This window comes from Stegodyphus dumicola, chromosome 8, assembly GCF_044657685.1.
Source record: "Stegodyphus dumicola isolate Sdum_Otavi_A_Nest chromosome 8, ASM4465768v1".
NCBI lineage: Eukaryota > Metazoa > Arthropoda > Arachnida > Araneae > Eresidae > Stegodyphus > Stegodyphus dumicola.
In genome coordinates, this window is record NC_140775.1 from 130,217,555 (window position 1) to 130,289,643 (window position 72,089).

The following is a 72,089-nucleotide window of genomic DNA, read 5'->3' on the forward strand; positions in this document are numbered from 1 at the left end:
TTATTGTTATATTCAGAAAAAGAATGAAATAAATTATGAAGCTGTCTCTCAGTAAGCCCCTCTGTATAGATTTTCAAGCTTTTCAGAACAGGAAACGTGAAAACCAGTTATGTCTTTCCCGGAATTAGAAGCAGAGATCTCCACTTGGCTTAGCTGAACACTACAACCACGTAGATCATGAAAGCACGCATGAAAAATGCGATAATTTCTTACAGCTCGGATGTAAGAAATCCTCTCTCTTGTAATACAGATAATATAATATACGAGAATTTAAGTCTTTTGAGATATTATATATATATAAAGTTGAGGAGTAATCCCAGTGTTGGACTAGGCAAATGGAAAAAAATTACACTAGGCAAATGGAAAAAAAATTACACTAGGCAAATGGAAAAACATATTTATTCCATATTCTTTTATGAAACCAAAAATTATGCAAATGATTCATTTGACAGACGGCGTAGATAAAATTTGTACTACCCATACAAGTATGCGAAAAAAAGCTGCTGAACTCCAGTATTCTGAAATCTATGTTATGCACTTTCGAGTTGCTAAATATGTAGGAGATTCCGTAGCTTTCCATAACAATATTACAATTAAATTAAACTAAATTGAATTACGCAACTACCAGCGCAACCCCAACAGACAGGTATCAAAAAGCCTTTTCCTTAAATTTAATTAGAAAACAAATTTAAAAAAGAAAATATGAAATGCAAAAAAAAAAAAAGCATGTATTATGAGGGGCAACTTAAATTTCCTATTTTAACGAGAATTGCAATGTAGTCACACATATAAAAAATAACAGTTGGGTCTAAAAAAATAGTTATGTAGAGTTTTTAACAATATTGGAATTTTGTTAGTTTGTTAAATTTGGATAGTTAACAATTTTGAAAACTGTTAAATCTCTAAATTTAACAATTTGAAACATGCGTGCAACAAAAAGAATTTAATTGGAACAACGCAAGTGAAATTTTTGACAGTAGAACACAGTAAATAATTATTAAGAAAACAAAATCTTGCACTGAGAACATTAAATAGATGCGCAATTAAAAAAATTTAATATTTACATGTTCATAAATTAACAAATATTAAAACTGAAAAAAGGTATGGTTGTTAAATGAAGTGTGTTTTTCCGAAAATGTTTCGCAATTTTTGCTTTTTTTTTTTTTTTTTTTTTTTTTTTTTGCACGCTGCGTGGGTCAGTCAAGACATTTAGGGATTGCTCTCGTTTGGTTCTTTGTTTTTTGACTATGGTTTAGAATTTGCGCGAGATTTTGATTTTTGAAGATTTTTCTCTGGTGTCATTGATATAGGTTGCTTGCAGATTCTCTGACCCCAAAGTTTTTAGCAGAATGGAATATATTTGAATTTACGTGGAATTTAATTATTGCGACTGAACTATTGTAGATCACAGTACGTGATTTGATAACTTAATTGTTCTGTTTTATTTATTATTTCTCTCTCTCTCTCTCTTTATTTATATATATATACAAACCTATGCATATAAATTATTGTAATTTTAATTAGTTTAATATGCGTGATTATGTTGTTGTATATAAATTTTGACTCCAATTTCAATATATGTTACGCATTAACGGCCCATTATAGGTATCAATAAGTTTTTTTTTTAATTAATCCCGAAACAAACTGCTCTTTGGAAAAAAAGAAAAAAAAAAAGAAAAGATAAATAAAAAAGGTGAAAGATAAACTTTTTCCCAAAGAAGGTATAAAACTGATCTTAGGTATAAAATAAGTAAGGTAATAAAAGTGCCTGTCTGTAAGTATTATTTTGTTTCATAGTTTATTGTTTTCTCTTGTGAATATGCCCGTTTTTCATAATGCAGCCGCCATTTTATTGAACATTTTGATAACATCTAATATGACGTCACCTGAGATAATCGGTATCTATGTCTTACAGCGACAAGAAATGTTAACTGTTCAACACTGAAAATATGTATACTTTATTACTATAGCGTTGATGAAGACATGTGAAAGAGATTACATGAAGAAATCCTTAAAGTAAGGTCACTGATAAGAAGAAACCACTGACAGTAACCATTGTGAATTGCAATGTAGATGGCATTACGCAAACTTTATTCCTTTTATTTTGCCAGCAGAAAATACAAGCTGTTATATAAAGCAAGCTACAGTCTCTACAGTTACAGTCTCGCGAAATCCCAATTTTACATTCTTTAAGTCCAGCAGTGAACCTTATTGATGGTTGAAGCAGATATCGGGAATGTTATTGCACCGGTTTCTTCTCTGGAGAAAATATATTTCATTAGTTTTCCAAGCAAAATATATTATAAAGCTTTAGTTTCAAGCTTCAGTATAATAATGCTGAAGGCAACAGAAGCGGCTGGAAGCCAAACAATTTATGATCTTAGCAAATAACTGGAAAAATGATCGTAAGAAAAGATATTACTAGCTCTGAAGTATTAATACTTTTATATACAGCATTCTAATTAGGTACAGGTTGAAGCATGTGGAATCCTCGTGCATCCGGCTAGGCATATTAGGTATCGCAGGGCCTTGCTGACTGCTAAGGTTCCATCCCAGACGGAATTACGAAGAGCATTACATTACATCATACCACTTCAGGCAGGCTTCCGACCTAAGGTACTCGAGAAAAAACACTTCTGGGTGCGATCCGTTCTCCCACCCCTCTGCCCCTACAGCCAACCATTGGAGAGGATTTAGTTCGCTGGGTACTTTTGGAAGTCCCCTTGCCGCACAACCATTATATGCTTACAAGCCTCCAAGCTTTTTCCGGGATTACGATTTGGTAAGAATTTGCTGCTCTTCTAATGGAATTGAGCTCTATAATGAAAGTCCCCTCTTTACTTTCATCTGTAATGTGTACTTTTTCATCAGCCAAATACAATTTTTTTTTTATTTATTTTTTTACAATAATAGCCAGTTTACTACCGCTATATCTGTTTTACTCCGTTTATATGATGTGCACCCGCAAATACTTTCCTTTCTTAGAACAAGATAATACATTTTGTATGTCTCTACATTGCAGCTACAAAAATATATGGCCCAAATAAAACAAAAATATGATTATCGCAACAACAAAGAATTGCACTTTTTATTAATATATATCTATTATGTTAAATGTCAGGATGAATTTGTTTTGAAATTGATAGTCATGGCTTGAAGAAATGTGTATCATTCTAATGAAAATTTTTTAGAAAAAATAGGATGTAGTAATAAAGAATAATTAATATATAAAGTTATATTAATTGTAGGATCAATCATTAATTAGATCGTGCTTGATTACATTTCTGGTACGATAAAACTTTGGATCGGATTGTCTTGTATAAACAGAAATTGAACTCTTCATGAGTTTCAGAATGAAATAATATGACATGACATTAATAAACCAGGTTTCAAAATACTTCGAAGTTTCAAAAACAAGTAACAAAATACTTTGTAGAGACATTAGGTGAATTGGAAAAGCCGGAGAGATGAAAAATGAGCAATCGCCTTCGCCGGGAATCGAACCACGGACCTCTGGAATACTGGGCCCAGCGTGCAGAACCACTATACCACGAAGGCACGCTAGGAAGGCGGGAGAAATACCTTATAACTTCAGTTCACTAAGGATATGCCATTAAAGTATAATAGCAACTCATTTTTACAAAAGATTCATTATTTAATCAAGTAAAATTAAATTATGCACATTATTTGCTATTTTTTCCACATTTAAACGATATACAAAATCTAGAAATCTTAATGAAAACTATCAGACAATTCTCATTTTAGCTTAAAAAGGAATAACACATTAATATAGTAATATCACAAGATATTTATTTATTCGCACAATGATTCTGACAAATACGTAACTCTTTAGTGGCAGTTACATAATTCAGAGCAGAAAACAAAGTGCTTGTTTTCTCATCTATTAAACAATATACATCTATAACAGAACACTTTGTCTCTTTTCCATGACAAAAAGGAAAATGTTTAGGGATGTCACAAACTAACTTAAATACTCATTCCTTTTACAACCACGCGAAAAGCAATACAGTATCATACTTTTGAAAGCTAAATCTAACGGCGGTTATTTATCGCGTCTCTATATCCAGCAACTGTGATCTTGTAAACAATTCAATACGATGGTTGAAAAATTATCTACAATGTGGATGATGAGGGTTCTTTTAATAAATATTTTGGTTAAAGATGGATGTTAAGAGTAATAATCTGGTACAGAATTTATTTCTTTTTCACCGGTCAAAATTAATATTGAAATACTCTTAAAACGAAATGATAAGTACTACCTTACACTGCCCTTTAGTAGCATATTTAGCTTCTTTCTTATCAAAAGTTCCCTCGATCTGATTCCAACAAAAACAGTCTTGTGTTCCCAAAGATTTAATACTACAAATTAATGATTCATTTAATGTGTTTATTTAATGTGCCTAAAGCTTCATTGAAAATTTAAATTTAATTTAATTTAAACGAGGAAATTCCTAATTTCATCATAGAGGACCAAGACTAAAGCGCCTCCAGAGCCACGAATGATGTTTGACAGTGCGCCCTTGAAGAAGGCGGTAGGTCCCTCCTGCTTGCCAATTTTGATCCAGCAATCCAAGGTGTTTTTGTATTGCATATCGGCTTTGGCTCGACCACTCTGCATCATCATACGCCGCCTGACGGTGTCGAATGGATAGGAAATGATGCCGGACACCATGGTGACGCACTGGGCAATGACCCAAGAAACTATTATAGGGGTGTTCTTGGGGTCGGTCTTGAGCATGCCTTTCGTGGTGTCATAAAAGCCAAAATAGGCTGCTCTGTAGATAATAATACCTTGCACAGATACACTGAAACCACGATACAGCCCGAGAAGGCCATCGGTTTTGAAGATCTTTGCGAGACAGTTGACCAGACCACTGAATTCACGATTGGCTGCTCCTTTTCCTACATCAGCTGCCAATCGGGTCCTAGCAAAGTCCAAGGGATAGACAAAGCAGAGAGATGTGGCACCAGCTGCTCCACCAGATGCTAAATTCCCCAAGAAGTATCTCCAGAATTGCGTCCTTTTATCAACGCCGCCTAAGAAGATCTGTTTATATTTGTCCTTGAAGGCAAAATTAAGGGCTTGGGTAGGAAAATATCGGATAACATTGGCTAGGTTACCACGCCAGAAGCTTAGAAATCCCTGTTCTTTGGGGATACGCACGAAGCAATCGACAATACCTGGAAGGAAAAAAAAAATAAAATTGAATGTCACAGCATAGACGTACATACAGGCATACAGCATAGACATATCATTCTAGATTAAGTAAATTTTATGCTAAAAACAGTTTAAAGAAAACTATATGTATTGGAAATTTACATTTTTGACAAGAAAATAAATTTATTAAAGTAATTTTTAATAAAAATTTAATTTCCCTTCTTCTGTTGATTAAATTACTAGTACAACAGCAATACAACTTCCAAATATACTTCAACAATTTAGGATTCAATACGTCTTATGAATACTCAGCCTTCACTGATAATAAAGAAGTGGGAAAAATAATTTTATTTTCACTCAGTAAAATAAAAAGAAAAAATAATAACTGGAAAAAAAATCTGAAAGGCATCAGTTTTTAAACTGCTTCCAAATGGGCGTTTTTTTAACATTTTGTGTGTTACCTTTAGTTATTAAATATCATGTTCTTCGCCCTTAAACCATAAAACTCAGTTCAAGAGCAATATTGCAAAATAATTTTAAATTGAGCGTATCTTTTAGAATTTCCGATTCACAGTCTCACGCGCTGGAAATAATTTTTTTTTTTTTCCCTCTGTACATCGTTGCCACTGCTCGCTTTTAAATCCTTGAGTTTGTTAATCAAAAATTCGTTAAAAGTTTTACAAAATATGAAATCGATAATAAAACAAGTTCAAGATTTCAAATTTGGACTTCCAGATGCACATATTCGCAGGATTACGTTATTAAAAATTTGATGGCTCTAGGTACCGTTATTTTATCACAATGAGAGAAACATACATGCACTTATGCAGATTCTTCATTATTTAATTTCTTTAAATATAATACATGGCAATAATATTTGGTGGCAACAATTTGAATAGTGAACTGATATTTATAGTGAATCAACGCAAAATGCCAAAACAAAATTAATAGCCCTTCTTGGCAAATTGCCCCTTTGGACTAAAAGCACATTCTATTATATGAAAAAATAAAAAATACTCAAGATTTTAAAAATGTATTTTTTTATAGGTGAGAGCCTTCAACCTTTATCTTTAAAACAAAAAAGAAATTCATGCAGTTTAAAATTTTCAAACAATAATTTCATTCTTATAAAGCAAAAATTCAAAAATATAAATTCATAGAAATTTAAACAATAGTACAAAAATATTAATAGTATTAGGAACTTTCCCCAAGTAAAATCCTCGAATTCTTTATCCTATTTTTTATCAAATTCAGTAATTTTTTTTAATTTCAAATATACGAAACTATATTTTAAATAAATCACAAAATTTTTAAATTATTAATTTTTATCTTAAAATGATTTAAGCAAACTATTATCATCAATAAATTATAAAAACAGTACAATTACTCATAAACGCAAAATTACTTATAATATAAAGTTATTTAAATCTTAATTTACTTAAAGAAAAAAAAATGACATTTAATAGCACTTCAACATCTTTTCATAATATTCCATTGTTTGACGGGAAGAACGCTATTTCGTATTTAACATTTCACCGATAAGGATTGTTGATCTTCAAAGCACTGGAATGATTTGAAACGTTTGCAAAAAAAACACTCTCATTTTACTTTAAACTAGTGTTTCTTAACCTGTGGTTCATGGACCCCTTGGGGGTCCATGGGTCATATTTTGGGGGTCCGCCGACTGCTCCTAATTTTTAAAATGTTGGCATCAATATTAAAAAAAAAAAACAATTTTTTTGTCACGGGCAACCTCTGTAAGTCGTCTGTCTGCCATTTCCCAATAACAGAGACCTCCACAATACGAGGAAAAGAACATTCGCAAACCATATAAAATTTGAAATTTTTAGAAACACAAAGTAGCCTTTGAATTTTTATTTCACTTGAAAATAAAGTGACGTTAAAATCAGTTCCGCAAAGTTCTTGCAAATTTTTAAAACAAAATATTTGTTTTACTAATAAGTCGTAATTAAAGTATTCCCCCCCCCTTTTTTTTTTTGTGTGTGTGTGTGTGTGTGTGAGTGTGTATGTGTCTTAATATTTGTTCTTAATGTTTCATTTGATTATTTAATTTTTTTTGTAGCTCAAAATGTCCCAAAAAAAGGAAGTATGATGAAAATTATGTAAAATATGGATTCTGCTGCATGAAGGAATCGGACGGTGTTGAAAAGCCACAATGCTTTCTGTGTGGAAAAGTTTTGGCAAAAGCCAGTATGAAACAAGCAAAATTGATAGAGCATCTCAAATCTCTTCATCCTGAAAATGCATCTAAAGATCTAGAATATTTACAAAGAAGAAAGCCCAGTTTTCGAAATCTGGAACATTAACCAAACTTGGATTTGGTATTTCACAAAAACCTTTGGTTGAGGCATCTTTCAGAGTTGCATATCGTATTGCCAAAAGTAAGAAACCGCATACTATTGGAGAGACATTAATTAAGCCATGTGCGCTGGAAATTGTTGAATTAGTTTGTGGACTGGAACAGAGAAAAAAAACTTGAGGCTATTCCATTGTCCAAGGATGTGATACATTCAAGAATAGTTGAAATTTCTTGCAATATCTTGAAACAGATCATCGATGAATTGAAAGCATCGCCATTTCCCTTTAGTATGACGAAACTACAGACATCTCGAATTATAGTCAACTTCTTGTTTTTGTTCGTTACGTGGCTGCTGATACTATCAAAGAAGAATTCTTATTTTGTGAGCCTCTTTTCAGGGATAAATAGAAAGGGCTAGCTCATTTCTTTGTTCGACTCCTCGCCGACACGAGCCTAATGGGGAAAATTAACAGGCAGTAATCTGACGTCACTGTGATGCCACCTGTTCTGATTTCCCGCGTTTAAAACTGTAGTTTCATTCAGCTGTGAGACGATTTTCTAGAGGTTACATATCCGAAATTTATTTTAATCATATATATATCTGTTTTCTAATAGTGTATATATTTAAAATAATTTATATGTATGTAATTTTAGTCTGTTTTTATTTTAAATTCTATATTGTAAAGTACCATTTACGTAATATGGCTTTTTGCGCTGTAGTAACTTGCCGTAGCACTTACAGAAGTACGAAAGGATGAGATATTTTATTTCATGGTACCAAAGGATCCAAATGAGGTTTTGCTTTTGACGAAAGAATGGATACACAAATGTCAAAGACAAGATTCTATTAATGCGAAGAGCGGAAAAATCTGCAGCGAACATTTTCTATGCAGTGTTTATGAAGATGATATGAAAAATCGCTTATTTGGATAGCCACAAAAAGAAACTGTTGAAATGGAATGCTGTGCCGAAAGTAAATTATGATGACAATAATAAATCGAAATTGATGATGACAATAGTAAATCAAATTTTAATGATTTTGAAATAAAACTCACAAATGAAAATATAGATATTCCTGAATGCCCTAAGTTTAAGGATAAACAAGAATGCATTGATAATTTGAAGAACAAAATAATATCCTTAGAAAATTGTATTAAAGCATTAAAAAATAGAGAAAAGAAAAATTTTAGAATGTTTGTTCAGCGGCAAAGAAGGTGGACGACATCTAGACAGAAATTGGTATCAGAAATTAAAATCTCAAATAGCGAAATTTGGGGGGGGGGAAGCACAAATCGGAGAATTTGAAAAAATGTCTAAAGGCTATTTTTATAAAGACGCAGATTAATGTATTACTGAAAAAGAAGGAAAAAATCAGGTGGACTAGTGAAGATATTTCACGTTACATTGTCATAAGAGCTCTGTCATCTTAAAGCTATGATTTTTGGAAAGAAAAAAAAATAAGAAAAAAACTGGAATATCTTTACCTAGTATTAGCAAATTAAAGAAATGGTGCGCTAAATTTTAGTGTAGTCCAAGAATTCAAAGTGATGTTCTTACTCTAAAGAAGGAAAGAGGCTAATATTTGTATTCTGTAGAAAAAATATGCGTTCTCAGTTTCGACGAAATGCATATAGATTGAAAACTCTGCTATGACTCTAAACTGGACCAAGTTCTCGGTTCTTTTTAAAATGTGCAGTTTGTTTTAATCAGAGGTCTCATTTCGCGCTCTGCCTCAAATTACTGAGAAACCACGTTTTAGATAAAGGATTTGTTTTAGAAGATGGAACTGTTTTAAATTTTGTTATTATTAAAGAGGTTTTAAATAGAGATTGAGAAGAAATCAAATTATGTCACAAACTAAAACCGAATTATTTAATGGTCAAGGGAAACGAGGGACAAAAAGTCGCTCCAGAGAAAACATTATTTTCAAAAAGCACCGCAAAAGGTATACTCCACCCCACAGGAAATCAAAAAGCATCTGACTTCTATGAGTTAATCGATAATATCTTCGGTATTATGAATAGTACCAACAAGAATAACAAGTATTTAACAAACTAATTTTGTTAAGTACTTGTTAAAGTTATTCTTATTGTATCCTTTGTAACTAATTATTGATTAGATTTTGTGCTAAATTAGCATTCTAGATAAAATATAATAGTATAAAACATTAAAGTAATTGGCATAAAAAGACTTGCTTCCTTTACTCACACTTTTGAAAAATTAAATAACTGTTTTAGGTACTCTGAGTAAAGCTATTTTGTCAAAATTAAGGTAACAATCTTACATACATTTATTTAATTGTAATATAGATATAAGTATAAATTACAAAATTATTTAAAAAAATTATTATATTGAATCGGAAGAGAATTATAACCATGTAAAATTTACAATTAGGCAAAAAATCAAACGTAGGTTAGCAGAAATGTTGCCATATATGTCATATATGTTTAAAACTATATCAATGTAAAATTGTTTTTTGAGTAAATTTAAATAGCTGCTATTATAGTTATCTTAGAAGCTCTATAAAAATTCTCTCAGTTCACATGCAGATAAAGAAATGATTAGAAATAAACGTTCATTAAATAAAAAACCTGCAAATAAAAATTGAAAAAAACCCACGGAACTTTATGTTAAAAGAGTAGCACATTTTATCTATTATTTTAAAATTGAGTAAGTATTATTAAATTTTTTAATGGTTCAGTCTAAAATGCATAAAGCAGTAACATTGGCTCTTCCAAATTATAGCTATCTTTCACACACAGCTCATTTCAAATGCTGGTTCAAAATCGCTAATTTTCAAGCTGTGAACTGTGAATTGCATCTGCGCGCTCAGTGTCATCGTGACTACGTCATCACTTCTCACTTTCTGCTTCAGGGGGAAAAGCTCTATGAGCTAGCCCTTCTCTTCTAAGTCCTGGCCTCTTTTGCAAACTACAAAGGCAGTTGATGTTTTAGCGATTTTAAATGTTTTCTTTTCCAAACACGACTTCGACTGGAAACAAACTTCATTCACTTTGTACGGATGGAGCACCTGCGATGCTTGGCAATAAATCTGGTTTTGCCCATTTGGTAAAAAAAGAGGCTCCTAATGTTATTGTTACACATTGTTTTTTACATAGACATGCACTGGTTATAAAAACTCTTCCAACCAGCTTAAAAGAAGTATTGTCAATAGTTATTAAAACTGTGAATTTTATTAGAAGTAGAACTCTTAATCATCGTCTTTTTAAAACACTGTGTCAAGAAATGAACGCAGAACATGAGGTACTCCTGTACCATACGGAAGTGCGCTGGCTGTCACGAGGGCTGGTTTTGAAACGAATTTTTATGTTGAAGACAGAAGTATCACTTTTTGTAGCAGAAAACGATAACTCACTCTTAGAATATTTCAAGAAAAAAGATTTTATACGTAAATTGGCTTACCTGGCAGACATTTTTAACCACATGAACGATATATGTCTTTCAATTCAAGGGCCTGATACAACAATTATGGATGCCACTGAGAAACTACAGGCATTTTTATAGAAATGTCACTTTGGAAAATTAGAATTCAAAAGGGGATATATGCAAACTTTCAAATGTTGGACGAAGTGCTTTTTGAAAACGGATCTCGGAAAGATAGTTTGTTATTGAATAACTCGAAAAATGAAATCTGTGAACACCTGGAAGTACTTCAAGTTTCATTTGAAAAATATTTCAATTTGAATGGAATAAATATAAAAGATGAGTTGTGGATTCGTAATCCTTTTCTTTGTGTTATAGACTGTATCGATGACACGAACCTTGCCAAAGATGAGCTAATTGATTTGAGAACCTTTGGTTGCTTCAGAAAGTGCGAAGTTTTGATTTTAAATAAAATTTAAATTCCCATTGATTTTAAATAAAATTTAAATTGTCAGAGAAATTTAAAAAATAAACTTCTTAACTTCCAAAAAAATATCAAAAGAATGTATAAATGACTCGTAATGCTTCAGAAAGTGCAAAGTTTTTGGACTTCCAGTTACATGCCACGTCAAATTTGAATACTAAAAGATAAAATTTTGAATTCCCGCCTCTCATTTTCAGAAGAGAATTCTCCTGCATTCATTCTTGAGTAAAAAGCAATATTCATGCACATGCCTTTCTTTGATGACATTCAAAACTTCTTAGTGTATTAACAAATGATAGCAGAAATATAATGACGTGTATGGGCTAATTGTTGGTTATCCGAAACTGAAATTTCAAGATCGAAAATTAATTCTGTTCACTTTTCTTGGTGTGGGAGAGTCACAGTTCTCTCAGCACTGAATTGTGTAAACTAAAGATTTTCTTCTTGTAGAGGATTAGTCACTGTGATTTAAAATTTATGATCTCCTCCTGATTTTTTTCGTAACAAAGAATTTGTTGGCATTTGAAGGTTACAGACATTACTTGAATATGGCAAAAGCTACGAGGGCTATCTGCCTAAGAGGAAGGATGCCGTAGTGGAGCATCTTCCAAGTCACATTACACATGAGGAAAAGCACGGAAACTAACAATGTAGCCAGCTCGTTCAACTGTGATCGAACCAAAAATCAGGTCGAATTATACAACTATTCACGGTCTTATCCATTCAGCCACTAGTGGGTTGATAACAGTTGAGACTTTTCAATAATGGAAAAAATTGTACTTATGTCGGTGAAACAATGGGATCGTTTAAAATTACTTTTTTCCTTAATATGCCAGAAAATAGTTGTAAGGAAATTTAGTCTGCAATGTGAAAAAATATTCTTTCACAACTTTTGTAATTTTGGAAGTACTATCCACTTGAGTAGATCCACTATTTCCAAAGCTTCTGCCATTCCTAGAAGGATTCGTAGAATGCCTCTTTTGGTATCTGTCACAGAAATAACAACTGCGTTGTCTTGGAAATTGTTACCACGAGAACATGTTAGCAGTAACATATCCTTTGGCTGCAAGAATTAATCCTTGAATAGAGTTTTTGGCTAGTCGATGATACTGAAATTCTTCAGTCATTTATACATCCTTTGTTCGTGAAATTTTGAACTTCCGGCAGTCTTGGCCAACGTAACACAGAAACCACCGGCATGCCCATGAAAAACACTTTTACAGAAAATGAAGAGAAAAAAGTATGTGTGGTGTAGACTCATTCAGTTATCTTGCAAGGTCAAAAAAGAGGAAGAAAACCTCTTCCCTCCTCTTCTCCGGCAACGTAAAAGATCGGCCAAATGTTTCCCTATCTGCATGCGGTGCGCTTATCGCATTAGGTGTCCATGAGTTTATTTTATTAACTTTACTGCTCATTGTTGCATAAAGTTTTGAGTTTGGTTGAAAAATAAAATAATTTATCCTTCTTCGATTAATTTTTATTTATTTATTATTTAATTTCATTTAATTTTATCGCCGTGTCTCCAAATGTATGTACTATTTTAAAGTTGGATTTATTTTCTACTTTTTAATTCTCCCATTCTTAGTCTCGTGCAATTCATACCGTAGCGAGCTTTACGTGTTCGTTTATTCCTTGCAATAAAATCTAATTTCTAATGCTAATTGCACAGCTTAAACTTTTAGCGGATAATTTAAACATATTTATTTAATTTTTTACTCGTACATTATTTGAATATTTCATAATAATTTTAGTTGACTGCATGCTCAAATATTTAAATGAAACTTACAATTAAAACAAAAAGAAAAATATGTTTATGATGTTGCTAATGCTAATTGCACAGCTTAAACTTTTAGCGGATAATTTAAACATATTTATTTAATTTTTTACTCGTACATTATCTGAATATTTCATAATAATTTTAGTTGACTGCATGCTCAAATATTTAAATGAAACTTACAGTTAAAACAAAAAGAAAAATATGTTTATGATGTTGCTATTTACATAACTGAAAATAAATTTTAAATGTTTTTTATATTTTAAAATCAAAACACAAATATTAAAAAAAGAGTTTTACTATTTTTTTTAATATTGGTAAAATGTATGTAAATTATTACAAATTTTGATAAAAGAAGCTTCTAAAGTATATTTATTCACTGGAATATGTATGTATGTTAACGAAATTAATCATAAAAAGACTGATAATTATTTTCTTTGTAAACGTTCTTGCATATCTCTTTACTAAAATCAATTATGTTCATTTTCACAAAACCGATGAGTTATTAAAGATTTATTTCTCTCTTAAAATGCTCTTGAAAATTTTAATTTGAAGAGCGGAAGAAGTCCGTTGTATAGTCTAAAGTCAATGTTATGAATATTACCTGTAAAATTTAATAACTTGACAAAGTATGGTAAATTATAGTTTAATTTCAAGTAATTGTTCCTTTCAAATATACTAATCTTTTTTTCTCACATTCTGAACTCTTAGGTTATTAATATTACATTTAAAATTTTAAGTTTGGAGCTGTTAATGTAGAACATTTCGTAGCAGTGTTAATTTGCTAATTTTGAGCTGAAGCCTCATATTTCATGCAAGAAAACAAACAAACTACCAGAAATGCAAGTAGAAAATTTGATTTTTAATGCAAATACAAACGAAAATACATCAATAAAACAAGAACAAGCTATTTTATTTATAGCTAAGTTCTTGCATTAGGACAGTTTCTCAGAGTTTCTCTTTTAAACATATGTTACGAACCATTGTTCTATGCAATTTAATTCCACACTGACATTTTGAAAGGCGTAGCCATTGTTACTCAGAAACGATAGAGATACATGCAGGAATACAATCGATGAACGTTTCTACATGTACACCGATTCCAAACCCATACCGTGACTGCGTCTATCTTGGTATTTGTCCAAATTACGTTGAAGAAGATTACGAAAATACGGTCTGAAATTCACAAGTAAACCCCAAGCATATTTAATAGCATCCTTATAGCGGAGTTACATTGCATTTAAAATATCAGGGAAGAACAAGACGTTGTTTATTTTACAAAGATAAGATTGTTTTACTGTTTCATGTGTCCTGCATATTCGAGACATAGAATTTTATTTACGTATCCTATACGAAAACAGAATGAAACAAAACTTGAATTTTTATATTTAAGCAACGAATCAAGAAATGTTAGAATCTATTTGCACAAATTTAAATTTCGATTGGAACAAGGACAGAAGTGAGACAGGTAAGCAAACTTTGGGTTACAATGTTATACTTCTGCCCTTTTTCAAAGATACTTTTTTACTTATTCCGCAATTAAAAAAAAAAAAACTGAAATAAATATTTCCAAATGCAAATGTACATAATATTATTCATACTAAAAGAAGAGTAAACATCAAGAATTACCCTTGAAAGTCAAAAACAGCAGCAAAGAAATTTCCAAAGAAAATACAACTTTTTTCAAGTGTGAAACTTCTGTTCACACATAATCCACAACTCACAAGTAAACTCGCAGTGTATCTAAAAGATCTTTGCATTAATAAGAGACAAAAAATAAAGATTTAAATTTTAAAGAAGCTATAAGGTAGTTTCTCTTTCCTTTCCGCATGCTTTCGTGGTATAATTGGAAGCATACTCTATGGGTATTCTAGACGCCCTGAGTTAGAGTCTCGACCAGAGCATTGCACATTCTTCACGTCTTCTGCATCAAAATACTCTAATGACTCTACAGTGGCGCCCGAACTATAAGGTGGTGGACGATAAATTCATCACTACCAGGATTTGGCGAGTGGGTCACCTAATCCCTAGTAGCCCTTTAAAAGGGAGCGTATATAAGGTGTAATCTTCCTCCTTTCCGCATATATCTTCCTCCTTTCCGCATGTCTACGTAGTGTAATTGGAAGTATACTCGATGCGTATTCGATGGGTCCTGGATTTGAATCCCAGCGAAGGTGCTGAACATTTCTTACGTCTCCTGCTCCTAAAAAAAAACTAAGGACCTACAAAGGTGAGAAATATTTTGCTCTTCCTTTTTTATCTGGATATTTGTCTGAGTACACAGCATACTTCGGAATTCTTTATCAAAATATTTAACCAGAGGTAAATGGAAATACATAGTAATTTATCCAAATGAAAGAAATTAAAATATCAATTTAGCATTACACAATTTAAAAAACGATTCTCAAATTTGATCTTAAGATATTAATGAATGTCCAATATTAACCAGAATTAATGATATTAATCAGAGTTTATCGTTGCTAATTTCATAAGCAATACATTTTTGTGAATATTAAGGTAAGCGAGAGAAAAATATTTCTTGTATTATCAAAATGTTTTAACTTTTATATTTAAAGATGAAATTTAGACTCTTTAGATATCTCAATGAAAACAATTTGATGAGATAACGTTAGCAACTATGCATCTAAAACTACCGACCAATTACTTTTAATAATTTTAAAAAGAGGCAGGAATTAATTCTACATCTTTCGTTTAAGAGCCTTTTTTGAAAACCAGTCATAAAACTTCTGTGAATCACAGGAAGCAATGAAACAAGTGTGGAGCAAATCACCACTGCTAAATGTAAAAGCAGTTTACTTGGAAATCCAAGATGTAAAGTGACAATACAGCTCTCATACAGAAAAATACATTTAAAATATTTCGCTTAAAATACGACGTATAATACAGGAAATTATTTCTAAAATACGTAAACGGAACATGATAAAATGAATCTGTGGACTCTGACTTACATATTCACAGCAATTCTATAGACTAAAATTTCTATAGACTATAAAACAATTATATAAAGGATATTTATTCAATAGGAGTTCCTATACAGCTTTACAGGAATTTTTATAGAGCTGCATCAGCCTCTATAAAATTTTTCTTAAGGGATATGCAATAGTCAGAAACAATCTCATTCAATTATGAAAACTTAGTGATAAAAAATTCGACTATATCTGTTAAAAGGTGCTAATATTAGTATTATAAGTTAACTTCTATAATTTACACTCCATCAAATATCTCGTAACGCAAAGAAAACTACTTCAATTATTTCAGCCCTGGAATGTTTATAAATTTGAAAAAGTAACAGAAATTTCTCAGCTGCTGAATCCTGAGACATTACCTCACAGCAAAATAAACCTTTACAAAAATACTTTAAATTTCATTTTCTGCTTTAGTAAAACGGAAGATTTCATTTCAAGATCAAAAAACGGTTAAACTCAGGTTTAGAACAGATATGAGGCTAAGTGGAATAGTTCATTCAAAATACCGATATTTCGTCTTAGATTCGGTTACCAAGGACTGAAAAGGTCGGATGGTGGTGATGTCCTTTCATGAATGCAAATCCCTTAGAAATCCGCTCACGCTGACATCTAATGTAAGACAGATAAACATTAACTGCCTTGAAGTAATGTGAATTCTATAGACCCTATTTACTCATGCCTCAAAATTTTAATTTTTGAATTTTCATGTGGAGGATAAATGACAGAACTTCGAAAAGAAGAAATCTGTAAAGTTTAACATATAATTTCTCAGTGCTTAGAGGCCATGAAATACCGCAATGATAACTGTATCGAGAATCGCAAGGCCTAATATATATATATCCCTGCTTATTACAAACAAAAAACCTGAACGCTTTCAGATTTTACATTACATTCAAACGGGCGTTTTTTTAACGTTTTGTGTGTTACCTTTATTTATTAAATATCATGTTCTTCGCCCTTAAACCATAAAATTCAATTCAACAGCAATATCACAAAATAAATTAAAAGAGCATATCTTTAGAATTTCTGATGCACAGTCTCGCGCGCTGGAGATAAAAATGTTTTTTTTTTTTTTTTTTTTTTTTTTTTTTTTTTTTTTTGTCTTCGTACAGTGTTGCCATTACTCGCTTTGAAATCGTTGAATTTCTTAATCAAAAACTCATAAATGTTTTACAAAATGTGAAATAGATAAAACAAATCCAAATTTGGGCTTCCAAATGCCCATATTCGGGTGGAGACGTACGTTATTCAAAATTCGATGGCTCCAAGTAGCGTTGTTTTATTACACTGCGAGAAACACACATATATTTATGTAGATTCTTCATTATTTAATTTCTTTAAATATAATACAGGGCTCTAATATTTGGTGGTAACAATTTAAAAAGTGATTCGCCGTTTATAGTGAATCATCGCGAAATGCCAAAAAGAAATTAATAACCCTTCTGGGAAAATTACCCCTTTGGGCTAAAAAGCTTAAGACAGCTTTGAAAACCAATTTTGTCCATGGTGAGGTACATCGAACAGTTCCAAGTTCGCCTTCTGGCAAAGCAAATACCTTAAATCAAATTACGAGATGATCTGTTTATCTTTGTAAAGTTTACAGAAACTAATTAGAATTAGAAAAGCATATGAAAATTACAACATTTTTAAAACTCTCCGTTATTTACTTTACCACTTTAGTCCCAAAAATATTTTAACTTCTTATCAGAATTCTTAGATATTGTAAATTTTCTAGATTTTAGCTGGTAAATTCCCATTTCATGTTTCATGGACTTAAAAACATTTAAGCTAAACCGATGCATATTAAAAGAAATAGACCATTAGCATATCAAAAGAAATATTGCGTGAGTTTTAAAAAATTAAGTATCGTATACAAATATTTTAATGTAGTTTTATAACCATATTTTACTTTCCTTTACTTAAAAAAATTTTTAACTGACTGTTTATAATTTATAAAACGAAGTTTAATAATAAACTGAAATAACTTCTTGAAAACTTTTTTATTATTTTCTTGGGAAAAAACCGCAAAATTATTATTAACGAGTTTTTTCGTAATTACTGTTCAAAGAAACTAATTTTTAGTCTAATTTTGCGCATCAAATACAAGTATTTTCATGCGAAATGCAGTGCTTAGGTTATTAATTAAATAAAACCCTATAAAAAAATCCTTTAAGTTTATGTCCTAACTTAAGGGGACATAAACTTTAAGGAATTTTTATAGGGTTTTATTTAATTTAATTTATTTAATGGGGCCCTTTTCTTTCATTTTTTTAACCCATATTTTATTTAAGGCAAAATAAAACGATTTTTTTCATCATAGTAATAATGAATGAAAGAAATTAAAAGGTTTTGAACTTTGCATGCATTCCATCAGATCTTAACCCTTTAATTGTCAAGTTATTTTGATGATTTGGGTACTCAAATTGTCAAATTTTTTTATTGTAAAAATAAAGTGTTTAGTACAAAATAAAATATATTAAATAGTTAAAAATTGATATTTTGAAGTACATGGGTAAAATTTTTAAAGTTTTGTAGCCACTGCATATTTGCTTGAGGCGGCTGCCACTCAACATGGCAGTTGTAAAATTCGCTTCTAGTGGAGCATTATTTTCTAAAAATGAAAAAAATTAATTTTCTAAAAAATAAATAAATGAAAAAAATAAATAAAAGTGAATACTTATTAGCAGTTCAGTAATTCAATCTTGTGTGGTACAACTGGAAACACTTTTCAAGCACAAACCAACTCCACAATCACTACACCAAAATCGTGTTTCCTTCCTTATCTTTTTCCCATTTTTATCCTTTTTCGAACAACACACTTTGCACTGTCTTGTAGGCTCACGTTTCACAGGAGTAGGAGGAATATGGGAAATAAAATGTCGTTCAGTAAGACGGGCAGGGTAATCTATTGTAGGTGGTCTGCCAACATTCTTTTGTCCAGAAGCTGCATCATCATATTTATGTAAAAGCTCTTCTACAACTTGGATTCGAAATTTTAAAAATGTAATACGTTTCTCAACTACATTTTATAGAGCAAATATGAGTTCCAAAGTACCTTGTCTAGTAAATGTAAAAATATCTTTTTATAATATTTTTTCTGACGTTTTCGGATTGTTGGATGAAAGGATATTTCTTGATCCCAGCGATCTACACCACCCATAGTTAGACTGTAGTCAGAAACAATCTTCGGCTTGAGTATATCTTCATTTTTTTTTTTTTTTTTTTTTTTTTTTTTTTTTTTTTTTTTATTTTTGAGGCTGACCATGGAAGTATCATAAATACTGCTCATCAAACACACATCCTTCATCTTCGGTTGAAGAATTTAAATCATCTATATAATGCTTCAAAGAACTGGACGCCATTTTACAACAAAAAGATCCCGTGCACTTTGAACCAAAGAACTTATAACCTCTAACCTTTGAAATCTTCAGTAAAGTGCTGTCATCTATTGAATTGAGCGCACATTAACTTTTCCCGAGATGCAGTCGGGTTTGACAAAGAGATGAAGCCGAAATAAACGTCTCCCGATATATATTCGGGTATAACAATACGATGCAGTCAAAAAAAAATTACCGCGAGAAATACTCGGGCGTGACATTTTTTAACACCAGTGCTGTGCCCGAGATAATCTCGGGCATGACAGTTAAAAGGTTAATTTTTACGCATTGTGGACATTGTTCTCAGGAGTTTGGGATCTGCGTATAAAATTATATTTTCAGAATAAAAAGAACTTTCGACTTGGATGGCAATGCATTTAGCAAAATTCGAAGTCTATTTTTATATTTCTTTTAAATGAAGAGATTTTTAGGAAAAGGGAAAAGAACTAAATACCTAGGCAATTTTTTCCCTTGGAACGAAGGAAATCTGTACATTAAAAATCTAGAGAAAACGAAAGTAACACGAAATTCAATTTAACAATCAGTTTATAGACGAAATAATGGATGCAAAAATACAAACCAACATTGATTACTAGTGAAAATTTATTCTCCTTCGACACGAATTCGACATATAATTTAATAAAAAGCTTGCCAATTATATTGTTTGCTATATATTTCTTGCATTTAGCATAGAGTGCAACTAAGAGACAATACTAATACAATCTAGAATGTTGACTGGATAGCTGTTTAAAGTACAATATGTAAAATCTACGCTGCTTAAAAGGGATACATTCGTGGAAATTTCTAAACAAAACAGATTCTTTTTTACCTTAAGCATGAAAGGAGGATGTTCACCTGAAACCGGTCCTGGGATGATCTTCCAGTGTTCAGGTGTCTTAATCCATTGGGCTACAGGTGGAATGATCCAGACTGGATTCTTAATTTAATTCCTAATCATGCTGTTAGGAATGCATATCCCTCCCCACTAAATACTAATTTCCTCATATGTTTCATAAAAATATATAGAGACTAATCAAACACTGCTCTAGTAAATGATATTATACTATGCGCTTATAATAGGAAATAAATATATGCGGTGAATGAAAAAAGTACTTGTTTTTGTGAGTTTTAGGCTTATTTTGTGAGCTACAAAACTCTATGGCTCATACAATTGTACCACTGTCCGGCTAGCTTTCACCATTATGGGGAAATTACCGCCTTCACAGACTTAATCTGGAAATAAGGCTAAAAAATTAAACAATAGTTGAAATACGTATTGATAACGAAGAACTTAACAGAAAAATAACTGCAAAAGACTCTTCTGAGTATTGCAAATTAACAAGTTTTAACAATTTATGCACGGGTTTATTAACAACCGATACCTTATGCAAACAGTTTTTCAAGGTCTTATTCTAAAAAATTATTTACTAGCGTGACGATCATCAAGTAAACCTGCAAATGGTTAATTCAAGTCCCACTGATCGAAATTGTCAGCGGTTCTCATACAGATAAACGCTAAAAAGAAAGCTCGATTCTTCACACCATTGATGAACGAGGTACATGGACTAAACGAAGAAAATCGCTCAACAGCTCAGCTAAGATTTACAGTAAGTGAATCATGGGCATGCAGATTCCTAGAATTAGCAAAGTGGTTCAGAAAAATGAATTTAAATTTTTATTTGGTTAATTAAACTAAAAATAAAATTTAATAAGTTCTTTTATCTATCCTCAACAGATGACAATTTGCACGATTAATACAAACAAGTAAGCAGTGATTTACAGGCTGCGTTTTAAGTACTAGACGTTGCATTTTCTTCAGCTAACTGGTTAGCAAGTAGGTAATGGCAATAGAAAAGGAATGCAACCTTATGGAAACAACTTTCAAATTTTTTAGTAAGATAACCTTGAGTTATGCAGTGCATCGTGCACAGAATGTAACCTGTCGGTATAGATGAAAAAAGTAGATGTTAAGAGAAACCGCATTCGTCTTTTTATTAATAATGATCTTTAACAGCATGAAATTTCTTTTTTTTTTCACAATCACTCACGTATTTAATAATGAATATTAATGGCCATAATGTAAACAATCATAATAAGCTACTGATAATATTTGTGGAACATTAATTGTTTAAGAACTCTTTTAAAAATGTTGATGTCCGGCTATCAGTATAAAAAATTGTACAAAAAGATGTATAAAAAATTATATAGGGTGTGGCAGCGTTCATAGTAGGATATTAAAAGCACACCATAAGGCAGTAACTGTAATTTATTTATTACCTCTTATGTCAATTAACAGTTAAAGGTATGCCATTTACTAATGTGTAAGTCATTGTCCATTGCGTGAATTACTTTTTGAATATGATGACCCCTCTGCACAACACATTCATCTAGGCGGCGTTGGGAAGCTTGCTATATAACTCGGCGTAACGTATTTCCTGGGACATTGCCGACGGCAGTTCGGATGCGATCCTTCAACTCGGGAATGATGGCACAACGCGTTCGGAAAACTTCTTGCTTCAGGTGCTCCCAAAGTCGAAACATGAAAGATCAGGTGAGCGAGGCGGCTTTACAGGGTTCATAGTGTAACAGCTTTAATATCGTTATTAATCTCTCGTGCATTTGAAATAGATGAATAATAAATAATGTACAGATTACTGGCAATATTGAAATGCAGGCTCGAGAGCTGCATGCATTTTCTCGCACGAAGCATGTAATTATTTTTTTTAAATAAGTTTATAGAATATGTTTTCTTTTCTTGTTTGTATGTCGCCATTTTTTTGAGTGTTAAATAAAAGTTATTGCTGTGTTCCATCATTGGAGTTGCTTCATTTCGCCAAAGAAGTATCACAATAGCCACATTTTAGTTAAAAAAATAAGCACCTATAAGCACTTTTCAAGCACATTTTAAGAAAAAAAATAAGCACCTGTCTAATTACATCATACACAACTGCATAACCTTAAAAATTAGAATTGTAATTTAAAATATGAGAAATGAAGTACTTATTAAGAGAGAATAAGCATTACCTCAACCATGGAAAATAATTACTTTTTTTTTTTAATTTTAAATAATAGTTCATTTTACAGAACTAGTTTACAACGAGAGAAAATAAAACTATGAAGAACTAAACTATATTACAAGATTTAATGATGAAATTTCAGTTCAAAATAGAGAAAATAAATAATAATAAGGCATATTTATTGTATTCGTTTGGAACCTAATAATAAATACAATTTATTTTTCCACTCATATTGATATTTAAATAATTTAAATCTAAATTCTGAACATTTCCTAAATTTTCATTGTATATCAGTTTTCTCTTAACAGAAATTGCAAGCAAAGTAATTTAAGTAAAAAACAGGAACATTTCTGAAATCAGAAGACAGAAATTTGCTTCATGCAGCCATTTTTAACAGTAAAAGCTTAACTAACCCGCATACTTGGAATTGGCGAATATTCGGACAGTCGAGCGTAACTTGAAGGAGCGGAAGGGGGGGTAGACTGTAGCCGCTCTTTAGATTTTTCCGCTAATAAATGCTTTTGACATTTCAATATGTGCATCATATAAAAATAAACCAACGGAACTAAAAAATATTCTGCTTAGCAAGCACAGTAAAACTCTTTCAGTTAGTAAGTAAGTGTTCATAAACAAATCTGGGACTGAACATAAAAATTAATTATCTCTGCAAAAAATCGAAACGTTATTGCGCAATACGTGCGCCGTAATTCTTCCCTACGTGATATTACGCAATCGGAATCAACAACTGCCGGTATTGGGAGAATAAAGAACTAAATAACTGGGGTGTTTTTCATTCTAATTTTCAACAGACGGCGTTAAATTTCCGGAATAGAATCATTCTTCGCTTGGGTTGGTAGACCGCAGAACTTTTAGTCCTATTCAATCCAGATTGGAAAGTAACCCCCCCCCCCAAAAAAAAAAGTCCGTTGCTTGTTGTTTTGCAGCGAACTGTAACAGTTTCAAGATTTTGCGAAGAAAGGGGAGACCTCCCAACCTTCGTACTGTATAATATATTGGCCAAAAAAATGAAATTATTTTGACTATTCGATTACTTTCCCTTTATTTAAGCCATTCCGAATATTATTCCTTAGAAAGCTAATTTGTGTTAAAACACAACCATTTTTGGAAGTTTACTATACTTCAGCAGTTACTGCAACTATGTTATTATAAACATTCATACATATGCTCATAATATAAGCACAACGATCATAATAAACACGAATATGAACTGACCAAGCGGAACGAGAATGCAAATTTTTAAGATCTTGATAGAAATTCAAACGTGTGTAGTATTTGGGTGGGAGGAAAAGAATGCCGAATGTAGCGGAATTTTCTACTGCTTTCGCAATTCTTTGACCAATAGAACGACGGGCACCTGTCTATACTCTTCGTGCACACCAAAGGTTATGTTAATGCAGAGATGGGGGAAAAGCTATTTCCGGGAGTATGACTCACCCCATCTGACATTCCATATTAAGAAGAAAAGTTGTTTATTTAGTTTCGGCTTTGGTACGGGAAAAAAAAACGTGTTCATTTAAAAAAAAAAAAAAAAAAGCACTAAAAACAAACAAAAAAAAAAAAAAAGGACTTAAAGAAAAAGTAAGCACCTATAAGGACTTTATATTTTATTTTCAAGTATAAGGACTTATAAGCACTTATAAGGACCGCTACGAACCCTGGCGCTAGGAAACGACACCAAAACGGGAAATTACCTGGAAATGTCTGTTGCAATGGTCAGTCCATCTGGAACTTTCCCATAACGTCCAAAGTTGAAGTGTTGCCGAAATAAACGCTGGTTAGCAATAACAGAGTAGGTATTCTTGAAATAACTTTCAACAGCAAAGGCACGATGCTGTGCACTCCAACGATCCATATCGCCGTCACACTCGAAATGGTAGCTCATTCGTACACGAATGCGGCACGAGCTGGTGCGCATTCATGTAGTACGTCATTGTGCTACGCAAGTCAAATTACGCTATGAACGCTGCCGCACCCTGTACTATATAAAGTTAATTATATAAAGTTTATTTGATTAAGGCAAAGCCTCGAGGGCTATCTACCTAAGGAGATAAATGCCTTTGTGGAGGACTTTTTGAGAGAAACTGGCTCGTATACACATTACACATGGGGAAAACCACGAAAACGCCCATACAGCCAGCCCGTTCGCGGGATTCGAACTTCAGACCGAACTACCAGTGTTCAGTGACTTTAACCCAAAGTTAACGTAAGTGATAGGAAAATGGTCACATTATGAATTAAGTAAACAGAAATGAGCTGTAACAGAAGTTTATAAGTATCATTTCTTTCCTCTAGAAGAATGCCCCTCCATTGCCCAAACCCAAATTATAAATAAAAATACAAACCCAACATTCACGTTACAATTAATTAATTTCTTACTAGCGTTCATTTCTCATTTAAAATTGAAACTCAAGTTACTCTAATACCTAACGATTATAATACAGTTGTATTTAATAAAGGAACTTGAAACGGATTAAAAGGTGTTAATTTGTAAGCCGTGATCTAAAACAGCAAAATTAATATATTAAAAATGCTATTTTAAGATACAAGACGTGCTTTGTTTAAAAGTATTTTCTTATAATAATTTTCTATCAAGACACTAAAAATATATTGAAATTTATTCAAACTGGAACCTAGTATTTAATTTTTTTTTTTTTTTTTTTTTTTTGTATAGATCATTTACATGCTGTTCACATGTAAATGCTCATTGTTAACGAAATAGGATGAAATTTTTTTAAAAATTACTTGGTCATTAAAATAGATATGTTGTTCTCAACCATGAAAACTGCAGAATTCACATAGGATCGTCATTAACTTTTAAAGGCTATTTAAAAAAATGTTTTAAAAAAAAAATAAAAAGTATCATACGAAAGTCAAGGCAAAAAAAAAAAAAAAAAAAAAAAAGGAGAAAAAAGAATAGCTTTCTGTATGAAATTATTTTAATCAATATTTTGAAAAATACAATGGCAGAAAATGTGCGGAATTCGTGGAAATGCTATTTTGAGAGCCGCGATATAAAACAACAAAATGAATTTATTAAAAATTTTGTTTTAAAATACAAGAGACATGCTTGATTTAAAAGAATGCTCTTACAATAAGTTCTATCAATATACTAAAAATTTTTCGAAATTTGTTCAAACTGGAACCTAGCATTGAAATTTTCTTTGTATTGTAGCTTTACACATTATTTCGTTAGCTTCTTTGTGCATGTTTTTCATTAATGCCTCACTACATAAGTCTGCCTAATAAACAGACCACATGAAGCCTACCTTCTTAAGAATAGGAATTTATTTATTTACTAGATGAGTAAAAAATAGCACAGTTCCAGATTATATTGATTTCAAGGAAAAGCTCTATGCATTTCAAGGAGCCTGTTGAATTCTTTTGAAGTAAACAGCAATTTAGTGTAAAGCTTCAAGTTCAGGATAAATTTTGCCTAAAATTAAATAAATATAGTCTAAAGCTAAATTTTACCTAAAACGAAAACTTATTTATATATTTAATATTATTTTGTGTTACAGTCCTTAGATATCCATAAATTGAAATCCATAAATTTGAAAGAATAAATGAATTATAACATGGAACAGGTATTTATTTGGCTTACTTAAAAATCACTTTGTTGCATCAAAAGCAAAAATAATTTAGCATGGCGTCCCCTCCCTCACTTTTTCATTTTATTAACTCAATAGGACTATTAACTTGGAAACAAGATTTTGCATCCTTTCACTTTTCATTCGAGTCTGTTGCCATTTGGAAAAACGCAAGATATTATCTTTTGTATTTATTCTGTCTGTTATTAATTAACAAACAAAACTACAAGTATTTAAAAGCAATAGATGCAGTTCTTAAAAATACCTTTTTTTTTCAGTTTTTAATCTATTTTTTTAAAGTGCATTTATTTCATGATATATATAATTAAAAACATAAAATGTTTTTATGGAATCACATTATATATTTTTGTTTACTTTTTAAATACACAGAAAATATGTAACATTAGCCTAAATGTATATTCATGTAATATCCTATAAAATATTTCACTGTTTCACTTGATCGATCTCTATCGATAAATCTTTACTGATGAAACCATACCAAATTTTTAAACAGCCCTTTTGGGCAATAATTAAAATATGAACCCTTTCAGATTTTTTTAATTAAAATTTTATTTGTTTTTATTTTGCTTAATAATTTTTTTCCATTAAATTTTTTATTTATTTATTTATTATTTTAAACCTGAAACTGAAATTTGGATTCGCCTTATTTTTGTGTTCAAACTTGTTAGAAATCTTACTTTCAAATATATCTTATATCTAATGAAATCGTGTAAAATTTTACACTGCAGATGAATTAAACTGTTATACAGGGTGATTCTAAATTGTTTTTACAAATTAAGAGGGGCGATAGTACTCATCCAGATGAGCAATAATTACCATAGAGCATAGGGTCGCATTCCACTCTGAAAGGCAGAAAAGAGGAATATTAGAACTCCAATCTGAACTTAGTTCGAGACCAAAAGTTGCACAATCGGTTTATTGAAAAATTCACAGAAAGTGCACAAAACGGATAAAATCGAAAACTTGGCGCTCGAGTGTTAATTCGAGCTCAGACTTCGATGGCAAACATTCAAATGCACATCCTTGGTTGACACGGTCTCAACCTCGCAAACGATTGCAACAAGTTAATTATCTAATTGAGGGCTGAATATTATCAATTAACTCCCAACTTCCGCTGTATGCCGAGATTAGCATGAAAAGTTCATGCTGTGTTCAGGGCTTAATTTCTAAAATCAGAAGTGCCGGAGCCTTATGGAAGGTCGTCAGCAAAGAGGACAGAAGTAAATATATAAATAAAATGACTATTAAAATCATTAACAATTTAAAAATTAAATAGTTAATTATTATCATATTAATATTAATAATTAATATTTTATCAATTATTATTTAATTAAATAAAAAGTAATTAATTATTATTTATTTAAGTGATTAAATTATTAAAATTATATAAAATGTAAAGAGATAAACTAAAATTTAATAAGAGATTTTTAATACAATTTTATTGCAAAAAAATAAAGTTTTCGAGATCAAATTTCTACTGAAATTGTTGTTCACTTACATAAATTTAGGGCTCCGGTGCGCTCCGCCAAGAATTATGATTTATACCAAAAACTAAGAAGTGCCGGGAGCAATTTAAGCTCTGGCTGTGTTCCGGCTGTCAGAACTTCGTGTGCCATAGAAGGGCGCTTCAAATAGAATGAGCGCAGTACAGTGTCCAAGAGGACAGCATAGGAGATGGGGAAGGGGAAAGGAACTGCTAAACCTTGATACTTGATATCAAAATAGCAGTTTTTTTCCCCCTAATAGATAATTTCGCTCTAATAGTTTAGATAATTAACTTGTTGCAATCATTTACGAGGTTGAGACCTTGCCAATCAAAGATGTGCATTTGAGTGTTTGCCATCAAAGTCTGAGCTCGAATTAACACTCGAAAGCCAAGTTTTCGGTTTTATCCGTTTTGTGCACTCTGAGTTTTTCATTAAACTGATCGAGCAGCTTTAGGTCTCGTTCATTGGTTCTCCCAACACGGTTATAAGTTCAGGTTGAAATTCTAATATTCCTCTTTTCTGCCTCTCAGAGTGGAATGCGACCCTTTGTTCTATGGTAATTATCGCTCATCTGGATGAGTACTATCATCCCTTTTAATATGTGAAAACAATTTAGAATCACCCTGTATAATTGAAAATAATGCACATAAAAATGAGAGGATTAGATTGAATCATTTAATTATGGGAAGGTTATGAAGACTGTCTGGCAAGCTCCGTCCTAGTTTTATCAGAAATTCTTAGAATGTTGGAATCTAAAGGCTCCTTTTTCACCAATTTACAGGTTTTCGTGCCCAAAAGTGTAAGAAGTAACAAACTTATTGGTAAATTCTGCTAAAGACTTAATTCAGAAATTAATATATGAAACACTCCTGCCGTTAGAAACTCTAGCTATTTTTTCATAATGATCTTCTACGCACAATCAGACATATTTCAGTGAAAAAATTTTAATTGAGCGAAAATGCAGCCTTAGTTTGGTATAGATTTTGAATAAAACTATCGATTTTGACGGCGACTAGCTAAAAATCCCTCTCTTCAGAAGCAAAAAAAAAGTTTACGAAAACTGTTTTTCTTATTGCTTTTCTTCTGAAGAATCTTCTGAGCCACCCAACGAGATAGACGTCGACTCTGACTATCGTACCGTGTTTGAATCGAGGAGAAGGCATGGGTGCTGTAAATATATAGTGTCTTTGAGGGGGTACTCTAAATATACGTCGAGCAGGAAGTCCTCTCAGGAGCAGGTTTGGTGGTACGAGAAAAAGGATGGGAGACCCTCGAACGGCCCCCACGAGTGCTGTCCCTCAAACTTTTGGTGAAACTGGCAAAATCGCACTGTCAGCTATATGGTGCTCGCTACGATAAAATTTCTACGCCTTGCCACGGTAAAATTCGGCTTACTCTGATTAGATCAGACAAGAGACATTAGTCGTAACAAACGAAAAAACTGTATTCTTCTTTCTGTGTAGCGATAACGTAATAATAAGAAGTAAAGTAGAAGTATCTGAATAGTGTAAGGGTTCCGAACCAGAAGGGAATTCCTCCCTAGGGAATTTCATGGTTTTGAGGAGAATGCGATCAGACATTTTTTAACTGTTAAGTATTTAGTTTTAGTTTATGAATACAAAAGAACTATGTTTATGCAAGTTTTCGTAATTAATCAACGTTTCATACACTTCTTGTTGTTTAAATTATAAAAACAATTCTAAATATAAATAAATGTAATTTTCTAGTTTCGTAAAGGAGGGGGATAACATTCTAACAGTGGGAAAAGGGATACATAAATCAAGCATTTGGAATAATGGCAAATATTCAGTTGAGGCTCCTTTTACAAGTGTAAAAACCTCGGGACTCGTTCGGTTGATCAAGAAAAGACTTCTACAGGTATTTACTGTACACCGTCGAGGTTCAGGAACACGAGCAATGGCGTAAATTTTTTTTTAAAAAAAGGTGAAACAGTTATATGAGCAATCAAATGTATTTTTGAATTTGAATGAAAACATCAATTATTATAATCGATTGGTTAAAACAGGGCGAATTTGTTCCTTCGCAATCGAATTTCAGAATGATTTTTTTTTTTTTTTTAATTCCACGACCATTAGCCTGCCACCAATAATCGAAGAGTTAACGCTGCTGAATATAAGATTTTCCTCTAGTGTAATAATGTAACTACGAGTAAGTTTCTATAAGAAAGACCTCCACGAAGACATTCCTCTTAAGGCAAATAACCGTCGATTGCTTGCCCTAAGCTTTAGAAAAATTTTCTTCTTCCTTACCATATGCGTTCTTGGTGTAATTGGAAACACGTCCAGCTAGCAATCGAGAGAGCCGGCGTTCGAATCTGGGAGGCATTTCTGATTTTTCATGTTTCCTGCTCCGAAGTAAAGCTAATGAACCAACAAGTAGTACCCGAAATACATAACACCATTTGAAGTATAGTGGATGATAATTCCATCCTCACCTGTATTTGGCGACTGGATCCTAACATTCGCAGTCACCCTGTAAGTGGGAAGAGTGCAAAGAATTTTCTATTTTGTCATCGCTTTCCTTCGTTGTATGATTAGAAGCACGACCGGCTATCAATCAGAAAATTCAGAATTCGAATTCCGGTGAAGGCATCGCAGATTTTCGTGTTTTCTACTCCGATAAAAGCCCAACAGACTTTAAAACCTAGCTTTATCTCAAGTATCAACAATGCATTGCAGCATGAGGCATTTACCATTTTTGGCTTATTGTTAGCTTGAGATAACTAAATATTTTCAGTCTTCTGAATGAACATGACATACGGATTTAGGAAAGTGAAGTGAATATTATAGGAAGGCGGAGAAGTTTCTGCAGCATTTATTAGGAAATTGCTTATTAAGAATAGTTATAATAAAGGAGAAAAATCCGGGAAACATTTATGTGCTTGATACCCTTGGGGAAAGCGTCGCATAATTACAAGTCAGTTATAAATAAATAGTTTGCTCACAGAAATTCTGCAAGACTTAGACTATGTGGAATTTCAAGTATAAATTTTATGGGTTCTTTCTGTATTAACAATCTTAACTTGAAAGGTCTGTGTTTTATGAGCCGTTTAAAAACTTGATATACTAATCAAGAGAGAAAAAGCTTGACGACTGGATAATTTAAGATTATCAAAGAAAGAAAGCTGTTCATAAGCGATCAAGTAGAAATCAATGGTCACTGAACTTTGGCAGTTCGTCTAATTCGGTTCCCCATCGAATAGGATGGAAGTACTAGAAGTTTCGTGGTTTTCGGTATATGTAGTGTGAATACGAGATAATTATTTTTAGAAAGTTCTCTATGAAGGGACTCTTAAGACAAGTCACGAAGGGGGCTTTAGAACAACTAATTAGCAAAATAAGAAAGAAAGCTAGATTGGAAATGGCTGCATAGGCTACGACACATTTTGAAACGGCAAACTGAAACTTGCCTTAGTTTATCATGAAGATAATAAATTTTTTGATTCCCTTCATATGTGCCTACAGTAAATACAAATACAGCTTACTTAAAAAATTCACATTCCTTTTCCTCAAAATTCTGGGATATGTTTATCTTTAAACTTAATTAATGCTACATGCTTCTGGATTGGTGCACAGTTTTCTAAAAGTATGCTGAATCTGTTTCAGAAAGGTCTCAAACTAAATGTAAACACCATTAGAAAGTAAGTAGAATAACTAAAATTTTAAGAGAAATTCATATTATAGTGGTAATTCAGTAAAAAATATAATCAATTTAGAGAAACGATATACAGACTTTAAAGCAATTTGAATGAATGATTAAATAGTAAACGTGAAACTGCAAGCATTGTGAATAGCAAGCAAGAGGTATAAAAATTAAACTTGTTACAATAGTACATGTCATTTATTCTATCACTCACTTTTTATATGTCTAAAAACAATAAAATATTTCTTCCTTGATGATTACGATATACTCAGCGAATTCTTTTCTCGGGTCTAATTTTCAAATTCGGAACTTCAATAATGAACGAATTTTGACGTCAGATCTCGCCAAATTTATATCTTCCTTTTAGCCAAATCAAAAAATTTCAATATAGTCAAGAGCAAATGTTACTTCGAATGACTAGTCAATTATTTTTTTTTCCTCGAATAGAACTTACCTTAAAATTATTTCCTGCGAATACTTACGACAACGTTATCGCAAAAAATTTGGAAGACTGAGATTTAATACTTTCTTTCATCCTTTCGTTTACCATAACATTCTGACACTTTTCAACTCTGATACGACATAATTTCTTATCAGATCGAATAATGATAGTTCATATGATTATTCTATATAATATATCTTCGGTACACTACGTAAGAACACGCAAGAGTCAAGTTTTAAATTATTCACTCAGATACTACATCCATACTGAAGTTGTAAATGTTGTTATATAAGCTAATTTTAAGAGAGTAGAAACTTAAGTTAAATGGTTAATGGCAAGCTATACGACTTAGTGAAACTTAATAATAAACAACTTAATTTGCTTCTCTTTTCCAATCTATGTCTTCGAAATGTATGTACGAGTATTGAATTAGAAAAAGTGCTCTGTGAGCAAATACTAAGAGAATAATTTCAAATTTCATTTATTGTTAACGTAGAAGATATTTTGGGGATATCTTTCTATCGTTATTATTAAACTCATTATCGTGTATCTTTTTCTAAATTTACAAGTAAAACTTGAAATTATATTTGCAATCGGAAATAATTTTTCCACAGTAAATTTTAAACACACTTGACAGTGTCTAAAAGAAACTTGTCTTTGCAATGATGGGTACAAAAAACTTCTAATTCTAATAAATTCTAAGTATATTTAATCCATTTTTATTACAATGACTACTCGATAATACTAGAAGATAAGATTCATCATAACGAACTTGTGTATCAAAGTTAATATTAAAATTTAATAAAGTTATATTAAAATTGTAAATTTATTAAATGGATTAAAATTATAGATTCGTGCGTTAAATATTACTTTGTGATATTTATCTAAATTTTGATATACTCTAATTTTATCCAATGAATTTTTTTGAAATGCGGTGATACGCACACGAGGGTATCTGCCACGGGGAAGAATTCCTTTGTTGAAAAATTTTTACAAAAACCTCTAGTCCACACATGGCAAAAACCTCGAAACTTTCCATGCAATCAGCCTATATACAGCGATTTGAATGCGAGTCGAGTTACCAGTGTTCAGCGACTTTACTACTCTGGCACTGGAGGACGTATCTAATGAATATAATGAAAGTGTGTAATATTCTTCTTATTTACAGAAACTTCAGATTTTTGTATCAGAAAACAAATTTGTGAATAGGCACTTTTCTCCCCAACACACTTTCTAGAAAAGTTGAAATCTGAAGTTTCAGAAATGAACGGACATAAAAAACCAGCACAGATATTCTTGTAGTCTAGCGTGGAGGGCAATGAACTCTCACTCAATAAATCGATATTCCCTTTCGTCATGGGATATGACTAAAAAAAGAAGAGAAAAACGACGAATTAAAAAAGTTTTGATAATTTTTCGATGAATCAGCACATAAAACATCAATTTGTTAAGGTTAAATACACAAGATTCTCTGACCTACAATAAATTTGCATTTAAAACGTTCAAAATTCTGACAAAAATCTTCACTTCGAAGCTATAAATTCGAATACTGATAGTTTGAAAGCAAAGAGTTGTTAAGGACCTCTCGGACAACTTCAAATAGTGACATTTATAGAGTGATATCCTGATCAATATTATCGAAGTCTGCAAAATATTATACAAAAAAACTGCGAATATAACAGCCTTTATCAAGTAAGGGTAGACAAAAAAAAAGGGGAGGGGAGCTGGATGACTATATTTCGTTTCCTGTGAAATAAGAATGTGGATTAGTTTTTCTTCATACTAAAAATAAAGTTAGATTACGCAACCCGAATGGTTGGTGCTATTGTTGGCACGACTTTTACAGAGGGAAAAGAACTTTTTCTGAAAAGCAGTAGGCAGTTTCGATGGGGAGGTTTGCGCTTCTGAATTTAGATGTGAACTTAACATTGTTTTCCATTACGTATTTGAATCAAAGAAATTGAATAAAGGTTATAGATCTATATTGATTGAATAAAGGTTATAGATCTATATTGATTGAATAAAGGTTATAGATCTATATTGATTGAATAAAGGTTATAGATCTATATTGATTGAATAAAGGTTATAGATCTATATTGATTGAATAAAGGTTATAGATTCCAAAATTTGCTAAAATTATTTTTCATCTGTTCTTAAATAGCTTCCGGTTTTGAAGACAGTCTTCTTTTTAAGGATTCTAAAAAGCTCATCCAACACCCGTATGCCAAATAAACAGTGGATTTTACCTTTGACAATTTTACATTTTTTGATGATCTTGTTCGTAGTGCTGATAGGTAACCAACAGTTTCCTTGTTTGGAGCCAAATATAAATGCTCAGTTTCCACTAATCAAAGCATTTCATAATATGGCAAGTAACAAAAAAAATGTAACCTAACACCACAGAACTATTAAAAGGGGAAAAAAGATCAAATGGGATTACAGGGGCTAATATTTTCAATAACTCATTTTATCAGGCTGTCTCATTCATAGGTCATCGAAATGTGTGGTGAATAGCACTGGCGATACTTTATAGAATTAAAAAAATATCTGTGATCATTTATTTGCTGACGATAATATATAATTTCGCTGTGATTCGCTAACAAATGATTGAAACAAGTGCATTTATTAAGACTTATTACGATTTAGAATTACAAGAAATGGAGAAATATTAAGTTTAAATGTACATAAAAAACAAATAAAGCAAAATTTCTTTTAATATCTCTTCCCATATATTACGGGGATATTTGCCGATAAGCTAAACTATAACAACAATAAAAAAAACCTGAAGTCAAGAACAGTAATCGAGTTGCAAATGATCTGCTTCTTTCCATTAATTTTCTATGCTGGAAAAAATCATGAATAGAAGAAATTTACTTTCATATTTTCCTTCTATTAAAATCTTCATTAGCAAGAACTAACAACAGCTTTTAAACATTTTAAAAGAAACAATGATGCAAAGATCTCTATCGTGCTTCAGAGCAAAAAGTATGATGTATTATTCTCAATATGAACCGAAAACGCCCAACAGAAACACCCAAAACGGCTTCTTTAAAGGAGCTTACTGTAATCTATAACCTTCAGTTAAAACAGCATAAAAAATTGCTCGATATGGACTCCCATCATTCTCTTTTTTTTTTATACCCATGATGCAGCATTCCCGCCTTCGGCAATCGCTGATGCTACTACCATCTGAAAATTAAACTCCTCTTACTTCCTCAGTTGCTGCTGTAGATGTAACTTTCATTTAACCTCCAGCATTTATACGACCTTCTCTTCTATTCTACTAGAAAAGCAGCAGCAAATGACTTCAAATTCGCCATTCCCTTGGATGATACGGTTTTTTTTATCGATCGGAACCATGTTAGGCTTCGTGGTAGACAGAGGTCGCTGTCGGTCATTCGATACGAATTACATATCGTTATTCATATTTCAAACCGTTCTAGCTTAATTATATGCACTGCATTTTATTTTCTACAACTGAATTTATATTAAAATCGATCTTCTGTGACGCATACATTATAATGGCAAGGAATACAAGAGAATTAGTAAAATTAATTGTAGCGGATAAATTTATTGTTCGGAGAAATAAGGTTATATTATGAAATTACATTTTGTAAGTAATTAACGTCAGGTTTAATAACAATCATACACCAATGTAATATAGGTGACCAGTTTAAGAATTTTTAAGACGATGTATAATATCCACTTCAGTTCATAATTTAATAACGTATAAGAAAGGACGTTTTTAAATTAAGAATAAATTAAATTATTTGGTATACAAGTTTAATTGCTAAGACTAAAGCAAAATTAAAAATTATAATCAGTTTATGGATTCTCCATTCAAATTTAAAAATCAAGAAATAAAAAATTCTGCGTTTCTCTGCATCGATTAATAGAATAATTATAAAAAATAATTTGTAAGTGACCTTAGTTATTATTTTTTCTTTCTCTTTTATTTCATTTTATGCGACATGGCTGGAGAGATTCTAAATAATCATGGTATAACTGTGAATTTTATTAGAGTTCTTGAGATTAATTCTCACATATATTTGATGGTCTTTTCAAATTTTGAGAAATTAGTTACAGAATAATTTTAAAAACTTTCATTAACAATTTACAGAGTACCAGTATGTGAATGAATTACAGATACGTACGGAAAACCAAGTATATCATAAAACATATACACTTTTATAAAAGTAGCGTAAAAGAGAATAACACTCCCCAGTTCCTTTTCAGAAAATGATTTTTTCTTTAAAGCAGATTCAAGAATGCATCACTTCGTTCTGAAACACGACAGTTTCACAGTACGTAATTTTCTGATTTCCCTTTCGCTTCAGTCACGGATAGTATATTCTTTGCAGAATTAAAAGGATTAAAAGAATTTAAGGAGATTCAGAATATAGGTAGCATTTTTTATAACAATATACTTATACATTTCTTTTCAGCATATGCCACATTTAGATCATGTGAAGTTACACATTCATATTTATGTAACTCTCGATATTAAATCGAGCTTAAACGTAGGAACAGAAGTAAAAAGTAAATTTACCTTTATACTGTTTGTCCACTGAGATCTGTTTAGATACATGCTGAACCTGCAGTAAGAGTTTTACTCTTTCAATTGGGGCTACGGCGGTTTTGGAGATGGCCGCCGCGACACCCCCAGCTAAAAAATCCTTAGCAAAAGATAGAACGTCCACAGGCATGTTGAAATATTTCTTTTAATCCGAGATATACAAATCTCCTGCGATTGTGTTCTTCGATCGTGGTCTGCGAAAGGCTCTTGCTAGCTGGGGCGTCCGCCGGCGTTCCGCACTGCGCTGGGAAAGGACACGGCTAGGTGACAGGGTTGCATCCAGTTGGCGAAAATTTGGCGAAATAAAACTCGATGCCAAGACGGCAATGGTCTCCTGGAGATGTATTAGGAATAAAGGCTTTAATGAATGCAAGACTCTTCCGCTTTCTTATAGAGAAGAATTTATGTTTGGCGCCATATTTTGTTGGATCGCACCCAAAGAAAGTCTCTTCTATATCCTTAACTTAGCCCTTAACGTAAAATGCTAGGGGTTAAATTATATTATTATTTTTTTTTTCCTTTTATCTAAGAGGAGGTATTAACTAATCAGTCTGAAAAAGCAAGACATAAACACCTAAACAACCGATTACAAAATAATGGGTGGTGTTCTTTGGTACTTTTACGACAGTTGTTCATTAGGTGGTTATTGTGCTGATGTCTAAACAGCATGATCATTGCTGGATAATACATCGCGGAGATATGTTTCTCCAGTTCAAAATGTGGCAATAAATGTGAAGACTGCTTTTGAGAGATATAAATCTTCACGTGCAGTGGTTACGGGAGCCCTATGCGGTACCAAGAGCCCGAGTTCGAATCCCGGAGAAGGTATGGATGTTTGTAAATGTATAGCGTCTTTGCGGCAGGGGAGCACTCTAAAGATACGTTTAGCCAAAAGTCATCTCGGGGGGGGGGGGCTTGGTGGTAGGGGAGAGCGGTAGGAGACCACCCTCCGGGGTGCTCTTCCTCAAAAAGTCCAACTTCCTTGCGGCTCTGTGTAACGATTCAATGCTGAAGAAATATTTTCCAAAATATTGAATTAATTTGGTTTCTATAAAGATTTAGGATTAAATTAGCATAAAGTCGAAAGTTGAAGAAAACAATTTTCTTACATCTTATCCTTCAATATAAATCATTGTAAGTAAATACAACGCTTGGCCTTTTCATACAGTTGCTTATTCATAGAACTCATCTTTCAGGATACTGTTCAAATCTCTGGTTACGATTTTCTGAATTTCTTTAGTTCTATTAAATTTTCTTCAGACTCTGAATCCTCCTCAAAAACCTATCCATTATATTTTTATAAAACATGAAGTTCCCCGTTTGTTCCTCAGAAATAAATTCTTTGCGAATTGCCTTTTCCAATTAAAAAATTTCACCAGCGTGGTCTTTACTGGAAATTCCTGGAAACGAACTTTCTGGGCCTGTAGTGGAAACAATATTCCAATTAGATGAATACTGTTTTGCATCAGGTTCATAAGCAAAGCACGAAGTCTCATCTTCAGTCAGAACTAGTTAGGAAAAAATTAAGATATATGTCTGCCATTTAGATGAAATCATTGTTATCCTTTACTCAACTTTTGAATTCATGACACCAGGTGTTCACTCGACCAAAGCAAGCAAATAAAATTATGTCCTCAAACAGACCGTATTTTAGGAAACGTAAACTGTAATGGTATAGTAAATAAATTCTGGCAATTATCGTTTGGCAGATTTGCTGGAATTTATTGAAAAAAATAATCCTAAAGCTTTGCAGACGTACCCTTTATCAATTACACAAAATTTCAATAAATCTCTCTAGAATGGTATATTTTTTCTAATTATTTGGTTTCAATGCATTTTATGTAAACGTGTAATTTTAAAAATGTTGTCTGTAAGTAAATTTGATATATATATATATATACACGGTTCTAATTCTAATTACTTCTAGTTCTTAAATTTTCCTGGATTACAAACAGCTATTACTGACATGAAATTTCTCCAAATCTTCTGTTTCGTATCCTTCGCAAGAATAAAAATATGCAAATTTTCTGATGTTTTTTCATTACTTTCACTTCTCGCAACTTCTGATGTACACAAGAATAAAAATATGTAAATTTTATAATATTTTCCTTCTTACTTTTAGCTCTAAGCTTTTTGCTGCTTCCTTTCTACTGCACATAGTATTCCATTGCAGTAATAATTGAAATAAGCTCTTTTGCTCTGATTTTAAAATTTATCTACTCAAGTCTTTGTGTTTTTATGAGCAGGAATATTGTGAAATCAGCCATGCTTTCTCAGGTATCCAACCAAGGCAATTAAAGCGCTTCCCGATATACTGACCACTACACCCAAATGACAAATGAGGAAATGCCTTTATTTTTTCACAAAATAAGTTTTACAAATGGTTTATTTATATTTTAAAAAAATTTAAATACTTTAAGAATGCAATCATGAAGAAAAATGATTTATGAAATATTGAAAGTATATGGTTTAATAAGATAGTTAGGATTTATTCCAAACGAAATTTCTAAAATTAGAACAATATAGTATCGCTTTTGCGTGAATAAGCCAAAATAATTTAATCTGGATAGTAGGGCATATTTAACAATGACAAAGTATTTGATGCTTATTTGTTCAATGACAGAAATGCTTTCGCAGATATCTTGCTAACGATGTAAGGTATTTTCTCCCTTTTTACCGCATGCCTTCGTGGTGCACTTGAAAAGCGTATCCGGCTACTTGGTTAACACTAACGAGCCTTTAAGTCTTTTTGAAGTTTGATTTCCTGCAATGAATGTGTTCTTCAAGAAGCTTTAGAATTATGCAGAAATTTGCTCTTCTAGAACAGGGCTTCCATGTAAACAAAGCACTACCACAGAGACAATATTAGCAAGAGATCTGCTACATAATGTAAATGCCTAGTCAGTACGAATATTCTCTGCCAACAGAACAGAAAGTTGACATATTTTCAGTTGGAAAAACATAACCTTAATTACTTCACATTAAAGAACAGTTTTAAACCCTATTATAGAACAATTATTTAACGATTTTTAAAATTGTATTTATTAAATTTTAAACTCGATTTCTTGAGTGCACTATAATTTGCATTAAAAATAGAATCCTGTGATCGTGATAAAATTTTGTACTAATATATAGATTGTATTTCGTTTTGTACTTTTATCTGAGAGGCAATTTGCTTTTTAATATTTTGATATTTTCCAGTTTATACGTTTGTTATTTTCCTGTTACGTTCAAAAACGTCATGCTGGGGGGGGGGAACCACTGCAACTTTTAAAGTTTGTATATATTTTAATTTTATTTTATAATTTGACATTAATAAATGCCATTTTTGTTTAAGAAGAGAAGTATCACTTTTTGTATTGACTTTTCATGCTTTTTAATTTTTCGATACTTTTAACAGTAAACTTTTTTCAAAGTACAGTGGAACCTTGGGATCACGAACAATTCGGTTCACCAACACATTATCTGAAAAAAGTCTGCCTCAGATGACGAAAGGTGTCTGGAGCTACGAACGTTCAGTGATTTTCGAAGGTGAGGTAACCTATGTCACATAATTAACACTCAGCGCCTTTTTTAAACGTAATTTTTACATTTTTCCTTCCTTAACTCTGATTAATAAAGCCTGGCAGCAAATAATAGCTTATAGGACCATGAATTCGGCCTGGTGGAAATAACGGCCAGACTGGGTTGATCTTATATATCGTGAAAACTTTTACACAAAGTTTTCACATAATTACATCAGAATTTTCAGTCACTATGGCATGTCCCACTTTAGAAACATTTTTAAAAGTGGGCAACAATAAATCACATTGGACAGATTTTGACCGAATCAGTGAGTCTCAAGCAGTGCCGCTTATATACAAAGAAAATAAAAGAAGATGCCTCCCTCAAGATATTTTTGTGGAAGCGAATTTCGTATCCAAACAATAACATCTTTCTCATAATATTTTACCTGTGCTATTCACTCTCCTTCGTACAGGTAAAGTAAAAATAAATTAAATTTTCATCTATTTTATTTCTTTAATATTGTGTTTATATTCTTTTATTGGAGACATATTAAGCTCTATTAGTTTTGGATTATGAACTTGTGTACGAGGTACTGTTTTAAAGTTTAAATAAGTAGTCACATGTGATTCAGATACGAAATTTACTTTAATTTCTATGGCTAAAACATTTTCGTTTCACTAACATTTCGGCTGAAGAACGGCTTTCAGAAAGTTTTTAGTAAGTTTGTAGGTTCTGAGTTTAATTTTACATAATTTTTATTTCATCGTCAAATTTCCTCTTAATAAACTAGGTCACATCTATATATTTTACTGCCATAACTACAGTTATGGTTGATTAATGATTCAGCATAAATAGGCATTAATCAGTTTACGCTGATATTAAAAATACATTTTATTTTTGTTTTTAAGCTGCTGAATATACTATAATGAGTACAGTTAAAGAATGAGCAAAAGTCTCTAGGTAGTTTCGAATAAAGTAACTCTATTCTATGTAAATTTTTCAAAATTTTAGCTAGAAAAAGTTTCAAGAAATGAAGAAATTCAAGAAATGAAGAATTTTTTCTTTTGCATCATACGTGGAAAAATACTGTCCCTTAATTTTTCTCTCTTTCCTGTTTCGCGTAACTCTGCTTTGTGAAGGATGTTCTCCATATGACAGCCTGTCAAAGTTAATACTCGGATTTCGGCTCTGATATTGTCGTGACAACTTCGGGGTTATTTTCAGTACAACTTGTAGTGTAAATAACCCTGGAAGAGGATGTGTATACGGAGGAAGCACAGTTATATCGAGAAGCCTGAAAACAAGATGAAAATTCAATTTCAGCTTGTTCGATATTGTTAACCCAATATATATACAAAATGCTCGAAAAAAGACTGAAGGTTTCCTTTCCTTAAATATATATCTTAAATAAATATATGTGTATTAGAATTGTGTACTTCCAGTCACTACTTTTCTCAGAGAGGTAAATAATTTAAAATTGAGAAAAAATAAACCTTAAATCCAAGCAGATTTTAAATATTTCTATAGATTTTGAGAGCGTTTGGCCATAGGCCTGAAAGAGAAGAGAAAGTTTTTACAAAGGTGAGGAGAAGCAACAACCATGTTATATGAAAAGCAATGTACGGAGCAAAGCGAAGACGAAAGTAACGCCCTCAGTCGTCAAGTAATGATATGTGAAAAGGTCATTTATGATGGACAATGTTTTAAGAACACCCTAATTTGGAAAGCCCCACAAGTATAAAATGTAATAATGTTTAGCCCCGCAAGTTTTAAATATGCTCCCACTGCAGAATTCTGTGAGATGTAAATAATTAGCATTTTCGTGAGGTCAGATGTGGAGTCTGTAGTTTGTGCTTTTTACACAGCATGAAACTCCAATCCCTAAAACGAGGCTCTTTTAATTTGTAATTGCTCCTTCGTGTTTAGACAAAAATTAAACAAATATTATAGAGAATATTTGAGGTGAATCTAAAATATACGTTTAAAAGAGATATAAGTCTGCCACTTTGTTCTGTAAAATCACCACATATTTTGCACATAAAAGAACAAAATCGTTTGCATGTAGCTCAATACAGTATAATAAATATCTTGCTCATTCGATCTTAAGGAGATCATATGAAATGTTAATTTAGTATTTTTAAACTCCTCCTACTGAAACCGTTCTCAAAAATTTATCAGAGTTATTTTGAAAAACTTTGCAAGTCGAAGTGCATATTTAGGTTCAATATTTAAGAAAATATGTATTAAAATAGAACCGCATTTTTTTAATAATTTTTCCTTCTTTTAAGTAAACGTTTATTATAAACTGACGTACAACTTTCGTGATATTGTCAGTGTCTTTTGAAGCCCATGAAAAAGTTCAAAGTAAGCGTATCTCAATCATGTAAAAAAATGTATTCCTATAAAACAATAATGAAAAGAATATCAGATTCTCATCGGTAAGGAATTACTGTAGAAGCACGTGCACTATGAAAGGAAAGGATATTTTGACGCAGATTGATTTACCTAGATTACCGGTATTAGAGCTTTTTTGGATAACTCGAGTCCGTTATTTGAGAAAAATTCTGCATATAAAAGTCCTACTTTTCTCGAATCCTTGTAAAGGAACATGTGAGTGAGACGAGAGAATACGTCGCCAATAACGGGATAGATCTGATATTATGGTAACCCATTACAATGCATTCGTTTCCATCTGACATCACTGCCGTCTCGTCTCCCATACTCAATGCGAAGGATAAATCTCATTTTAACCATTCCGAAAAACAATTTTTTTAATAAATAGTAATGTAATTCCACTGACTGATAAATGTCAAATTTTTCATCTAGCTCATTATTTTCTTCCAGGCTTGTAAAGGAGAAAATTCGCTGCAAAAATACTTTAGGTAAAGATACAGAAAACGCCTAGTTGAGGAGTCTAATACAAGTAAATAAATTTCACTGCAAGTTTTTTGGCTACAATATTTGAAAAGCACACTGCTTTCAAAAGATCATAATGTATGAATACTAAACTTTTAGAGATATATCTGTGTCATCTATTTTATTAATAAATATTAAAATATATAATTTAAAAGCATCTGCAGTAAAAACTTTTGAAAAATACGACTTTTTTCCCCTTAATTATAATTAAAACTGCGCAATCATAATAGAACTTATATTAATTTAACTTTAGCTGAAACTTAATCAATAAATTAGTAATATAATAATTATATTGTTAAACTTATTATTAAACTATATATATTTATTATTAAGCTTAAATTAATAAATTAGTAATATAATATATAATTTTCCCACAGGTATTCAAAGATTAGAGCTACAAAACTTTAAAGAATGAAAGCAGTAGAGCTAATTAATATTTATACAATATAATAATATGTATAATTAATAATTAACTCTTCTGCTTTTATTCTTTAAAATTTTATAGATCTAATCTTTGAATACTTATGAAAAACTCATATAATATTTAATAGTTTAAGCAGTGATGTAGGTTTCCTAATATTGAATTTTTTTCTCATCTTAAGAAGTGGGGGAAAATAGAGATTAAAATTCTCATTAACTCTCAAGCAATGGAAAATAATAATGAAACGGTCGAAACATGTAAATTTTGGTAAATTTTTGCAACTACGTATTTTAATTTGTATATTATTGTGATCTCAATTCAAATTTCAGTTGAAGAAGTTTAAATATTTTTTAAAACAAGCAATGAACTATATATTCTAAACACAGTATTACGGGTTTTTTTCGAGTTATTTTTCGCATGCAAATGTAAAAGTAATTTAAACACAAAGTTAATTCAATTCCTTATTATTAATAAGGAAATAAATTAACTTTCGCTAATCTTCTCTAGACTTCAAATTGAGCAAAAAATATTATATTACAATATTTTTTGCTCAATTTGAAGTCTACCCAGAATGAAAATGTTTCCGAATCTCACTAAAATACTTCTACCAAAATAATTATTTCTACTTTGTTCTTTTGTTCTCAGCCTCTGAATGAACAGTTGGTGTACTTCATATTTTAAGTTAGTTCCCCCTTTTTCATGTAAAGACGAACTAAGCTGCTTAGATATTCGACTTGAAATTGACTTCTCTGCAAAAATGTTATCAGACTCAAAAAAGTCTACTAATATGCAGATCACTTGAGGATGATCTGCCTAACGGAGAAATACAAAAACATTCCATCATGATGCAGACTGCCTTCGAGTATTTCACCAAAATAAATTATTTATTCATCTGGATGATAAAAATTAAATTTCTTCATATAATAAATAATTAAAAAGTTCTATGATTTTGGTACATAATTTCTTTTTTTGTAAGAATGTTCCAAACATTACATTTTTTTTTTTCTTTTGATGAGGGAGAGACAAAAAATATACAGTAACCCAGTGTATATGTTTCTTGTTTTCGTGAAATGTGCGTCACTTTCATCGCCTGTTTTAAGTCCCCGCGTCATTTTTTCATATCTATTAAATATTTTAAAGAATTATCTTTTATTACTTTAAAGTATTTATTGCTCTCAATTTTGGTGAAATCCAAATTTGGTGGTAGATTACATAACACAGATACATTATTACAGTATGTCAAACGCTAAATCATGTTTTTCACATGATAAATAAACATTCATAATCTTTCAACTTACCCATTTCTATTTATAGAATACAATTTCGAAATATTTTTGAACATATGAAAACAGCAAAGCAGCTAGAAAATACGTTAGTCCGCTTACTGTGCGTTATTAAATTCCTGTTACTAATTAATTTCATATTTAAAGAAACGTATTTTGCATATTACAAAGATTACTTAAAATTTCGTACAGGGAATCACATTTAACACAATGTACACATATATTCATAATTTACAATTTTATATAAAGATTACACATTATAAATAACACCATACAGCTTCTAAACATTTATGAACAAGGTACGAGAAAAGAACTGCGAGAGAACTACACAAGACATTTCGCTTACTGTGCACTAATATACCACTCGGAATTCCGCCGTGTAGAAATATGTTTCACAAATAAAAGTAGACTGGAGTAGATAGCAAGGAAAGCATTTAAGAGAAACGAGATGCAAATGACTTTGCGTAAGCTACCCAAAGTCATTTGCATCTCGCTAGCAGACGTGGACGTGACCTGCAATTATATGCTGAAAATGTGTGGTGTCAGTGCCACAGCCCATATAATTCGTGGTTCACTGGCTCATTCACCAAATATTCAGCTCTGATAGAGTTGTCAGCAGAGGTCTAGAGACATTTGGCGCAAGGTGACCAACCATATCACTGGATTTCTGAATGTATTATTTGTATGTAATACTGAAGTCAGAAGTGTATTGCACTAACCAGTATAATCTCATGTACACTCTTTCTGGTTTAGTTTGGTTTATTTGGAAATGACAAAGCATTCGAGAGCTATCTGTCTAATTGAAGGAATGCCTCCTTAGAAGAATTTCTAAGCGAAACTGGCTGGTATAAACGTTACACATACGGAAAACAACGAAAACGCCCATGAAGCCAGATCGTCCGCTTGAATTCGAACCTCGGACCGAACTGCCAGTGTTCGGCGACTCTACCGCTCGGCCGCTGGTAAGCTGGTATACTTTTTCAGAAATTGCAAAAGAAATTTCGTCTCGCGATTGAGGTTATCTCACTATCTGAAATTCGATAGGCTCAAAAAGGCCAAGAAATGAGTAGTGGTCACCTTCAGCGTAGACTCATTCGTAGCCATAGACTCATCCGTTCCCATCTATTTTTCCATAAAATGTGCATCACTTTTGTATCTTTTAACCCATCAACGAGCCCGCCTCTCGGAACGAAATGCTTTGAAAACGGCCGCGTTGTCAGACAACAAACCCCTCCAAAAAAATCACTTTCGTTTTCTGAAATCTCTCTAAGATGGCCCAGCCTAAGGCAGTATGTTTGCTTCCCCTTAGTGTGATGGATAAGCCATAAAATTGCCTCCCCGGTATTGAATGGCTTGCGTTTCGTTTCGTTTCCCTCCTCTTTCTTTGTACTATTATATTTAGCCTGTAGACTTGTTTCTTTTAACATGTGACGGCCGAATTTTCCGAAATCTTTTTAGAATTTTAGCTTCCAAGCTTGTGAACATTCAATTATTCGACATGTTTTATTTGGCAGTATTTTAAGAAAGATCATTATTTATTTTGTTACACAATTTTTTACTATTTACTAATCTATTTTATTTAGTTTTAGTACGCCAATTTATTTTTGGAAATTAAATTTTAATCCATTCTTTTACCGACTGTGTTCATCACATTATAAGTCCATATATATTTACGATGAGAGTACAATATTTATCAGGAATTTTTGGAAAATTTGGCATACGTATTTATATTTTAGCGTTGAATTTTTTCCACAAGTTGTTCGTTAACAGTCGAGCTCATCCTCGTAAACGCTTGATCTTTTCAGCATGGAAATGGCAAGCAATAATCTTCCTAATATTTTTCGGGATTTTATAGCAATTTCTAGAATTTTGGCGGTTTTCTACAAATATTTTGGATACGTTTAGCTATTATGCAGTTGCTACTAATGTGAAATTTAAAGCCAAAAATGTATTCCTTCGTTGATTTGAGAGATCGCATTTCGAATTTAAACGGAAGTTTAAATGAATTTGATACAATCTTAGCACAGACTAGAAGAATTATTTCTCTGTGTTGGATGGATTTTTCTCACTTTTCTGCATTTGATAGATTAAATGCATAAAGCAGACACGCACAAATAGAATTTAAATAAATTTATTTAAATAAATTTCTATTTTCATTTAAAATTTGTCATTATTAGCACCTCCCGCAGTTTTATGCAATCATAGGATTTTCCGAATTCTATTAGGTCGTTAACATAATTTCAAGGCCGAATAGAAAAGTGATAATATGGAAAGACTATGTCTTAAGTACCAATAGCCAAGTATTTGTAATTAAATAAAAATAAATATTGAATACCAGCCGCTTTTTTATTTATTTTTAGTCGTATAACGAAAGATAAACAATATAACGAAAGATACTATTACATCTAAGAATTATTTAGTAAATTATTTTGCTAATGTTTTATGAATGAGGAAACACGGTAAAAATGTTTTAATGATTGAATTCACCGTTAAAAATCAAACTAACTCCAAAATTCCTTTTTCCCATAACTTCGTAAAATGTTTTGATTAAATATGATTTGAATGAGTTTTCCAATTCTGTTTTGAGTGATATAAATGAGGATATAAATATTATTAAATTAGGATATAAATATTAGGATAAAAATTATTAGTAGTAATAATTTTTGTATTATACAGAATATCGTTTACCGTTAAAAATTATATCTAAAAGAATTAAATTTTGTAAAAGAATAAAAAATATAATTAACTGTTCCATTTTGTCCTCTATGCATCTATTTATATACAAAAAGGAATCTGGCTAGGGAATTTACGACTTGTATATGAACTAAAAATTGGTATCTTGACAAAACTTGTCAGAGCATAAAAAGCGTATATTCTGTGATATTAGTGTATTAATGATACTTCTGTATCGGTAAATGCAGTTTATAATTACCAGCATAAGTATCATAATGGATTTTATTAAAACGACGAAAACTGAATGCATTATCAAAGTACGGCTCTTTATCCCGTTAAGTATTGCTTGGGTCGTAACCAACACGAGTTTTATTTTTGAAATATTATTCCAAATAAAACAGGAAGCGTTAAACTATATGCATTTTAAACAGTTTTACTTCTTTATATGCATACAAATGTTAAGTAGCTTTAAACTGTACTTCACTTCTGAAACTTCTGCGGTATTATTTTTAGAACAGATCAAGGACTTTAAAGAACAAGTACATTTTAGTAATATGCAACGTTAATGATATAGTTCAAATGTTATTGAACAACTGTACGATTTGTAACTGGCACTGGAAGAAGCAAAATTTATCTACAACTTTCCCTTTCTTCTCAAATTCGTCTGATTAGCAAGGATTGAATAGATAATTGTAAACGTCTTTGCTAAAAGTAATAATAATCGGGAAGAATCCTTTCTACCCCTGCCTCCTGGGAAAAGAAAACGACTTGGAAGGGAACCTGACCTCCGCAGGCTAACTGACACTAAGGTCTCCAAAGACTATTTCTAGTCAATAGAGTTTTTTCATTGTAGAAATACTCATTATCTAGAGCTATCTTTTTTTCTAGCCATTGTAAGCTACAGATATAGTGGGAAAAAATTCTCATTTTACATAATTTTCGGATAATTACATTTTACGTTAAATAATTTTAGATTTTGATTAACGCAATCGATGAATATGGCAGAATAATAGTTTGTTGTAAACATTGTAAATTTCAACGTTTTTTTAAGTAAAGATTTCAAATAAACCAAACCAAAGATTATTAAATTAGTCTTATAATGTTTACTGTTTGGTTTTCAGTGTTCTGAATTTGCATTTTAAAAACATAATTTAAATAATCTTTCTTTACGCTAGTCGCTTTTAAAATGTTTACCTATGTAAACACTTACTAATGTTTAATGTAGCAACTTTGTATGTACTTAACGAAAGACTTAGAGGAATTTATAAAGAAAACTAGTTCACATGGAAAAAATCACGAAATCTTCCTTACAGCCAACGTATTGACCAGAAACCAAAACCAGGTCAAAATACTTATGATCATCTCTTTTATCCACATAGCCATTGGTAAACTTTTCAAACTTATACTTGTTCTTATTGCAGTTATAAACAGAAATGTGAACAATCAGATACTGCGCTTGTTAAAGTTAGTACAGTCTGCGGCTGATTCTATATCTGCCGAGGTGTTTTCAAAAAAACTTGAAAGATAATAAATTATGTTACCTGCTGAGTCATCGAAATATTATATATTTGTTTATTGAAACTGAAAATTTTATAATTTTCTATAAAACTGCAATGGAATTATTGCAATGAGTAATCTTCAGTGTGATGTAATTAGTGTCCTAAATATAAAAATATGTAAAAATCAAATTGGGAATTACAACAAATCAGTCCCTAGAAATATGCTATGCCTGTATTAATCTAGTAGCAATCAATTATTCATGAACATTATAGTATGCATGCCATATAATAATTTGTCAGCAGTACAGGAAACAATTTCGATATGCGTGCCTTTTCTTTTAACATTGTTTTTCTCTCGTTACTTTTAAGATAAACATATAACTTGAAATAGTTTTTCTTCCTCCAGCTTTCACTGATTCACTTCTTAAAATATCTCCACTAAAATCAGAGTGATATTATCAACGATTTTTCTTTATTATATAAATATAAAATTTATCCTTTATTATATAAATAATTGAAATGCTTAAATTTGACATTCTAATAAATATTTTATAGTAACTCTCTGAAAAATTTAACTTCTTTTAAAATGTATGAAAATGAATTAAATCGTGTATTTTTTCCAGTCTTAATGATAATAAAATTTTAGAATCATCAGTTATATATCCGTATTGATTATGAGAAATTATCTCATTCTTCTTTGAGCTGGAAATTGCTCAATGGAGCTTCTTCCAGCTAGAATTTGAACTCGGGGTGTAAGTGATAGTAGATCGGACTATCAGTCGGAATGCCTGTGGTGCGTATTCCGCTGATAGGATAACGGATGTTTCGTGTTTTTTTTTTTTTTTTTTTTTTTTTTTTTTTCCTCGTAAAAACGCTATGTCTCTTCAATGGCACCCCAACGAAAACATGTCAGACGATAATTCGTTAACACATGAATTATTCCGACAGTGCCTCGTGCTTCTTCTCTCTCTCGCCCTTTAAATAAAACAAATAATAAAGGAATTATGTCATTCTCACTATCTTGTTATAAATGGAAGTCCTTCCAGCTAGAATTTGGAAGACCTCCTTATTAGAAGCACAATGAGGGCACTGCTGAATTTTCGCATTTCTTGCTTCGAAAAAAATTCAATGTCTCTGCATGGTATCTTTCTGTTTGTGCAGCATTCGAAATTATTCCGCTTTCGCAAATTTTTCAAATTTACTTTTTCTTGTATCGTTTTTCCATTTGTCGTATATTGATTGGTGAAACAATGCAGATTTCTGTTTATTTTCTTAAGTTTTCGTGTCGGAAGAAAAATATACTGTCGCATTTAAAATTGGTTTTAATGCTGAAAATGATTTGATTGTTTGGTTCTATTTTTCCTTTTTCTTCCTTTAAAGATTTATTTTTCTTCCATATACTTATTTATTTATTACATTTTAATCTAATAGTCTCCCAAAAAACTAAAACGATAAAAAAGTTCTTTGATTCCAAGATAAAAGAAACTTTCATTATGCTTTGAATTTCTTCAGCAATCATTCACCAGTAGGATTTATTTTCTTCTTTCACCTACTGATACTATGTGATTATATATCTGTATATGTATGTATGTGTGTGAGTGTGTCTAATGGTTTAATTGATATATATATGTCATCAATGATATATATATATAATCAATGATATATATATGCATTCATATTTTAGCATATGTATATATTAGAATGCATATATATATATATATATATATATTTCATTTTATAATTTCATTACACAAAAATTTTATACCTTAGGGAGTATATCTTTTATAGTAGATTTTGGGAATGCTTGAATTTTGAGTGAAAAGGAAAGTCAAGATTTCTACTACTTTCCCCCGTTCAGTGCTTTCTCTTTTACTAAGGAATTAACATCATAGGAGGGCTGTTTTTGCCCAAATGTTCGGCTTTTGTGGGAACGGTTAAGGGAAACCGGAAAAGCAAGAAATAATTTTTCATTCATGAATTGACATCTTCAAGAAGCATTGACTCTCAGAGTAAAAGACAAACATCTGGAAAGATGTATAAGCATAAAATGGTTTTCGAATCAAAATAACATTAATTTAGAGAAATTTTTGTGGATGCAATATATAATATTGAGATAAAAGTATGTCTAAGTTACTAATGTAAGTAAAAGAGGGCGATATAGAGTGATTTCACTGTTCGACTATTCCATACACTATTCGACTATGTTAGAGAAAGGCCTCAAACATAGTACTGTCGGCTCTGTGTTTAGATTTGCTAAATTTACTAAAGCACACGATATCTATCTACCAAGATAGAGATATTCTACTTCCGACGAGCTTTCTAAGAAACACTTCCAAGCATTTAGTTTACATGTTGAGAAAAATCATAAAAATTCCATGCAGTTGATCTATTTCGTCGCTGAAAATAGAAGCTAAGAAGAATCGATAGTGTTCTCTGGCTTCACCTAGATTTTTCACTTTGAATTTGGAACTAGAAATATAATTACAAATGTCTCTACTAGGGGAGATCAAAATTCATTATTTTTTCACACATGTAAAATCTGGTTAAATACGTTTTCTCGTTTATAAATTACAGAAGATTTTTCAATAATTCCTGATATTTTAAAGGAAACTTTTGATGTATTTGTTTCCTGTAACAGGTCTAAATAATCATTCATTACAGTCACAAATACAGTAATTTTAACGATCTGAAAATTAACAAATGAGTTGAACTCTTTCATAATTATAATAAAAAACCTAATTTGGGTTTAAGATTATCTCAGAAGTGAATTTTTTTTTTTTTTTTATTTCTTAATTTAGATGCCTTACAATCCAACAGTTATTTCCCCTATTAAAATACGGCCATATTAGTGGCCGGTAAATACTGGTAGTTCGACTTAGATTTACACCCTGACGAACGAATACGATGGCTGAATGGTATTTTCCCATGTTTCTTCCTATGTATAACATGAATATGAAACTTTTCTCGTTAAAAAGTCCTCTACGAAGGCATCTCTTTCCTTAAAAGCAGATAGTCTTCGTGTGTTTTGCTGTATTCAAGTAATCCTAACCTTCAAACTACGGCACCTGTCACACTAAATCAAGATAAAAGGCTTCTAAACAAGATTTTTAATCGGTGGTCAAGCGCCAAGCGCTAAAACCGCTGAGTACTGGTAATCCTACATAAGTTCAAATCCTGGTGAACACGCTTGTTCGGTGAAGGTTTTCTACGTTCAGTGTGAAGGAAATCTAGTTTTCATTAGAAAGTCCTCCCTGATAGTTTCCATCCTCTTGCGCAGATGCAAATTCCATTAAATTTTCTGTATTAAACACAATTGTAATTCTTTCTTTTTAAAGAAATCTCAGGGGAAATAATTGTAAACATCAGATTCAGTGCGATTATGAATTTTTATTTTAAAGTAGTTAACATTTTGAGTGGGAAAAGCATTTTTAATACGCTCATAAACAACCCCTCCTCTAAATTGGCATCAAACTGTGTCGATTTCTACAACAATCTATATAAATACGTTTCCAAAAAATTCTGCTAAAATATTAAAAGTTGTATTTGTAGAGCATTTATTAGTTAGATTTGTGACTACCTACTCAACTTTTGGTTTTCATAACCTATAAGGTATTTTCTCCCGCCTTCTTAGCATACCTTCGTGGTGTAATGATCAGCACGCACGGCGTGTATTCGAGAGGTTGGTGGTTCGAGTCCCGGCGAAGGCATTGCTCCTATTTCACATGTCCTGCTTAGAAATAACGTAATGTTTCTATAGTGGCACCCAAACCAAAAAAGGTGGTGGATGATGATTCTCCGCCGCAAGGATTTGGCGATTCGGTCCCCTAATCCCCAGTCGCCCTTTAAAAGGGGGAGTATATATGGTATTTTCTCCCGCCCTTTTAGCATGCCTTCGTGGTCTCAGTACGCTCGGCGCGCATTCGAGAAGTCCGTGGTTCGCGTCCCGGGTAAGGCATTGCTCATTTTTCATGTCTCTTGCTGTTAAAAAAAATGTAATGTCTCTACAAACCTTCCATTCATCAGAATAGTAATAAAGTTATGAAGCATAGGGGGTAGGGGGAAAAAGGAATTTTAAAGAAAAGATTATTTTTACAAAATGACTCAAAATTTCTTGAGACAGTATAAGTAGTTATATAACTCAAAAAATTAAATATTTGACCTCTTAATTTTACTATTATTTCTGTATAGAAATAAAACATAATTAAATATCTTTAATGAGTATCATAGATAGTGGAGCACATCGAGTGAGCTTCACAATATTTTCAAAAGCAGCCACTTTGACAAATGAACAGAACTGTCGGGAATCGCTTATGAATGTCACTTACACGTTTCATAATGCCAAGAATATTATAAAAATAACGGTTATGCTATATCAACAACTTACCGATCTTTCCAAAGTGCTTAAAAATAGAGCTGTTCCAAAAATTGTATTCAGTTCATTCACGGTGTTTAATCAAAAGCTCGTCGTCGGTTTTTGAACTACTTATCGATAAGCTATTGAATTCAAATTTTGTACACACACCGTTTACGGATGATAATAATTCGATTTAGAGTTTTTAAAATTTAATGTCGAAGAAATTTTTTGCGCATATTTCCATTTAAGAATAAACTAAAAATCTCAAAATTTTTAAATTTGCATCATTTTACAGAGCGTAAAATAGCTTTTGAAATAAAATTTGCATGAAATTCGTAACCTAATTTCTGATTTTGGGGCGAATTTTGTTTTAAATTTATATATCTTTTCGATTATTTGAGGTAAAAGGATACTTGGAAGTAAAAGACTGAACCAATAGTAATAATAATAATAATAATAATTTATAGCATAGATTAATGGTAATAAGAGATTACTTAATAGCTTCTTTGCTAAATTCCTGTACAGTTTTATAAGAAGAATCATAGGTTCTTAAATTACGAAATCAAATAATTGAATCGCATTGTCAGATGCATAATATTTATAAATTTATCAAGACAGCCTCACGTTTTTGCTATTCGTGATATAAATTTGTATTCACTGATTTAAATTTCTAGATAAATTTCTTAAAGAGAATTATTTAATCTCGTATTCCCATCAAATTACACGATACATTATTTTTAAAACAAAGGGCGTTAGCCGAGAAGGTCTATTAACTTCATTTTTTCATTTTCCGTTGAAAACTATGTCAGTTCACTTTTCAAACTGTTGCTACCACATATTACAGCCCTGTATTATATTTAAAGAAATTAAATAATGGTTTTGGTTTATTAGATTACGGCAAAGCACTCAAGGCTATCTGCTTTGAAATTAAATAATGAATAATCTGCATAAATATATGTATGTTTCTCGCATTGTGATAAAACAACGGTACCTAGACCCATCCAATTTTGAATAACGTACATTTCCACCCGAATATGGGCATCTCGAAGCCGAGATTTGGAATTTGTTTTATTATATGTTTCATATTTCGTAAAACATCAATGAATTTTTAATTAAGAAACTCAACGATTTTAAAGCGAGCAAAGGCAACACTGTATGAAAATAATAATATAAAAAATTATCTTCAACGGGCGAGACTGTGTATCGGAAATTCTAAAGATATGCTCATTTAAAATTTATTTTGCGGTATTGCTGTTTAACTGAAGTTTTATGGTTTAAGTGCGAAGAACATGATATTTAAAAATAAAAGTAACCCACAAACCGTTAAAAAACGCACTTTGGGCCTAATGTAAAATCTGAAAGATTTGCATTTATTACTTTTATTTTTCTCGTTTTAATTCATTAATGCTCTTATAGGTAAACGTTCATTTTGTAAAAAATTCTATTTTTTATTCAATAACTGCTCTAAAACGGAAATTCTTAAATCCCTTTATATATGCATCCACTTTGTAACTGGTAATAAATTTGTTTCTTTAGAGTCAGTGTAAGGCCTTTATCCCAAAACATCAAGAAGATTTCTCCCCACGCTAATGACAGTCATTACCCATCGTCGTCAGAATTGCATGGACCCTTGTCCCCTTAGGCATTGGGGGTTGGAAGACATACAAAAATACGGGCTAGTCCTTTTTAGCGTGTTTTTTCGATAATACAAAAACACGGGACTGTCCGTTTTCGAGGGTACATTTAAACTAACAATAATCCGTAACGAACCGTTAAGAGACCTGCATAAAAGAACGAGAAAATCCGGGCCAAACCGTTAATGGGTTAAGCCTCTGAGTCATTCTTTCACTTCTATTAAATACTTCAAAATAATAGCCTTCAAAATATTTAAATTTTTCAATTTTCGTGAAATCCTGTCCACAATAAATAGATATTGTTAGCAACTGAGGATATATAAGAATATTAATTTATTTTTGATATTATAAAATTGCACTGATGAATACAAGCATTGTTGTATACGGTTATGCTATTAAATTTAAAATACTCAAAGCTACTTAGTTACTGTAAAAGACTATCGGACGAGTTTTAATTCCGTCTTAATAAGGCTCATTTTAACGCATGGGCACTTGCTCGAACGCCCTACGAAAATAAGGCGTCTCAGGTTAACCCATTTACATTACATTTTTGCGAGTTATTGTCGTATTAGGCTCGCCAGCCCACTGGTTGTCCAGGTACCTATAATGCTGTTAAGATGGTACTGCTCTTAATTTTTAACCAAAGTAAAATCGAAAAACGGAGTATTTCTTAGCACAGCAACCTAAAAATTACACAAAGTGACATCCGCTAACTCAATAAGCTAGGATAAGCCTCTTAAACTAATTTAAAGTAAATTGAATGTCGTTACAAACTAAGCAAACATTATTTTGAACTCTGGTTGCCGTCGATTAATTACGAGAGGAGAATCAAACGAACAAAATCTCTGCGGGTGAGCTATAGCAAACAGAAATACAGATTGGGGTTAATAGCTAGCTTAAATTGCCAAACTTTCTTCGATAAAATCTCAGATTGAACTTCGAATAACTAATGTGCATCTGATCGAACTAATTTGATTCGATTAAACTAATTTGCATAGTACTGAAAGTTGACGAAAAGCGGTATAGGAAAGCCAAACTAATAAGTAAACTTAGAGAAAACAGAACCTTACAAGTTAATCATTTAAACATTAGTTTTAGCTGAATTTCTTAACATTATTTTGCAAGAACTCTTTTATTTCATGCGTTATAAAAAAACAGTCTCTAACATCCTGAAATCGGTCGATTACAAAATTTCTCATACAATACTGCAAAATATATATTTTTCCCCTTGTGAATACTATCAATAGCAGCAAGAAGAAAATTTAATGTTTTATTCAGTTTAGTAGTAAAATGTATCCTGGAAGCTTTTATGTGTATGGTGGTACACATCTGTTTCCGAACACTTGTGGGTTTCAGTTTTATTTTGCAAATATCAGTTATTGAATATCAGAAAATGATTTTGCTTTCCTTTTACGTATACTATTGATCATCTTTCTTAAAACCTTCTTGTTTTCTAAAATGGTTACTCGAAATATTTTTGGTTTAAAAAAATAATAATAATTAATTCATAAAATCCTGTAAATGAACTCACATAAGTTTCAGACACTTTGAACAAGCACTTAATATTTAATAAAAATAAGAAATAATGCGACATCCAATACTTCGTAAATATTCTTCAGCTAAAATTGCATTTTTCATGCTCTTTGGAATGGATTTAACCAATTTTTTCGAGTAAGAATGTGTCATTTTGTTCTATTCCTCAGCATGAATAGCTTTTAATAGAACTTTCCAAGAAATGTTATGTTTATTTCTTCCTTTCTCTACATATGTTTGACTGCTTTTATGTCCGACGAAATGGAGGAGTTTTGATAACTTCAAAGTAGCTATAAGCACAAGGGAACATTTAGGGCTGTAATTTCAGGATCGTTATCCTAATAGAACTTGAATGTATTTTGTATTTCAATTTCTTGCAGATGCTTTCAGGTTTTTAATTAAGAATGTTTATATATTTACAATTATCCGTATTATTTTGTATAAAAATGAATTTTCCATCCCAGAGGCAGCAAAAAATACCCAAACCATTACCTTCCCTAATTTTTTTTAAGAAATACAATTATACTGCAATTATATCTTTCAGCCATCCTCAGATTGAGGAGTAAAAGAAATTTTTAAATGTTTAGACTAAATTGTGGAATAATTGCCCTCAGACTAAGCATCAGTTTGAGGAAGGTGATGAATGGCTAAGCTAAGTATCTCTAGCCCATTTAATAGCAAAACATTTTGTACACGCAATCAAATCAAACTGTATCCATTAATTTTCAGAAGAATGGTAGTCACGTCAATGTGTTATCAACAATTTATTAAAGCAAAATATTATCAAGAGTACATTATTACCATCAATTTCTTGTCACTGTGATGAATCATCCGCAGCGGGATAGTCGTACCAATATGTTTCCATTCGCCGCCCAGATGGGAAAGTGGTAAGTGTCTCTAACTGCTATAAAGAAAGGCTCGGGTTTGAATCCCGGAGAAGGCAGGGATGTAAATCGTCTGTCCCTTCATAGGTGATCCACCTATTAGGCGTCTCTATAATGAAGTGACCACCGTTTCCGGCCTTAGTAGTATAGGCCAACACCTATAGTAGCTAATGGCTGTCACTGGAAAAAAAAATAAAACATGTTAACATATTACTGTTCATTTTTTAAGCATGAAAATCATATCAGTCTCACCAATAAAGTATGAATATATTCTCCTTTCTCACGTATCATATTATTTTGCTATAATTTAACATTGTTTTAAGCTTGATCGTTATGTAGCATACTTTATTGACAAGAAATGCAATACATGCTCCAAGAATCAAATTCAGATGATGATTAAAATCAGAGATGGGACATTTAAGAATCAAGCAATCAATTTTATTTATAGATGTTGAATTTATGGACTACCCGATCAAATTTGTAACTAACAGAAAGATGAAATGAGGTGACAATAGGTTATTGTGATTGTTTCCAATAACAGAATGTCTTTTATGATGACAAGAGGAAAATTGCTTCTAATGTTTTATCAATAATATCAAGAAAATCCTCTGTTAACGGCAACTTCGAAATGAATGAAGCTTTATTCAAAATTTTTTAATTTTACCTACTTTAAAATTTTCATTGATGCGACTATCTTCCAATTAAGTGCCAGCATGTTATTCTGCTCATTTGCCTAAGAATAAGTATCATGTCAGCAGTTAAGTCTAAATATTATAGTCTTCTTTTATACGTATCATATTCAGTATAGATGATTATAGTCAAGATTATGTTTCACCATGTTAAATTTGGCAGCGAATAATGATTCATTACTGCACGAAATCTTATCACGAAAGAAAGAGTATCTTTTTCTTCAAATTTGAAAAATGTGCTGTTGGGTTCAAACTCTAATAAAAAGTACTAATAGTTCATTACTCTATTAAGCATCAATAACAGTAACAAGGAGGAATTTCTCAGAAGTTTTCTTTTGAAACGAAGCTTATTTGTTTGAAAGTACAAATGAGGCTTCAGACAGGCAGGTTAGCTCTCGATTTGGATCTCCGGAGACCGGTCGTTGCCACGGGAACACGCTAAATCGATTTGAACTTAGTACATGTTTTCTTCCTCCTTTCCGCTGTGGTCTAAGAGCCCCACCGACTGAGAAATCTAATCAATAGATGATTCTTTCCTCAACAGAATCTTAGAAACTACTGATTGTGTACCCATGACAAAGAGGGATATTATTGATTTTGGCGAAACTATTTTCTGGTTATATTAAAATGATTTTCAGTTTTGTTATTACTGTAGACAGAAGAATAACAGACATTCCTAATAGGGACGATTAAGAAAACTTAGAGGCTCTAAGCACTTAAAAGATACTGATGACCCACCAGATATTTACAGTATAACACCTGTCTTTTACCCATTCTTTTTCCCTCAGTCTTAGATTAGCTACACCACATATTCCATAGTAAAACCGACAATGACAAATTTTTGTGGTACCTTCTTTCCTTCAGCTCCTAAGCACCTTTCTGTGCTGCCCCCTTTTTCGTAATGCTATAAGCACCTGCTTATTTTGCTTAGTGATCAATCCAACCCTGACTCAAACTACTTTGCTAAATATCTTTCAGCTAACGGCCCGTTATCCCACGTTATATGTCAAGCCTGTGAATTATTTTGCAGCAGTTAAATAAATCACAATGCAAAACTATAATTTGAAACAAAACTTGTAAAGATATTAGGTATTTTTTGGAAGCAGACAAGATGAAAAATTAGCAACGCCTTCGCCGGGAATCGAACCGCGGACCTCTGGAATACCGGCCCAGCGTGCAGAACGTCTACACCACGAAGGCACACTAGGAAGGCGGGAGAAACACCTTAAAACTATACTAATATAATTTCTGATTTGCAGAAATTGCTTCTGGTAAGAACTACAAATTAAAATTTCGAGCTGAGTAATTCAGATTTAAATACGAGCGAGCTATATATATATCTTACTATTCGATAGTTACCATAAATTCAAAACTCGTCATTTATCATAACTACCTTATAATACTGATTCAGAAGTCAAACAACAAAAATCAGCGTTAATCACAAAATTTTCACAGGACTAGTTTCGATGGTTTTACCGAACCATCATCTTCAGCTGAACTTCCCGGCACTTTAAACTTCCCGGCATGGTTCCGCTACGTAGATGATACTTTTACCCTGTTTGAAGGTAATAAAGATGATTTAAATAGAGTTCTTTCAACAATGAATTCTATTGATCCTGCTATTCAGTTGTTCACTTTTGAACTTGAGACTTGCAATTCTCTTCCGTTTCTCGACATTCTGGTCACACGTAACACATCCAACTTCAGTACTACAGTTTACCGTAAACCTTCATCGGTTTGCCTTCCACCACACTTTAAATCATGTCATCCGACTAAACAAAAGTTAGCTTCATTTTATTCCTATGTTTTCCGTCCTTTTCAAGTTTGCTCCTCCAAACTAGCCCTTGATGAAGAACTAAATTATTTAAAAGCATTAGCTATTGACAGGGGCTTTTCACCCAACATTATTAATCAAGCAGTTAAAAAATTCTCATCTCAACACACTAAAAGCCACACTCTTATTTTAGGAGATTATAAAAATTCTGTTGTCATTCCCTTCTTTCCATCAATTAGCTATAAAGTTGCACATATTTTGCAGAAATTTAACTTTCGGGTTGTTTACTCTCCCATCAATAAAATTCCAACTTCTATACTCAAGGACCCCATTCCGGATATGAATTCCTGGGGTATTTATAGGATTCCTTGCCAGTGCGGTTTAATTTACATTGGCCAAACTAAGAGAGCCTTAAAATTTCGCCTCAAGGAACATGAGGCATATGTTAGAAAAAAAGGAAACACAGAAGTCTTCTGTTGCTCAACATTGTTGGTCCGAAAATCACACTTTCAATTTTTCTGCTGCCAAAATTATTCAAAAAACATCTTCCATTGGAGAACTGGATTTTCTAGAGGCATTTCACATTCATAAAAACCTTTCTGTTCTAGTTAACGATCCTAATTCCAATCCAAATTTGCCTTCGGCTTTTAGAGAAATTATGTTTTAGTTCTGGTTTCGCCAACAGATGGCGCCACTTGCTTATTCTTGTCCAGACTTTCTTATCTTATCTAAACATTATTTCCTATCTTGTTCATTTGCGGTTTTGCAGCTGAAGATGATGGTTCGGTAAAACCATCGAAACTAGTCCTGTGAAAATTTTGTGAATTAACGCTGATTTTTGTTGTTTGACTTCTGAATCAGTATTTATTCGGCGTGTTATTGTGTCTTAATTATAGAAGCCCCAAACAGCCTCACATTTTGCTTTCTTTTTTGCACGTGGTGTGGCCGCCATTTTGTGATTGTGGGAGTTTCGGTGAGTACATTTTTGCAATTTTCAAGTTATGTTTATGTTTTGTACATTTGGATATTGTGCTCTGCTTGTCTGATTTCATGCATTTTGCTTACAAACATTTTGTTTTCTATTCATTTCAGTGAGGGATTTTTCTGCTATTTTGTGTGTACTTTATTATTGCTCAGTTAATTTAGTTTGATTTTCTGCATTGTTTATCATGCCTTCATCCGTTAATCGTTTCACTAAATTACACCTGAAACGGCAAAAATTCCTGAATCATCTTGACTTTTTACTTAAATGTAAATGTAAAAAATTTATCCCCAATTTTATTCAAATCAAATCTAATTAAAAACCTTCGAGTCGCGTTTCAAAAATTGTGTTAAATTGCAAACTTGCCTTACTTCGGTTCGTGATAAGGGATACACGTCAACAATTGTCCAAAATTGAACATGAACTCTATAAGCTTCATCTGGAACTCGCTAAAACATATCCAAAATTCACTGCCCTTGAACAAAAGTCTTGGTCTAGAACGGACAATGCAGTTAACCGTCATAAAAACACCCTTGCAATTAAATTCGAAAAACTTCTTTTACAGTCTTCCAGTTCAAGTAGTTCAAAAAATCTTCCCATTGTAAACATCAAGCCAATAGTTAATATTTCTAATGTTAGTCTTTCAGAAGAACAAGAGAGAATTCTAAAATATAATTTTAACTTCTCACAAACCTGTAAACCCTCGATTCCAAAGATTTTGGCTCCTATCGAAAAAGCTTTCAAGTTCAGTAAAGTTTCAGATTCACAGAAAGAAATGATTAGGCATCTTATCGCTCATAATGTGAAATTCAATAATAAACCTTTGAAACCAAATCTAACTGCGAGAGAAAGAGCTACAATGCGCGAGATTCATTCTAACCCGGATATTGTCATTTCAAAGGCCGACAAAGGTGGCCAGATAGTCGTCATGGATAAGAACACTTACATCGATGGTGTCACTAAACTCTTAAACGAAGGACCATATAATCCGATCCCTAAAGATCCTTCACCTTCGGACTTATCCAAAATAAAAACTGCGATAAAATCTTCGCAAATCATTTCAAGCAACTTAAAACATTCGCTTATCCCATCTGTTGCGAATTGTGCCAGATTATATGCTCTTCCCAAAATTCATAAAAGTGGTATTCCTTTCCGCCCTATTGTATCAAATTTAGGTACTGCCTCGTATCCATTAGCTAAATATTTAGTTTCTAGATTTTCCACTCTATTAGACAATAACATTTACACCATAAAAAATTCAATAGAGTTTGTAAAAAAGGTTAAAAACATTTCTCCTCGTAATTTACTCATGGTTTCTTTTGATGTAAAATCATTATTCACCAATGTCCCAGTGGAGGGTGCATTAAGATGTCTAGAAACCAGACTTCGCGAATTTCATTTCTCTTGCATCGAAATTGATGAGCTAATTTCTCTCACTCAACTCTGTTTGAAACAAACACATTTTGTTTTCCAAAATAAATATTACAAGCAAACTGAGGGATTAGCCATGGGAAGCCCCCTCAGTCCCATCCTGGCTGATATCTACATGCATTATTATGAATCAAAATTGTTTGAAACTTTAAACTTCCCGGCATGGTTCCGCTACGTAGACGATACTTTTACTCTGTTTGAAGGTAATAAAGATGATTTAAATAAAGTTCTTTCAACAATGAATTCTATTGATCCTGCTATTCAGTTCACTTTTGAACTTGAGACTTGCAATTCTCTTACGTTTCTCGACATTCTGGTCACACGTAACACATCCAACTTCAGTACTACGGTTTACCGTAAACCTTCATCGGTTTGCCTTCCACCACACTTTAAATCATGTCATCCGACTAAACAAAAGTTAGCTTCATTTCATTCCTATGTTTTCCGTGCTCTTCAAGTTTGCTCCTCCAAACTAGCCCTTGATGAAGAACTAAAGTATTTAAAAGCAATAGCTATTGACAGGGGCTTTCCACCCAACATTATTAATCAAGCAGTTAAAAAATTCTCATCTCAACACACTAAAAGGCACAATCTTGTTTTAGGAGATTATAAAAATTCTGTTGTCATTCCCTTCTTTCCATCAATTAGCTATAAAGTTGCACATATTTTGCAGAAATTTAACTTTCGGGTTGTTTACTCTCCCATCAATAAAATTCCAACTTCTATACTCAAGGACCCCATTCCGGATATGAATTCCTGGGGTATTTATAGGATTCCTTGCCAGTGCGGTTTAATTTACATTGGCCAAACTAAGAGAGCCTTAAAATTTCGCGTCAAAGAACATGAGGCATATGTTAGAAAAAAGGAAACACAGAAGTCTTCTGTTACTCAACATTGTTGGTCCGAAAATCACACTTTCAATTTTTCTGCTGCCAAAATTATTCAAAAAACATCTTCCATTGGAGAACTGGATTTTCTAGAGGCATTTCACATTCATAAAAACCTTTCTGTTCTAGTTAACGATCCTAATTCCAATCCAAATTTGCCTTCGGCTTTTAGAGAAATTATTTTGTAGTTCTGGTTTCGTCAACAGATGGCGCCACTTGCTTATTCTTGTGCAGGCTTTCTTATCTTATCTAAACATTATTTCCTATCTTGTTCATTTGCGGTTTTGCAGCTGAAGATGATGGTTCGGTAAAACCATCGAAACTAGTCCTGTGAAAATTTTGTGAATTAACGCTGATTTTTGTTGTTTGACTTCTGAATCAGTATTTATTCGGCGTGTTATTGTGTCTTAATTACCTTATAATATTTTGGAAATATGATAATGCACACACTCATTTTTTTGGAAAAAAAATCTTGCTCTGTTTGTATACATAAGGATGCAGAAATCATGCACTGAGCCTAGAGGATTCTAGAATTTACGAAGGTTTATTGATTTAAGATTAAATAAAATGAGAGATGATGCTTTTACTAATACGTAAGATGTCGAAATAGATTCCAAGTAGGCACTTGTGAAAGGGCCCACAAAAATAAGCTGACCTCGTGTTTTTTTTTTTTTTCTTGTAGCCGAGATTACAAAGAGCATCGCTGCAAAAGATGCTTAAGCAAAAACACTAATTTAAGACAGCAGCACTCCTTGCCCCTCCCTCTCTTCCCAAGACGAAGTTATTTCGGACAAACTCTTGAATATTTTTCAGTCACTTGGAGCCTGAGCTTAAAATACAATGTCTAAGCAAACGGTTAATTAACCTGATCAGTTAACAATTGTAAATATAATTGTCTAGTGATCATCGACTATGATTTTTTGGCTTACAAATAAATTGAATAAATTAATAAATTCTCTAGATTTGTATATTTTATGCAACATATTAGTCTTTCTTTTTCAAAAAGCCTAGTTTCGTTGCATTTTTCCTTTCTGAATTTAATTAGCATTTATTGATTCATTTCTTTTGAATTAAATCAGTAAATTCTTCACTCGTTCATTTCTTAGTTAAATGCGGAAATTGATTACATATTAAATTAGATCTCAGCTAGTCTCTCGATTTAAGAAAAGAATCTGTATTAATAAATAAGTGAATTTGCGGCTTAAAACAAAAGAATAATATATTTTATAAAAAAAGCACTACATATTTCACCTGCGCAACACAGTACAAATATTAAAACGCTCATGAGGTTAGGGTTTTCTTAATTAACTTCAGATTGATTTTGAGCAATAAAACTTGATTGAAAATGCTGTAGAAATATAAAAACATATATAAATAAATAAAAGCTTTATTAAAAGGCCAGTGCTGTTAAACCCAGTTTCTGTACGACTACGTTACAGACATAATTAAGCAGATTAAATAAATAAATGAGAATTTATTTTAAAATGCATTAGTAATTAATTTCAGTGTCAGAGCGTTAGCATTTTTTGTTTGGCAAAAGATATCTAAATAGGGTTTTCGCTTTTACGAAGGAAGACAAAAACATGGAGTATTGAGCTTACGAATTTATTTTATTCTTTTCCATTCTGATATAGAAAATTCTGACCCACCCTTTTTTCTTTTACAGTATAAGGGTTTAAAGTAGTTTTCGCAAAAAAAACTTTCGAAGAATTGTGCTATGAAAAAAAAAAAAAAAAAATTGCCTCCTTTCGCAGCCCCAAAAATGGTTCTAGCAACGACTAAGCGGATAAGACCAAGCGGTAGTTCTATCCTATTAAAATCCTGTAGAGCAGGATGGCTGCGTGGGCGATTTCTTTTTCTTTTTATTTCCTCGTGTGTTACGTAAATGCAAGATACTTCTTTCAGAAGGTTCTCCACAAAGGCATCTCTCTAATTAAGAAGATGTCTATAGTAAAACCCGAGAAAGACAAAGAACTCAACAAATTTCGACTTTTGGTCATACAGGCACCGAAAGAGATAAACAGAAATGACTAAAATATTAATAGCTGGTACTTAGTTTCTTTGTTCTGCACCATAGCTCATGTATCTCCATCTACCATTGTCTCCCATTACACTGCGCATCGTCTTCATTGCCATCCTCTTTAAGTTTTCGAGTACGCCTACAGTCGTTTTAGTTTTGATGGTTGAAACTGCACTGCAAATATGTAATTTTTTGTTTTAATTTATATGGATAATATATTTATTTCATCATTATTTGATTTAATTAAAGGTTTCACAAGATATAATTTCGTAAAATGAGAGAATGCCATGCTTTAGAAATAAACTATTTAAGACATCTAGAAAATGATATTAATTATAGTTGTTTCTATTGTCAAATTAAGTAAATCATTTACGTATATACCCGCGTATAAGTCGAGATATTTTGGATAAAAAAAGGACTTCAAAGTGGAGGGGTGTCGACTTATACGCGGGGCCATACAAAATTAAAAGAATCGGAAGTTCAAAAATTTCTTTATATAATGCAGTTGTTTTCTTCCCGCACTCAAAGTGGACGACTTATCAAATAAGTCACTTACTTGAAGTAATTTCATGACTTAAATTATGTGACGAACTAATCACAGAGTTCATACTTTAACTAGAGTAAGTTTCGATTAAACTAAAGAATTTTCGGCTCCGAACAACCGATAAATATCAAGTAATAAAAAGGTTTCGCCAACGCGCCAAGAAAAGAGAAATGCAGATAGTTTTTACGTACGTATAAGTCTTTATAATAGTTATTGTTCATTCATGAAATACTTTTGTTAACAGGCGTACACGTCAAAATTTGAAAAAATAGCCCACGCAATAACTGAACAGTTTTGAATATTTCTTTTAACTTTTAAAAAGGGAACTTTCTCAAATAGGGAATATGGACGAAACCCCCATGTGTTTCGATTTACCAGAAAATAAAACAATTGACTGCAAGGGGGGGAAAAAAGCATTTTGATAAAAACGACCGGGCATGAAAAAACCCATTTTACGGTCGTTCTTTCGTGCTTGGCTGACGGCAGTAAGCTTCGTCCGTTGATCATTTTTAAAAGAAAAACTTTACCGAAAAACGTTGTGTTTCCATCAAGTGTGCTGGTTCGCGCCCATGAAAAGGGATGGATGAATGCTGACATCATAATTTATAATTAGGAAACATTCTCTAATGCAATGCTCGCATGCCTAACAGTGTTGATTTGATTCATAAAATGTAAAAGCAGTAGATGCATTGTTTTTCAAACAATATTCAGGCACTTTTATTTCATCATTATTCTTGAAACACTGATGCATATATAAACCGTTTTCCCATTAATTAATTCCAAACTCTTCTTTAATTTATATGGAACGCTTTTCACTTCTTTTTTTTTTTTTTTTTTTCGGGGGCGGGGGAACAGATATTTAGTTAATGTATACCAAGAAGCAGACAATTAATGAGAAAACGTGAAAAAAACACGAAAAATATTAATTGAAATCTTAGCCAGTAATGTTAAATAATTACTAAAATATTTATTATGAATATTACTTGAAGATTCTTACGTAAGATTTAAAGTCTTGATTCATTTTTTTGACTTAAACAAGTGAGTGGTAGTCGAGTTCTTCCAAGCGGCATATTTCATAAAAGAACAGCCGTCCAGGAGACCCACTTCCGCCATCTTGAATGGGAAATTTTTTGTGTTTCAGCCAAGTGTTGCTATTTCTGTTGCCTTTGAAATGTTTTCAATTGTAGGGACGGAAGTTGAGTGTTAACCGATATTATGATCCTACTCCTGTCCCCCCTCCCTTTTCAACCTTAACTGATTCTCGTTACGTGAAATTCTATATTGGTATACAATTCTTTAAAGTTCGGACTCTTCGACTTTTTGCAGTCGATCCATAACATGATTATTATATTAAAAATATACTCTGTATAGAAAAAAATACGTGCTTTTAGAGAAATTAATAAAAAAATATTCGTTCATAATGAAGCGCAGCATGAGAAATGAAGACAAAAAATGGAAAAATAATTAAAATTGGTTTTGCAAACAATTTATAAAACAAATATAAAGCCCAAACTTTTATACATTAATATAATGTAAAATTGATTCTGGAGGCAGCATATGAGCTGGCATAGAATCATACAAACGTCGAATGCTTTCCTGAATAATTTGTTCCCAGGTATTTTGTAATTACGCAGTACGTTCAAGCACATTCCAAAATGGCTGTAACTGGTATTCACATACTCCTGATAAAAGTCGCTGAACACTGGTAGTTCGGTCCGAGGTTCGAATCCCGCGAACGGGATGGCTGCATGGGCGTTTTCGTGGTTTTCCCCATGTGTAACTAGTTCCCCTTAGAAAGTCCTCCCCGAAGGCATCCCTTCCCTTAAGTAGATAGCCCTCGAGGCTTTCTCATAATCAAATGCACACACATATATTCCTGATAATGTTCATTTCATGCCTGGCGAGAGGAAAACCAACCAAGGAAATTTTGGGACACGATGCAAACATTCTTTGTAAATACTCCCCGTTAGCTTTACCTTGAATATAGTCTAACAGTATTGCTGGTATATTAAATTACGGTTTCGCCACTAAATCATTAGGCTCTTAAAATATTGCCAAAGGCGACTAAAAGTGAACGGCATCATAAACTAAGTTCCCCAAACGGTAAATTCAGTTGTAAATGATGTAGGATGAGAAGCGTTGGCCAGATCCCTTCTATGCAAGGAATTTCCGGTCGTCAGCTCCATCAAAAACAAAAACTCGTCACCGTGCACAGTATGGTCCCATTCCAAAATTTTGCTTCGGCGATATCAAAATTAGCATAGCTGTTGCTGTTTGGACTTAATAGTAGACTTCGCATAGAATTCTTATATGATTTAGCTATTACTAGCTTTGTTAAATATGCTTAGCTATACTAACCCTCCAGAAGATGAGGGTAAATGGTTCTGAATTGCAAATAGCGAGGACTCATGGCAGATTTCTCTACCGAACAATTGTAGAGTCATTAGGTTAATTGGAAGCAGACAAGGTGAAAAATATGCAACCGCCTTCGCCGGGAACCGAACCACGGACCTCTGGAATGCCGGCCCAGCGTGCTACCGTTACACCACAAAGGCACGCTAGAGAAGTGGGAGAAATACCTTATATTGTCATCGTCAGGCTTCCACTGCCCGCTTATTTGATACGCATATTGACGTACTCTTAATGATGTCGGTATCACTCATATTGATCGATTTTTCGGTACATCCAATTTGCTTCTCTGAAAGCAGAGATACAACCTCTGTTGAGCTGACTTCGTTGATTGTGTTGTCACAATGGATCTTCGAGACGTCCTGATTTTCTAATAGAAACAACACTACCACACAGGGAGTCAGAGTTGATACAGTGAGTGAACAGTATATCTTATATTAGCTTCGGACTAAACATTTCCTATCATTTTATAAGCTTGACTAAGAGCTATTTGACTGTTGAATTTGGAGATTTTCGGACATTTTTTCGAGGATTAGAGAATGTTTTTTAGCATATTATATGTATATAATATGTGTGTGTGTGTGTGTAAGATATAATAAAATACGATGGCTATGTTAAGAAATAATTGGTATCCTCAAAATTGACTATTCTAAATTTGATGTTGTCCCCTTAAGTTTATCCTTTCTCCCAAATTCGAGATCTTTCCGAATTACATAACACTGCTTAAAAAGAGAACTAAAAAATTAACCAATAGTAGCTTAGCTTTACATATGCGCCTATGCTGTATAAATACTGCGTCGCGAGCAATTACGCATTCCCTTTTTTCCTGACTTCTGCGGTGCAAACGACTCTGCGTTGCTATGCTTTTCTGTCTAAAACGCTTACGTCGCACTTTTAAAACCCGTGTTCATAAAAATTGTTCTGTTCAACTATGATTGAAAAGTAATTTGTCTGCCAAAGAGATGATTTCAAATGTGTAAAAATAAAGATGGTGATTCTTAAAATTCAGTTTTGATAGCTTCGTCTGTTTGCCTTCACCCTAAGCCATGACAACTAAGCACTTGAAATATCATATATAAAAGAGTCGACTAGGATGAATTTTTGCTGCTAACCTCCAATGGATAAAGTACCTGAAAAAAAAATTACGTTAGCGAAATGTGTTGATTCCGGAATCAAGAGTAACGGTCTTCTCGTGATTAAAAAGTGTGCCGTCGAAAAGTATTTCCATCAGCAAACTCATTAAGCCAAGCCACATTTCTTATCATCAAAAAGCGCTTCTGCTTAAAAAAAAAAAAAAAAAAAAAAAAAAACAAGTGTAAATATTTAAAGTGAAAAGAAATCCATTCTTAAAAATTAATCTAGCATAATAAGTGAATTAATGTGTGCTAAGATTCCGAGTTTATTTCAACAACGCAATCTAGTGATCACACTTGCTCTATGTATTTTTGCCTAGCTGTTAAAGTGTCTTTCCAAGTTTATCATCAACTCTTTCTTTTCTCAGCTTTCCCAGATTGCTTTTTTTTTTTTGTCTATGAATGTATGATTTTCGGTACGCCTCAGTATATTAGAATTAACGGTTAATTTCTCTTAGTATTAGATAAAATCTTTTAAAAAAATTCTAATGTAAATATGTATATACATGTTATGCTTACCTACAAGTTATTCTCTTGATCATGATTCGCAATTTCTTACTTGTTCTACAAGGGGTAGGGTTCTTGTTAAACCAGGCACCTGATGCTACACCGTTTCTCCAGTATCTAGTGGACATCCAGGTCATCGTTCTTTCTGTGAACAATTTATTACTATAGCCATTCTATCGTGTAATTTATGCGTCAGCAGTCTTCTTCCATTAAAAGTTATTTCAAAATTGCTTTTCTCGTCCAAGCTGAATTGAAAAATGGGAATGATTTTTCTTGTACGATTTATTCATCGACTTCAGATTTCTAAGTTTTATGATATGGATTTTTTTAAAGAAAAAGATTTTATTTGGTGCAACTAAAATATCATATTGAAATTGCTAATCATTATTAATATATTGAAAATCTGAATACATATTGTATTGGATTAAAAATATAGCATTGTTTTGTGAAAAATGGTATTAGAAATTCGAATTCTGATAATTTACTAAAGTAAATAAAGAATTGTTATATTTTTAATTATTTTTATGGAAGGCTATTAAAATAAATAATTACATTTTTAAATTTGTGTTGAAAATTTTGAATGAGAACTTTATAATTACTCTGAAAATGAAGGTGATATAAAAAATAAGTGAAATTAGTACAGATAAGTAATACGAAATTATGGTAAATGCTTAATAAAATATACGGGTGACTGCATGTTAAGTATACAGCATGTTGAGGGAGTACTGGTTCCGAAACAGAGACCTGTTATTACCTCTGTACAGTTGTTCCTTTTACCAAGCGTTGATTCACTTTTCAAATTGTTGCCACCAAATCTTATTGCCCTGCATTATATTTAAAGAAATTAAATAATGAAAAATATGCATGAATGTATGTATTTTTCTCGGACTGTGACCATTCAACGGTACCTACAGCCTTCAAAATTTGAATAACGTCATTTTCCATAAAATATGGGCTTGTGGAAGCCCTAATTTAAATTTGAAATTTGTTTTATTATCGATTTCATATTTTGTAACACTTCAACGAATTTTTGATTAACAGACTAAAAGATTTCAAAGCAAGCAATGGCAACACTGTACAAAAAAAAGTTATCTCCAGCGCGCGAGACTTTGTATCGGAAATTCTAAAGATTCTATTCGCGCGCTGGTCAGAACCTCTGGCTCTCTAACGAAGTCAGTGAAACTTCGACTTAAGTACTGCTCTTCTTTCATTTGCATTTAACAGCGATTCTAAAAACACACTCTGGCCGGAAATTTGTAGGCTGAAATTAAAAGGATACCATATCCATATAGGAAAGTAACTTTAACTAAAAATAACTGTTAAAATCTTCTGTTAAAATAACTGTTAAACCTTACAACTTTTTAATTTATTGCCACCCAGTATTATCGCCCTGTATTATATTTAAAGAAATAAATAATGAAGAATCTGCATGAATGTATGTATCTTTCTCGCAAAGTGATAAAACAACGGTACCACAGCAAAACACAGCAACGCCAGGAGCCCCTTGTGGACCCTGCGAAGGCTAGTTATCTGGATAATTAGTGAAGCTGAACAATACCTGCATTGCCTATGGTTAAATAATGGCTATGCACCATACTTCACCATATCCATATACATATACGTGAGAAAACATGCTTTTTAAATGTGTAATAAAGTGATTTTTCATGTATTATCAGTCATATCATATCACATGCAAAGGACGTTATTTTGATGACCACTTCCCTGTGATGAATCCCATCTTTCTCTAAAGATGCTCAGTACTTCGGGCCGCCCTGTAGTGGTTAGGGAAACGTACTGTGGTACCGAAAAGCCTGGGCTCGAATCTCGGAGAAGGCATGGATGTTTCTTAATGTATAGCGTGTTTGCGACATGCAGTAATTCTAAATATGCGGTGAGTCAAAAGTCCTTTTGAGAGGTTGGTTGTAGGGGAAGAAGGGGGGAGGCCCTCGGACCCGTCCCCCTCCCCGGTGTGCTGTGCTCTCCATCAAAATTGGGAGCGGAACTGAACGAAGTCGTACTGTCACCTGTCAAACGACAGGCGCAGTCGTAGTGTCCTTGCCACGATGAAATTCGTGGGCTTGTTCTGATGTTACTCTCAGACAAGTGAGATAAGTCATAACAATATCTCGGAGAACGTAAGTAAACATCTGTATTAAATATGAACTGTCTTAAGGGACCAAATAAAGCCAAAACTGTATTGAAACATGAATGGCCATCTTAAAGAGGGTTCACTGCAGTTACGTCACATTAACAACATTAAATCTACAAGATGTAAATATCAAATAAAGAGAGATAAGGAAAATGTAGAAAGGCATTCGGAAAAATAGCCTAAAAAAGAAAGAGAAAGGAATCCTTCAGATGAGGTTAAATGACCGAAAGGCAAACACAGGCATTAGAGACTTAAATTATTTAAATACAAAGTATGCTAAGCGTCTAATGTTTAATAATGAGGCCCACTCGTGTTGTTAGAACTAATGAACTTCACCGGACCTGGTGATTAATTAAGTCAATTATTTTTTTTCAAGAGGAAGAAGAAAAAACGTGTTGTGATGATTGTGGAATTTCCTAGTCTATTATTATGAAATAAATTAATTTAAATTCTCATAGCAAAATATTTTAAATTTATGGAAACCCAATTTTTAATGAAATAAATTAATTAGCAGTTATAGAGAATAAAGCTGATTTTGCAA

General features: G+C 32.3%; 1 protein-coding gene across 1 annotated transcript; it reads right to left on the reverse strand.

Annotated features, from left to right (window-relative positions):
* Positions 1–1,146: 1,146 nt before the first annotated feature.
* LOC118195576 (ADP/ATP translocase 1-like) lies at positions 1,147–36,576 on the reverse strand. The gene is made up of 2 exons (XM_035366906.2): positions 36,293–36,576; positions 1,147–5,202 (listed from the first exon to the last, which is right to left on the reverse strand). Exons 1-2 carry the CDS (start codon positions 36,447–36,449, stop codon positions 4,457–4,459), a joined length of 903 nt encoding a protein of 300 aa, XP_035222797.1. The 5' UTR covers positions 36,450–36,576; the 3' UTR covers positions 1,147–4,456.
* Between the last annotated feature and the right edge of the window lie 35,513 nt (positions 36,577–72,089).

Excerpts from the sequence above, each read along its gene's own strand:
- LOC118195576 (XM_035366906.2), bottom strand. The coding sequence starts at position 36,449 with ATGCCTGTGGACGTTCTATCTTTTGCTAAGGATTTTTTAGCTGGGGGT. Across the intron at positions 5,203-36,292 it reads AGTGGACAAACAGTATAAAG|GTATTGTCGATTGCTTCGTG; the intron begins GTAAATTTACTT and ends TTTTCCTTCCAG.